Here is a 69510-nt window from a genome sequence, read left to right as displayed (position 1 = left end):
TGTCGGCGGAATAGTGGTTTAAACCCTTCCCCTTTTTTTCTCGAAAATCAGAAAGTGTTCGCGATTGCCATTTTGATGCTATCGTGTAAGAAGCAAGTCAATGGGGAATACAGGGCCGCATCCCGTTCCTCGGTACGGCCATTATTTCCGGATTTCGAGACTCAAAAATTTTAGGTACCCAAAAATTGGGCCTAGAAAAAAGTGCGACGGATTTGCTGGATTTTTGCGGTGATTACTAGGGAAGATGCTGGGATGCTACAGTTAAAAGGGCGGGCCTCTGAGCCGCTTGGTTCTCCTTGTGTAGAAAAAAGTCTGTTTTGGAAGGTCAAAATGACCATTTTTTGAAATTTTGCCGGCCTCTCCCGTCCAAACGCGCGGGGATAGAGAGTTGTCCTTTATACTGAAGATAGAGTTGGACGAGCTGTATTCAACGCACTCATCGGCTTTGTCGTAACTATAGGTACTGCGGAGCAATGGCGGCTAGAATGCCGGCGGAAAATCTCGAAAATCAGAAAGTGTTCGCGATTGCCATTTTGATGCTATCGTGTAAGAAGCAAGTCAATGGGGAATACAGGGCCGCATCCCGTTCCTCGGTACGGCCATTATTTCCGGATTTAGAGACTCAAAAATTTTAGGCACCCAAAAATTGGGCCTAGAAAAAAGTGCGACGGATTTGCTGGATTTTTGCGGTGATTACTAGGGAAGATGCTGGGATGCTACAGTTAAAAGGGCGGGCCTCTGAGCCGCTTGGTTCTCCTTGTGTAGAAAAAAGTCTGTTTTGGAAGGTCAAAATGACAATTTTTTGAAATTTTGCCGGCCTCTCCCGTCCAAACGCGCGAAGATAGAGAGTTGTCCTTTATACTGAAGATAGAGTTGGAAGAGCTGTATTCAACGCACTCATCGGCTTTGTCGTATCTATACGTACTGCGGAGCAATGGCGGCTAGAATGTCGGCGGAATAGTGGTTTAAACCCTTCCCCTTTTTTTCTCGAAAATCAGAAAGTGTTCGCGATTGCCATTTTGATGCTATCGTGTAAGAAGCAAGTCAATGGGGAATACAGGGCCGCATCCCGTTCCTCGGTACGGCCATTATTTCCGGATTTCGAGACTCAAAAATTTTAGGTACCCAAAAATTGGGCCTAGAAAAAAGTGCGACGGATTTGCTGGTTTTTTGCGGAGATTACTAGGGAAGATGCTGGGATGCTACAGGTAAAAGGGCGGGCCTCTGAGCCGCTTGGTTCTCCTTGTGTAGAAAAAAGTCTGTTTTGGAAGGTCAAAATGACCATTTTTTGAAATTTTGCCGGCCTCTCCCGTCCAAACGCGCGGGGATAGAGAGTTGTCCTTTATACTGAAGATAGAGTTGGACGAGCTGTATTCAACGCACTCATCGGCTTTGTCGTAACTATACGTACTGCGGAGCAATGGCGGCTAGAATGTCGGCGGAATAGTGGTTTAAACCCTTCCCCTTTTTTTCTCGAAAATCAGAAAGTGTTCGCGATTGCCATTTTGATGCTATCGTGTAAGAAGCAAGTCAATGGGGAATACAGGGCCGCATCCCGTTCCTCGGTACGGCCATTATTTCCGGATTTCGAGACTCAAAAATTTTAGGTACCCAAAAATTGGGCCTAGAAAAAAGTGCGACGGATTTGCTGGATTTTTGCGGTGATTACTAGGGAAGATGGTGGGATGCTACAGTTAAAAGGGCGGGCCTCTGAGCCGCTTGGTTCTCCTTGTGTAGAAAAAAGTCTGTTTTGGAAGGTCAAAATGACCATATTTTGAAATTTTGCCGGCCTCTCCCGTCCAAACGCGCGGGGATAGAGAGTTGTCCTTTATACTGAAGATAGAGTTGGACGAGCTGTATTCAACGCACTCATCGGCTTTGTCGTAACTATACGTACTGCGGAGCAATGGCGGCTAGAATGCCGGCGGAATAGTGGTTTAAACCCTTCCCCTTTTTTTCTCGAAAATCAGAAAGTGTTCGCGATTGCCATTTTGATGCTATCGTGTAAGAAGCAAGTCAATGGGGAATACAGGGCCGCATCCCGTTCCTCGGTACGGCCATTATTTCCGGATTTCGAGACTCAAAAATTTTAGGTACCCAAAAATTGGGTCTAGAAAAAAGTGCGACGAATTTGCTGGATTTTTGCGGTGATTTCTAGGGAAGATGCTGGGATGCTACAGTTAAAAGGGCGGGCCTCTGAGCCGCTTGGTTCTCCTTGTGTAGAAAAAAGTCTGTTTTGGAAGGTCAAAATGACCATTTTTTGAAATTTTGCCGGCCTCTCCCGTCCAAACGCGCGGGGATAGAGAGTTGTCCTTTATACAGAAGATAGAGTTGGACGAGCTGTATTCAACGCAGTCATCGGCTTTGTCGTAACTATAGGTACTGCGGAGCAATGGCGGCTAGAATGTCGGCGGAATAGTGGTTTAAACCCTTCCCCTTTTTTTCTCGAAAATCAGAAAGTGTTCGCGATTGCCATTTTGATGCTATCGTGTAAGAAGCAAGTCAATGGGGAATAGAGGGCCGCATCCCGTTCCTCGGTACGGCCATTATTTCCGGATTTAGAGACTCAAAAATTTTAGGTACCGTACCCAAAAATTGGGCCTAGAAAAAAGTGCGACGGATTTGCTGGATTTTTGCGGTGATTACTAGGGAAGATGCTGGGATGCTATAGTTTACAGGGTGGGCCTCTGAGCCGTTTAGTTCTCCTAGAGTAGTAAAAATTCTATTTTGGAAGTTGAAAATGTCCGAATTTGTAAATTTTTCCGCCCTCTCCCGTGTAAACGCACTGGGTAGAGAGGTTTCCTTCAAGCGGAGGACAGAGTTCGAGGAGTGATTTCTACGCACTCTTGCGCTTTGTTCTCACGTCACGCACTGCGGAGTTATGGTGGGGAGAAAGTTGGCGGAATAGTGGTTTCTTTTGACAACTGTAGGTATTATAATGTGAAGGACATGTTAAATTTTCGTTAGAATTGTAAAGCATCACTGCTTTAGCATAAGATTATATGTGTTTCACTTCAGTTTTATTCAAATGTTGTCAATAGTTTTTTTTTATTTATATAGCTAATGGAACGTTTGATTGATTTTAAATGAACAACAGTGCGAAGTGCGTAAGGGTAAACTGCACGTCTTTAAACTCAGTTCGCGTACTTATAGTTGCTTTACGTTCAAGCGCGTAGGCAGTATTGTAGTCTCACACTGTAACCTAATTTATGAGTTTATTAAATGTTATAATAGTATTGTCTGCAAATCAATAGTAAAAGAGATGTCGCCAAGTTAAGATGGGAGGTGCGAAGTTTTGGGAACAACACATGAAAAATTTGTCCATAACTTAATTGCAACATATATAAAATACAGTAATAATTATTGTTTAATACTAGAGATGAACAAAACTAAGTGGCGCTCTCGCTCGCTGTGTTCGTTGCATTTGTCTTGCGAGTCCCCTCTCGTCTCGTCTCGCCATTCTCTGTGTTTCGAGTCTCGCTCAGAACTCTCGAAATAGCATTTGGTCGGCGTGGAAATATTTCGTAACTTTGAATAACATACATCATTTAATAAATAACATTAAAAATGTTTAAATGAGACAAAAAGACAAAACAGAATAGTATTTTAGTTATCATAATGTTGTGGATCTAATATATATATATATATATATATATATATATATATATATATATATATATATATATATATATATATATCCTAGGTTATATAAATAAAAAAGAAAAAATAATTTTCAAAAAAATTTGCATTTCTAAGAAACATGCATTATAACGTTAATTATTTTCAATAAAAATTGCACACTTGATCTGAAACATACGAAAAGAAAATTCCTAGCCTTTTAATAAGGGCCTAGTAATTAAATAAAGATTGGGGAACGGATTATAGGCCTACACTGATGTTTCAAATAGGCTACTTGATTGTTTATACATATTATATAACAGTTACCGAAGTAGATAAAAGTTCAGTCTGGTATAAACAACTGTGGCGATTCAATTCTGTTGGACTCGAAACACCCACGAGCAGTGTTTACAACACGCGATATAGTGCGGGTTTTCGTCTTTGCGGCCGGTGTCAGTTTCGCTTTCTCGATTGTTTTTCATTTCTATTTAATACCGACCGTAATATTTAAAATCGACTTGTAGGCTCCCGAGACATTGGTATTTGTTTGTTCTGAAAAAATCTTATTACATAATAAACAAGCAACACCCATGTTGTGAGCTGTGTCGTCAACGCGGCATGCGTAAACAACGGTGGCCTAATGGCGCGCGCTAGTTCTGTATCGTCTGCTTGTGATGTCACTTGTGCGCATGCATGTCAAAGTATGGGCAGTTGATGGCTCACCGCTCACCCTGATGTGGCGCACCTCACGTCTGTTTGCTGATCCGAGGTTAAGACTGGCCGTGGTTCCAATCCTGTTTGGGCCCATTATCTGGTTGGCTTTTTTCTGAGGTTTCTCCCAATTGTATGGCGAATGTCAGGTAATATTTTGGCAAGCCCTCGGACTCGTCTCATTAATACCATCTGGCTGTTTTGAATTCCACCTATGCTAGTTATGTCAGTTGATGTAAGGTGGTTGAATAATCAACTAAAAGTGCCACTTAAGTAGGAACTGATACAAGAGTGTGATTGCAAACCGCTGTGTAATTAATATTGTATGTTTTGAATAGGTCGGTTTCTGTACATGTAGCGAATATAAGTTGTTACAATTATTCTACGAACGGCAGTAAGAATAGCGACAAAGAAAGACGGCCAATTTGACAGTACAAAATGAAATAGTAACATTTATTGAGAGGTCAGGTATCCTGCAGTACGTTAGAGGCATTTAGACCCGGAAGTTGATCGGCCTCTTACCCTATCCACGCGTCGCTCGCTATAGGGGTGGGGGGGGATGCACTCATTTGATAGTGGCAGTGTTCGTTTGGCTGTGTTCAGTGTAGGTCGTTCGTTCTGTGAGATGTGACAACGGTAGACAGACGTCCATAGAGGTAACGTATACATGTCTGTATCTACATAAAGATTAGGAAATCGTGTGCTATAAGCAGCAAAAAATATCTTAACAGGGCATTGTCCTCTATATGTGCAGACGCAGAAAGAAAATTTGGACCACCTGAATTTTCCAAGTTTCAGTTACAACTTACTGCGCATGCTCAGTAAATTTTGTTTCGGGGTGTGTACAGTGTTCGGGTGTGTGTCAGAGGAAGAACAATTGTTTGATTAGTGTAATAATATAGTTAGCTGTATATGCAATGCATGGGGAAAGAAACTAGCCACCCTGGCCTGGTTGCCTCATACGTGGTGCCTCGTTGGTATTACTTCGGAGGTTGAGTTGACTAAACAACAATGAAACTAAATTAGACGTTAAATTATGTCTTAGGCCTAGCGCGCACGGACGGTCTTTCCTCCGCTTATCCGCTGCTGTTAGAAAATCGCTTTGATAGAACACAGTGTTTGAAATTGAGGTTAAATCCAACTAGAGGTTGCCGAGTGTCATGGCGGACGGGCGCAAGGCTACTACGTCATTCAAAATTATGCATGTATGCATTGCAGCCAGCACTACGCTATTTAGCGATGAGAGAAAGGCTGCACTCATGTGTTTGAAAAGCCAGTAAGTTGTAACTATGACATCGTGGACGAAGTTTATACACAGAACACCGGAGTCGCATTGATACGATGCCTCCAGTACAGCAAACCCGTGCGGTACAGGAAGTGTTGATCTAACACATTAATACCCGGGATCGATTCCCGTACAGAAGTAATTCGTTAGAACATGTATGAGAGAATTACAAATTATCGTAAAATTAGAAATTATAAAGCTCCAATGACAGGACAGGGAATGGACTGACAAGACGGAGACTGGACTGCGAGCACATAGCGTGGACTAGTGGAACACAGAGTGTAGTGACAGCACAGTCATTGCACTGAAAGGACAGAGAGTGGACTGAAAGAACATAGAGTGGAGTAATAGGACATAGAGTGGACTGAGAGTACATAGAGTGGACTGAGAGGACATATAGTGGACTGTGAAGACAGAGTGGACTGAGTAGACATACAGTGGACTGAGATGACATAGAGTGGACTGAGAAGACGGGGACTGGACTGAGAGGAAATAAGGTGGACTAAGAAGATATAGAGTGGAATGAGATGACACATAGTGGACTGAGAAGACAGGGAGTGGACTGAGAAGATATAGAGTGGACTGTGAAGACATAGAGTGGACTGTGAAGACATAGAGTGGACTGTGAAGACATAGAGTGGACTGAGAAGACAGGGAGTTGACTGAGTTGACATAGTGGACTGAGAAGACATAGAGAGGAATGAGATGACATAGAGTGGACTGAGATAGCATATATTGGACTGAGAAGACAGGGTGTGGACTGTGAAGACAGGAAGTGGACTGAGAGGACAGAGTGGACTGAGATGACATAAAGAAGTCTGAGAAGACAGTGGACCGAGAGGACATAGAGTGGACTGAGAAGACAGAGTAGACTGAGAAGACATAGAGTGGAATGATATGACACGTAGTGGATTGACAAGACAGGGAGTGGACTTAGATGACATATATTGGACTGAGAAGACATAGAGTGGACTGAGTAGACATAGAGTGGACTGAGAAGACGGGGAGTGGACTGAGAGGACATAGAGTGGACTGAGAAGATATAGAGTGGAGTGAGATGACACATAGTGGACTGAGAAGACAGGGAGTGGACTGAGAAGATATAGAGTGGACTGTGATGACATAGAGTGAACTGAGAAGACAGGGAGTGGACTGAGAAGACAGAGTGGACTGAGGGGACATAGAGTGGACTGAGAGGACATAGAGTGCACAGAGAAGACAGGGAGTGGACTGAGATGACATGGAATGGACTGAGAAGACAGGGAGTGGACTGAGAGGACATAGAGTCGACTGATATGATATAGAGTGGACTTAGATAACATATATTGGACTGCGAAAACAGGGAGTGGATTGAGAGGACATAGAGTGGAATGAGATGATATAGAGTGGACTGAGAAGACATAGAGTGGACTGAGAAGACGTAAAGTGGACTGAGATGATAGAGAAGACTGAGAAGACAGAGTGGGCTGAGAGGACATAGAGTGGAGTGAGATGACAGAGAAGACTGAGAAGACAGAGTGGGTTGAGAGGACATAGAGTGGACTGAGATGACAGAGAAGACTGAGAAGATAGAGTGGGCTGAGAGGACATAGAGTGGACTGAGAAGACATAGAGTGGAATGAGATGAGACATAGTGGACTGAGAAGACAGGGAGTTTTACTCATAGGACATAGAGTGGATTGAGAGTACATAGAGTGGACTGAGAGGACATAGAGTGGACTGAGAAGACATAGAGTTGACTGAGAAGACATAGAGTGGACTGAGAAGACATAGAGTGGACTGAGATGACACATAGTGGACTGAGAAGATAGGGAGTGGACTGAGAAGACATGGAGTGGACTGAGTGGACATAGAGTGGACTTAGATGACATAGAGTGGACTGTGAGGACTTAGAGTGCACAGAGAAGACAGGGAGTAGACTGAGATGACATAGAGTGGACTGAGATGACATAGAGTGAACTGAGACGACATAGAGTGGACTGAGAAGACTGGGAGTGGACTTAGATGACATATATTGGACTGAGAAGACAGGAATTGGACTGAGAGGACATATAGTGGACTGTGAAGAAATAGAGTGGACTGAGTAGACATAGAGTGGACTGAGAAGACGGGGAGTGGACTGAGAGGACATAGAGTGGACTGAGAGGACATAGAGTGGACTGAGAAGATATAGAGTGGAGTGAGATGACACATAGTGGACTGAGAAGACAGGGAGTGGACTGAGAAGATATAGAGTGGACTGTGATGACATAGAGTGACTGAGAAGACAGGGAGTGGACTGAGAAGACAGAGTGGACTGAGGGGACATAGAGTGGACTGAGAGGACATAGAGTGCACAGAGAAGACAGGGAGTGGACTGAGATGACATGGAGTGGACTGAGAAGACAGGGAGTGGACTGAGAGGACATAGAGTCGACTGAGATGATATAGAGTGGACTTAGATAACATATATTTGACTGCGAAAACAGGGAGTGGACTGAGAGGACATAGAGTGGACTGAGAAGACATAGAGTGGAATGAGATGACATAGAGTGGACTGAGAGGACATAGAGTGGACTGAGAAGACGTAAAGTGGACTGAGATGATAGAGAAGACTGAGAAGACAGAGTGGGCTGAGAGGTCATAGAGTGGAGTGAGATGACAGAGAAGACTGAGAAGACAGAGTGGGTTGAGAGGACATAGAGTGGACTGAGATGACAGAGAAGACTGAGAAGACAGAGTGGGCTGAGAGGACATAGAGTGGACTGAGAAAACATAGAGTGGAATGAGATGAGACATAGTGGACTGAGAAGACAGGGAGTGGACCCATAGGACATAGAGTGGACTGAGAGTACATAGAGTGGACTGAGAGAACATAGAGTGGACTGAGAAGACATAGAGTTGACTGAGAAGACATAGAGTGGACTGAGAAGACATAGAGTGGACTGAGAAGATAGGGAGTGGACTGAGAAGACATGGAGTGGACTGAGTGGACATAGAGTGGACTGTGAGGACTTAGAGTGCACAGAGAAGACAGGGAGTAGACTGAGATGACATAGAGTGGACTGAGATGACATAGAGTGGATCGAGATGACACATAGTGGACTGAGAAGATAGTGAGTGGACTGAGAAGACATGGAGTGGACTGAGTGGACATCGAGTGGACTGAGGTGACATAGAGTGGACTGTGAGGACTTAGAGTGCACAGAGAAGAAAGGGAGTAGACTGAGATGACATAGAGTGGACTCAGATGACATAGAGTGGACTGAGATGATATAGAGTGGACTGAGAAGACAGGGAGTGGACTTAGATGACATATATTGGACTGAGAAGACAGGGAGTGGACTGAGAGGACATATAGTGGACTGAGTAGACATAGAGTGGACTGAGAAGACGGGGAGTGGACTGAGAGGACATAGAGTGGACTGAGAAGATATAGAGTGGAGTGGGATGACACATAGTGGACTGAGAAGATATAGAGTGGAGTGAGATGACACATAGTGGACTGAGAAGACAGGGAGTGGACTGAGAAGATATAGAGTGGACTGTGATGACATAGAGTGAACTGAGAAGACAGGGAGTGGACTGAGTGGACATAGAGTGGACTGAGATGACATAGAGTGGACTGAGATGACATAGAGTGGACTGAGACGACATAGTGTGGACTGAGAAGACTGGGAGTGGACTTAGATGACATATATTGGACTGAGAAGACAGGGATTGGACTGAGAGGACATATAGTGGACTGTGAAGACATAGAGTGGACTGAGTAGACATAGAGTGGACTGAGAAGACGGGGAGTGGACTGAGAGGACATAGAGTGGACTGAGAAGATATAGAGTGGACTGAGAAGATATAGAGTGGAGTAAGATGACACATAGTGGACTGAGAAGATATGGAGTGGAGTGAGATGACACATAGTGGACTGAGAAGACAGGGAGTGGACTGAGAAGATATAGAGTGGACTGTGATGACATGGAGTGAACTGAGAAGACAGGGAGTGGACTGAGTGGACATAGTGTGGACTGAGAGGACATAGAGTGCACAGAGAAGACAGGGAGTGGACTGAGATGACATGGAGTGGACTGAGAAGACAGGGAGTGGACTGAGAGGACATAGAGTCGACTGAGATGACATAGAGTGGACTTAGATAACATATATTGGACTGAGAAAAGAGGGAGTGGACTGAGAGGACATAGAGTGGAATGAGAAAACATAGAGTGTTCTGAGATGACAGAGAAGACTGAGAGGACATAGAGTGGACTGAGAAGACATAGAGTGGAATGAAATGACATAGAGTGGATTGAGAGGACATAAAGTGGACTGAGATGACAGAGAAGACTGGGAAGACAGAGTGGGCTGAGAGGACATAGAGTGGACTGAGAAGACATAGAGTGGAATGAGATGACACATAGTGGACTGAGAAGACAGGGAGTGGACTCATAGGACATAGAGTGGACTGAGAGTTCATAGAGTGGACAGAGAGGACATAGAGTGGACTGAGATGACACATAGTGGACTGAGAAGATAGGGAGTGGACTGAGAAGACATGGAGTAGACTGAGTGGACATAGAGTGGACTGAGATGACATAGAGTGGACTTTGAGGACTTAGAGTGCACAGAGAAGACAGGGAGTAGACTGAGATGACATAGAGTGGACTGAGAGGACAGAGAAGACTGAGAAGGCAGAGTGGTCTGACTGGACAGAGAGTGGACTGAGAAGACATAGAGTGGAATGAAATGACACATAGTGGACTGAGAAGACAGGGAGTGGAATCATAGGACATAGAGTGGACTGAGAGTACATAGAGTGGACTGAGAGGACATAGAGTGGACTGAGAGGACATAGAGTTGGCTGAGAGGACATAGAGTGGACTGAGAAGACATAGAGTGGACTGAGATGACACATAGTGGACTGAGAAGATAGGGAGTGGACTGAGAAGACATGGAGTGGACTGAGTGGACATAGAGTGGACTGAGATGACATAGAATGGACTGTGAGGACTTAGAGTGCACAGAGAAGACAGGGAGTAGACTGAGATGACATAGAGTGGACTGAGATGACATAGAGTGGACTGAGAAGTCAGGGAGTGGACTTAGATGACATATATTGGACTCAGAAGACAGGGAGTGGACTGAGAGGACATATAGTGGACTGTGAAGACATAGAGTGGACTGAGTAGACATAGAGTGGACTGAGAAGACGGGGAGTGGACTGAGAGGACATAGAGTGGACTGAGAAGACATAGAGTGGACTGAGAAGATATAGATTGGAGTGAGATCACACATAGTGGACTTAGAAGACAGGGAGTGGACTGAGAAGATATAGAGTGGAATGTGATGACATAGAGTGAACTGAGAAGACAGGGAGTGGACTGAGTGGACATAGAGTGGACTGAGAGGACATAGAGTGCACAGAGAAGACAGGGATTGGACTGAGATGATATGGAGTGGACTGAGAAGACAGGGAGTGGACTGAGAGGACAGAGAGTCGACTGAGATGACATAGAGTGGACTTAGATAACATATATTGGACTGAGAAAACAGGGAGTGGACTGAGAGGACATAGAGTGGAATGAGAAAACATAGAGTGTTCTGAGATGACAGAGAAGACTGAGAAGACAGAGTGGGCTGAGAAGACATAGAGTGGAATGAGATGACATAGAGTGGACTGAGATGACATAGAGTGGACTGTGAGGACTTAGAGTGCACAGAGAAGACAGGGAGTAGACTGAGATGACATAGAGTGGACTGAGATGACATAGAGTGGATCGAGATGACACATAGTGGACTGAGAAGATAGGGAGTGGACTGAGAAGACATGGAGTGGACTGAGTGGACATAGAGTGGACTTAGATGACATAGAGTGGACTGTGAGGACTTAGAGTGCACAGAGTAAACAGGGAGTAGACTGAGATGACATAGAGTGGACTGAGATGAAATAGAGTGGACTGAGATGACATAGAGTGGACTGAGATGACATAGAGTGGACTGAGAAGTCAGGGAGTGGACTTAGATGACATATATTGGACTCAGAAGACAGGGAGTGGACTGAGAGGACATATAGTGGACTGTGAAGACATAGAGTGGACTGAGTAGACATAGAGTGGACTGAGAAGACGGGGAGTGGACTGAGAGGACATAGAGTGGACTGAGAAGACATAGAGTGGACTGAGAAGATATAGAGTGGAGTGAGATGACACATAGTGGACTGAGAAGATATAGAGTGGAGTTAGATCACACATAGTGGACTTAAAGACAGGGAGTGGACTGAGAAGATATAGAGTGGACTGTGATGACATAGAGTGAACTGAGAAGACAGGGAGTGGACTGAGTGGACATAGAGTGGACTGAGAGGACATAGAGTGCACAGAGAAGACAGGGATTGGACTGAGATGATATGGAGTGGACTGAGAAGACAGGGAGTGGACTGAGAGGACAGAGAGTCGACTGAGATGACATAGAGTGGACTTAGATAACATATATTGGACTGAGAAAACAGGGAGTGGACTGAGAGGACATAGAGTGGAATGAGAAAACATAGAGTGTTCTGAGATGACAGAGAAGACTGAGAAGACAGAGTGGGCTGAGAAGACATAGAGTGGAATGAGATGACATAGAGTGGACTGAGATGACATAGAGTGGACTGTGAGGACTTAGAGTGCACAGAGAAGACAGGGAGTAGACTGAGATGACATAGAGTGGACTGAGATGACATAGAGTGGATCGAGATGACACATAGTGGACTGAGAAGATATGGAGTGGACTTAGAAGACATGGAGTGGACTGAGTGGACATAGAGTGGACTGAGATGACATAGAGTGGACTGTGAGGACTTAGAGTGCACAGAGAAAACAGGGAGTAGACTGAGATGACATAGTGTGGACTGAGATGACATAGAGTGGACTGAGAAGACAGGGAGTGGACTGAGTTGACATAGTGGACTGAGAAGACATTGAGTGGACTGAGATAGCATATATTGGACTGAGAAGACAGGGTGTGGACTGTGAAGACAGGAAGTGGACTTAAAGGACAGAGTGGACTGAGATGACAGAGAAGTGAGAAGACAGTGTACTGAGAGGACATAGAGTGGAGTGAGAGGACATAGAGTGGACTGAGAAGACATAGAGTGGAATGATATGACACATTTTGGATTGACAAGACAGGGAGTGGACTTAGATGACATATATTGGACTGAGAAGACAGGGAGTGGACTGAGAGGACATATAGTGGACTGAGAAGACATAGAGTAGACTGAGTAGACATAGAGAAGACTGAGAAGACATAGAGTGGACTGAGATGACATAGATTGGATTGAGAAAAGATCGAGTGGACTGGGAAGACTGAGAATGGACTGAGAGTACATAGAGTGGACTGAGAAGGTATAGAGTAGACTGAGAAGATATATAGAGGACTGAGAGGACATAGAGTGGACTGTGAGGACGTAGAGTGGACTGAGAGTACATAGAGTGTTCTGAGAAGACATAAATTTGGACTGAGATGACATAGAGTGGACTGAGAAGGCAGGGAGTGGACTGAGATGACAAAGGGTGGACTGAGAGTAGAGTGGTCTGAGAGGACATAGAGTGTACTGAGAGAACGGTGAGGGGACGTAGATGCACAACTCCCGTTTCATTCTCTCTCACTCTATTTCCCCGAAATCATTTTTCCATCTCTCTCGCCGTCTCCAAAACCTAATTTCAATATTATATTTTACTCCGAAGGATACAAACTGTTTGCACTGTATGCAGCCTATCGCTGTAACACTTGTGTCCATTTTCTGATGCCGGAAAATTCGTTGCAATATTTTCTCATTGACATAATTGCAAATTTGTTGTAATTTCTTCTCGTTGATATAATTCCAAACTTGTTGTAGTTTCTTCTGAAATTATATCAGTTAAGCCGTTAAAAGTGTTATAATTTAAGAAGGTTACATATCTTGTAACAGACGAGTCCTGTTTCGACACCGGTGTTGTGTCATCTTCAGTGTCCTTTGAAATGCTGCTGTCCCAGCTGATCTTGATTTCCGGCGTTTGCGTTCGTGAGTCGTAGGTGTGGGGTTGTGTTGCTCTTGTGGTGGTGGTTGGTTGTGGCATGTATTATGATGTCGAATGAGTATGGGTGTTGAACTGTAATTATGTATTAAGTGTATGTATTAAGTATGCTTTTATATTTCGTATTGTTGTGGACTTTTTGGTGTGATGTGTAGTATTTCCATATCTGTTTCTATGTTACTCTTGTGTGATTGTGTTGATGTGATGTAGGGTTTAGTTATAGCTGCACCAGCAGTAGTTCGAAGGACATTGAAGATGACACCACACCGTTGTCGAAACGGGACCCGTCTGTCAGAAGGTACAGTTGTCAAAAGAAAAAGTGGCCGCTCTCCAGAAGCAAAGTTCCCTTCGGGTATCTTCGCTACAGTTCGGAAACAGGCGATGTTACATGTTGTTGTATCACGTTGCCTGATATCTACAGTTATAATTGAAGTATTATGTGTGTTATTCGATAGCTTAATGGTAGCGTTCTGGCCTCTTATTCGTGAGGTCCTGCGTTCGAATACAACCTCGTGTTCTTTGTTATTTTTATGTTTTGTTTTTAAGAGAGAGGTACAAAATATACATAATTGCTGCTTTCCCTTGTAAGATTATTTTAGTAATTAACATCAGGTTCATGAATGTAATATACCATGCATTATGGCTGCAAATGGAAAGAAAAAAAGATTTTATTCTCAACAAAAATATCTTTCTTGGCATAAACAAAAGAAACTTACTGGCGTCTGTGTTAGACCATCCAAACAATTAAGCGTTCAAAAAACAAAACAAAAAGCTACTATTGAGTATATTTAATCTATCTTTCCCACATCTCGATCACATCTTGCATTCGATATTTTTTACGACGCTTTATCAACACCTTGGTTATTTAGCGTCTGAAGGAGGTGAAGGTAATAATGCCGGTGAAATGAGTCCGGGGTCAGCACCGAAAGTTACCCAGCATTCTTTCAGTCGGAATTTTGATGTAAACGTCTGAGGTTCAATTCCTCGTCACTCCTTTTCATTTTATTGTGTTTGAAGATAATATAATATATAGTAATGTAAAAAGAAAAAAACTAACTCCAGTATTATGCAACTGTATTGTTCCAAATCTAATATTAAAATCATGTTATTTATGTCGCTAAAGAACGATAACAGAATATAAATGGTAACTTAAATATTACTTATATCGTTAACCACGATAACAGAATATAAATAACTTGAATATTATTTATACAGGATCAGTAAAGAACGATAACATAATATAAATGATAAATATCGGTTTGTTTAATTAATATAAGATATTATGTAATATATAATTAATTATTTATATAAAATTACCTATTTCACAAAGAAAAATGGTTATTTATATTACAATAATTTTTTATATAAATTCAGAGTATTTATATCGCGAAAGAACGATAATAGAATATTAATGGTAACTTTAATGTTATTTATAACCGAAAGAACGGTAACAGAATACAAATTATAAATTGAATATTATTTATATCGCTAAAGAACGATTAAAAAGTAAAATGAAAACTTGAACAAGGCCCGAAGTCCCAATCTTTCAATCATTAAGCGAGCACTCTACCGCTGGTCTACGAGACACAGATATGAAATAATTCCATAGTTCCGGAACCGCTTCTACAAGGATATACATCGTGTAACATCGCCGTGATCCAAAGTGGACTTTGAAAATTTTCGCTGTTCACGAGTGCGGACACTTTTGTTTTGACAACTGTACATGACCTGCTTAATAACATTGCTTTGGACAGACGTGAGAGAGTAGAGGAAACGAATTCACAACGTTCCGCCGATGAACGACGAGACTGCTCATGGTAGTCAACTCTAACAATGAAAATTACAGAAATTTAAAAGCGTAAAATTAATTTCGCCCATAGAAAACCTATACTAAATGAATGTTTGTAATTTTCGTAACTGTTTTGCTAAAGAAGCAAGTACGAGTCTTGAGAAAAGTGAAAATATAACGTAAGAGGAATTGAAAAACTTGGTTATGGTGTTAGCGTTGTAGGTACTACTGTAACCTATATACAAAGTTAAATTTGGCACGATTTCGTGAGCGAGTGTGCGTAAAGATGGCATTGAATGTATACCATCATGGGGAAGTATGAAAACGAAAAGATAAAAGAAGTTAAATATCACTAGAACATAAAAAATGCAATTAAATTAAATGCAATTTTTTTAATGATATTCAGGTTATGCAATGGAGCGAAGTTCCTCAGAAAATAGTATTTAGTCGTCATATCCTTCACGTAAGAAATCACATTACAAGAAGTGAATTACAATTTACCAAAGTGTGATTTTTTTTTATTTTACTAGTGATTGAAATTACCTTTTGAAATAGGGTAAAGTCGATCACCATTGAATTTTTAGTTTAAGTTCGATTTTAAAATATTACGAAGTAAAGTCGATCACTGTTTATGTTTTTTAAAAACAAATTAAGTGTATTATATGTATTTTATTTGTTATAAGGGGTGTAAAAACAATAATAATCTATTATACAAGTCTATAGGATTATATAGTGTATATTTTGTTACTGTGATCATACAATTCGATACAATTAGGCCTATAGGTCTCCACTGTACAAACGTGACTATGATTGGCAATATATAAAACATAAAACAATTAATACTTGACATATCAACCAGGTTAAATAAAATAAATAAATAAATAAATAAATAAATAAATAAATAAATAAATAAATATCAACAAACAAAGATTTAAGAATTCAAAATTTACATTGAAATATCACACTTCAATTATAATCTAAAATGCTATTCAACATTGCTTAGGTTTATGTCAGATGTTATTTGAAATCTTCCCCTCCTCATGTCACTTTAGAAACTACGTTGTTCCCATCGTCAGGTACAGAGGGGTATACAAAATACGTTCCTTTTGCAGTGCATCTGTTACGCAAGAAATTCACCATAAATTCGTCTTCCTCTTTCCTCACTATCCCATCAATATAAGCTATACTATGACATTTTTCTGTTTATAAGTGTTAGTTGGAGGTATTTCGGTGAAAAAATTTATTCTTTCTGCTGGTCCTATCTGCTTCGAGTAGGTCGATGGCATGATCGACTTAACCCTGCAAAGGTACAAGTTTTTAAAAAATAATAAGTTTCAATACTAACATTTACGAAATGCAAAACTATTATTTCAGGATACAACCACACTCTAGTATATACAGTCACGAAGCTTAATACTTAGTAAATATGCAAACATAGACAGTTGAAATATGCATCCATAGATAGTTGCTCACCACCAGGATGGCTATTATTGCCTCATCACAGACTCTCTCCCTAGCAGACCATAAAATATATTGTACTTTCGATATCGTGTTATTTTGAAAAAATTAACACCTTCCTTGCACTATTGAAATATGAAATACTTAAGGTTTATATATTATTTTTCATAAAATATATATTATATTCTATAAACTTACCTTCCTGTATCTTTCGGAAGAAGGATAACTCTAACCCATTTTTCTTACAATTTATATTACTACAAACATCTCCTTGTCCCATATCATAATTGAAATTATTGTATTTTAGCCATTTACATTTATTACAACCGATAACGAATATTTCACAGTTTACATAGCTTTCCACAAAAATGCGAAATACGGCAAAGTCAATGCTTTTTTGATCTAATGTATGTTCAGGTTTTCTATTTCAGTGTATGGAGCTCAGTGAAATATTATATTATAACTTTATTGCGTATCATTGCTAAGGTTTATTTAGTGTAATGTGTCCATAAGTTCCGTTTACTTCTTGTTGCATAATATGTTGCAGAAATAATTACAAAACTGTTATTTTAATGTGAAGAGAATTTTACATGCTAACATAATCTGTTCGCGTCAGCATTTCAAGTTTAGAATGGAAGCTATTTTGAGGTTTAATAAAAAATAATTTATATTGTGATTTCAATTTAGCACATCTACCTTCCTTAATTTTAGACAAGAGATTTACCATACCACTCCTATGGAATTAGTGTACGTACAATTTTGTTACTTCGTCTCTTAAGTAGTAGATAAATACAGTAATTCAGTACTCAATTGTAGTATTAAAATACAGAGAAATTGAATGTGCGGAGTATGATACATGACATTGTGCTTAATTATAATGTATGATTGCGAATTTAGGAATATAAGTTAAATATAGTAAACATAACCTATAATTTCCATATGAATGGCAGGGCATTGGAGATCACTAAATTTAGACAGAAAGGGGCAAGAGGTACAGTAAACATAACCTATAATTTGAACATATCTAAATATCCGTGCGGTGCAATTGAAAATTATTGAATCGTGCATAAATGAATGTATACAAGAATTTCGCAATATTTAATCGAAATAAAGGCAGGTATTTATACATACGAACAACGTAATTTTCATAGCAAAAATAATATTACTCGCAAGTGAATTATGTCTGAAGTGTCTCATCATTGTTTTAAATTTTATTAATGGAATTACTGTACACTACATTTTAGAGAAATAAATGTTACTGTTTAAGGATCCAAACTAATTTATATGGTTGAAACGCCGCCCTTCGTTATCGGACGAGTTACATGATCTGCCTTACGGCCTGTATTAGATCACGATGGCTGTGGCACAGTCTATTGTTCCTAGTACTCACAGCGCTCCAAGCGTCTAGCAACTATCGCGAGAGTTGCAAAAAATCATCCCAAGCTTCGTGGCTGTATATACTAGACTGATACAATCTCAACCAAAAGAACTTACGTATGCTTCTCGTCTCCTTTCAGTGCTGACGATAATTTAGAGTTTGTAAGACTTTGTTTTCGTTTAAGAGAAAAAGTTGAGAATAACAATTTTCACGTCAACGGTAATTACACAGTGTTTCCATTGTTGGCATGCGCAGGCTTTTTGTTGTCCCTCTCGCTCACATATTTTGCAATGACAGGCAATGAAGTCAGCATAACAAAATTCTAACAAGTACCTGAGAAGATATATAATTTTCAATAAAAATCGTAAATGATGGCTTATACACCCACTGATCGACTTTACCCATTTCTACACGTGGAAATATGCAATACAACACTTGTCACAATAGTAAGGTAGTTTGGCAACTCGTCATAAGATAATTTTCTAACTTGGATTTGAAAGATTTCAATATTCGGCAGCCCTTGACTTCAGGCGGCAGAGAGTTCCAGAGATGAGAGGTAGCAACAGTGAAAGATAAGGAATACAGAGATAATGTGTGAAGTGGCATTTCTAACGTGTTATCGCATATGATTTAATGATTTAGGGCTGTTTATTAACAAGTTTGACCGCGAAAAGAAGTTTTTCTTTCATCAATCGTATTAAAAACTGCTGTATTTGCGTAGTTTCATGTCACAACACAGGCTCTCGTCACTCGCAAATGAAGAGCACAGGAAAAGAACGTGCTTAGTCCACTCTATCAAATTTTTCGGGAGAGCAATTTTAAAATTTGAAAACAAATTCCATGGATACCAACGGAGAAAATTAATGAAAATTAAGTCAGTATGGTAGGACAGATTATGTAAATGAAGTTTAATTTAAGTTGGATCCCTATTATTGAAAATTGCTATTTTGTTTATACTTATTTAAAGTAATGTCATAAGTTACTGGGAAAAAAGTGCTTCTTATGTACGAAGAAATTACTTTTAGATAAAATATTACAAGTAAAGTTGTTTTCTTCGTGAAACGTGATTGTATCGTGTGTTTGTGCATTATTATGTGTGTGTGAATATTTTCTTCCTAAATGCACAGGGCCTAATAATAATAAAGATCACTTTCGTCCCAAAATCCACAGTAGTTAATAATAAAGATCACTTCTGTTCCAAAATGCACAGGGCCTAATAATAATAAAGATCACTTTCGTCCCAAAATCCACAGTACGTAATAATAAAGATCGCTTCTGTTCCAAAATGCACAGGGCCTAATAATAATAATAAAGATCACTTTCGTCCCAAAATCCACAGCACTTAATAATAAAGATCACCTCTGTTCCAAAATGCACAGGGCCTAATAATAATAAAGATCACTTTCGTCCCAAAATCCACAGTACTTAATAATAAAGATCACTTCTGTTCCAAAATGCACAGGCCCTAATAAAAATAAAGATCAATTTCGCCCCAAAATCCACAGTACTTAATAATAAAGATCACTTCTGTTCCAAAATGCACAGGGCCTAATAATAATAATAAAGATCACTTTCGTCCCAAAATCCACAGTACTTAATAATAAAGAACACTTCTGTTCCAAAATGCACAGGGCCTAATAATAATAAAGATCACTTTCGTCCCAAAATCCACAGTACTTAATAATAAAGATCACTTCTGTTCCAAAATGCACAGGCCCTAATAAAAATAAAGATCACTTTCGTCCCAAAATCCACAGTACTTAATAATAAAGATCACTTCTGTTCCAAAATGCACAGGGCCTAATAATAATAAAGATCACTTTCGTCCCAAAATCCACAGTACTTAATAATAAAGAACACTTCTGTTCCAAAATGCACAGGGCCTAATAATAATAAAGATCACTTTCGTCCCAAAATCCACAGTACTTAACAATAAAGATCACTTCTGTTCCAAAATTCACAGGGCCTAATAATAATAAAGATCACTTTCGTCCCAAAATCCACAGTACTTAATAATAAAGATCACTTCTGTTCCAAAATGCACACTATTTAATAATAAAGATCACTTTTCTTCCAAAATGCATAGGGCCTAATAATAATAAAGATAAATTTCGTCCCAAAATACACAGCACTTAGTAATGAAGATCATTTTTATTCCAAAATGCACAGGTTCTAATAATAATGAAGATCACTTTCGTCCAAAATACACAGTAGTTAATAATAAAGATCACTTCTGTTCCAAAATGCACAGGGTCTAATAATAATGAAGATCACTTTCGTCCCAAAATGCACAGTAATTAATAATAAAGATCACATTTGTTCCAAAATGCACAGGGTCTAATAATAATGAAGATCAATTTCGTCCCAAAATACACAGTACTTCATAATAAAGATCACTCTTGTTCAAATATGCACAGGGCCAAATAATACTGAAGATCACATTCGTCTAAAAATACACAGTACTTAATAATAAAGATCACTTTTCTTCCAATATGCACAGGGCCTAATAATAATGAAGATCACTTTCGTCCCAAAATACACAGTACTTCATAATAAAGATCACATTTGTTCAAAAATGCACAGGGCCAAATAATAATGAAGATCACTTTCGTCCCAAAATACACAGTACTTAAGAATAAAGATCATTTTTCTTCCAAAAAGCAAAGGACCTAGTTGTAATGATCACATTCGTCCCAGAATACACAGTACTTAATAATAAAGATCACTTTTGTTGCAAAATGCACAGGGCCTAATAACGATCAATTTTGTTCCAAAATGCACAGGGCCTAATAATAATGGTCACTTTCGTCCCAAAATCGACAGTACTTAGTAATAAAGATCACTTTTGTTCCTAAATGCACAGGGTATAATAATAATGATAACTTTCTTCCCGAAATGCAGAGTACTTAATATTAAAGATCACTTTTCTTCCAAAATCCACAGGGCATAATATTAATGAAGATCACTTTCGTCCCAAAATACACAGTAATTAATAATAATGATCACTTTCTTCCCAAAATGCACAGTACTTAATAATAAAGATCACTTTTCTTCCAAAATGCACAGGGCCTAATAATAATGAAGATCACTTTCGTCCTAAAATACACAGTACTTAATAATAAAGATCACTTTCCTTCCAAAATGCACAGGGCCTAATAATAATGATCACCTTCGTCCAAAAATGCACAGAGCTTAATAATAAAGATCACTTTTGTTCCAAAATGCACAGGGTCTAATAAAGATCACTTTTCTCCCAAAATGCACAGGGCGTAATAATAAAGATCACTTTCGTCCCAAAATACACAGTAATTAATAATAATGTTCACTTTCGTCCCAAAATGCACAGTACTTAATAATAAAGATCACTTTTGTTAAAAAATGCACAGGGCCAAATAATAATGAAGATCACATTCGTTTAAAAATACACAGTACTTAATAATAACGATCACTTTTCTTCCAAAATGCACAGGGCCTAATAATAATGAAGATCACTTTCGTCCCAAAATACACAGTACTTAATAATAAAGATCACTTTCCTTCCAAAATGCACAGGGCCTAATAATAATGATCACTTTCGTCCCAAAATACACAGTACTTAATAATAAAGATCACTTTTGTTCCAAAATGCACAGTTCCTGATAATAATGAAGATCTCTTTCGTCCTAAAATACACAGTACTTAATAATAAAGATCACTTTTCTCCCAAAATGCACAGGGCCTAATAATAATGAAGATCACTTTCGTCCCAAGATGCACAGCACTTAATAATAAAGATAATTTTTTTTTCAAAAATACACAGGGCGTAATAAGGATCACTTTTGTTCCAAATTGCACATGACCTAATAATAATAAAGATAACTTTATTTCCAAAATGCACAGGGCTTAATAATAATAAAGATCATTTTGCCCCAAAATGCACATCTCAGCCTACTGTTGAAGGTTTGTGTAAAACACTCTAGCTTCGTGTCCGCAAAACTCCTTCAAAATCTGGAGTTCCTGATACTTTTCCTTCAATTTAATAGAGGACCTGTAAAGAAGTTTCGTTATTAGAAATAATGTTAGCGATATTTAAATTATTAGCAGATATAAAATAAATTATTCAAAATAATTGAATATTTTACCTCTGTAAGCAGGACATGGGTATTCTTCAGATTGCTGCTCTCGATGTCGTAGTGAAGCTCTCACCACCGATGAAATCCAAGCGCCATTATACGTATCTCGATGTTGAATGAGGCGGGGGTGTTCTTTTGTGATGATTGCCTCTCTGAAGGCTCTTGTAAAAAATGGACATTTCCTCAAATATTTCTGCTGCAGAAATGTCTCCCAACTTCCGATCATATCTTGATTGACCACCACAACATCAAAAGGTTTAGGTTTACATCGATCTTGTACCACGATCCGCACCCAATCCGTTGGGAGTTCTGCTACTGCTTTTGTATTAATCAGTTGCATATTTTTATCACTTTGCATAAACGAGTGTCCCCTAATGGGAAAAGTTACTTTCACTGTGTCCAGAAGTTTCAGTTCATTCACATGATAATTAAGATACCTCAGAACAGTATAATTCTTGTTCTGGTCTGAACATGAATCACAAAAAATTTCAAGATGTCTGACTTTTTTGTGCAATATTTGTCACAAAGTGATTTAAAAAAGATACGACTTGATTGGCTCCTTTTTTTATCAATATCTTCAGTATAAGACACTGAAGTTGCATCTGAAAGTCGATGAATATTGAAAGAGTAAACAGATAATTCTGGAATAGACATAATTGGTACTAATGTTCGATAAGCGTACATTTTTTTGGTAGTCCATGCAAATTGCTTCTGTTTCCTCTGACTTCCGGCTTCTTAAACGAGCATTCAAATGTTTCAGCTTTGAGTTTATGGATCTTGTTGTTATTGGTGGTCTTATTAATTTCTTCCAAAACTTGTTTCTTCATGTCGCCAACTAAATTATTTTCAGACAATCTTGCATTCAGCACTTTCATCTCAGCTGTGTACTTATCACAGGCTGAGCACGAATCACCCCTTGGATATCCAAATGCTATATTGAATTTGGTGTTGAAAACTGTTCTATATGTTTCATATCGTCGGCTGGCGATCAAAACCTCGTAACTCCAAAATTGAAAATTTTATAGGAGAAAGAAATGATGTTGCTGTGACTGTGTTGTAAAAGCAAAATCGATGTGGTTTTGAATTTAGCAACCGAAATGTGATACATTAAATGTACGATGACAGTATATACTGTAAATTATATACATTTGTGTGTGGTGGAGTTATGGGTTTTTGTTCCTGGTTAGGACTTTGGATTTACGTGGTTTTTACTAAATGAACACACTTCTTTGGTATACTTTATGTTCTTTTAAGTAATCTCAATAGTTTTTCACAACTACATGGATGCCAAATTAGTAAGTGACTACACTTGAGTGGAATACAGGCATGTTTGTATATTTTATGACAAATTTAACGACGATAAAAATGAATAGAAACTTTACAGATAACCATTATACAGACTGTTAAAAAAAATTAACATAAACGATGTAAAGACAATTTTAATTTTTAATTTCCCAATTTTATAAATATTTCTGTTGTTCGTTGTGTTGGGATTTATACAAAATTATATACGTTCCACTAAACTGGAAGAAAGTGTGTGCCGACGTTTTGCAGGAAGTCGTAGAATACATTGAAATCATGGGACATAATTTTATTTATTTACTGCAAGTAGGTGAGAATTTGTATAAAGCTGAGGTAAAGACACATTTTCTCTGTTCTTTGGCATCCTTTTAGAAATAATGTCCCATGCACAATTCAAATTCAATTTGTATTCAATAATTATTCCCGAATTGTCGGCGACAGTTGGGTCTCCTGCTTTTGAAATAAGTCCAATGGAGAAGTGCCTCGAAACTTTACTACATACTTTGAAGAAGTCATGGTGAAGATATTACATGATGTATGGCTAATTTTTTGTCTAGCAGTTTTGCATGCTTCAACATACACTGCAGGTCTGCAAATTTACCAGTTGCTTAATTTCCTTTCTATTGTAGAGTGAACAGAATCAGACTGCATTTGATTGTAACCTATCTCAAGAAACTCCTGAACAATTCTCATGGTTAAGGCGATTAAATCATTTGCCAAAATACTATTTCTGTTTTGTTAAGTACATTCATCACTATACAAAATTACTTCATCTTGAGGTACTTTTTTGTAAATAAAACTCACTATTATACTGGTAAATTAATTAGAGTTTAGTCTATCTTCAGCTCATGCCATCGACAACAAAATACATCTTTTCATTGTGAATCAAACAGAGTAAAGTTATGCAGTTTCAGTTTCGTCTTAATTGTACAGAGCTGAGTCATGGAGAGATAAGCACAGAAGTACAGCCTGCAAGTCAATATTCAGTACTCTTTTAGTGTCTTTTTTTTTTGTCTGCTTCCTTAGACTTTCTTGCTTCATATTTTATAAGAATATGATATAGATATTATTCATCAACATTTCCTGCATCACGAAAGCAGCACAAATGACAGTGTTGTTTTTTTAGATGAAAATAAACTTAAATTTTGTTCCTCAGTCACATGACCTACATAAATACATTTATTGAGGTCTGTGATTTTTTTATGTAGAGGGCAGCTTTACTCTGCCAATTAGGTTCAAAATATATTTTTCTGGAGGCAGTTCGGTAAAGATAGAACTCCAATTTAGGCAGCTCAGAAAAAGTAGAGAAGTATTCATTCTTAAGTCATTACCTTTTTTTAATTTTTTTTACTATTAACAGCTTCTTTGGTTTGATGGTAGATTTAGAGCTAACTTAGGTCCCATTTCTTACAGACACATTCCCCTATGGAAAATGTGTTAAGAAACGTGGTCTTGCAGACTTTCTGTCTTTTACTGCCAATGAAAAATAATTTGGCATAGTATAAAATCGACTTGGTTCTTTTGAATCTCTCCTTCGACGCTGAACTGGAATACAATCTACAAGCCCTATTACAAACATCTTTTTTCCTCCCATGTCAGATTAGTCCAGAAATTATCGAAAATTGTATTTTGTTGATTTTCTGAAATTATTTTACAAAACCTACTATTTGCATTACACGAATGCATCTTTCTACTTCATATCTCCATTTTTCTGTTTCATCTTTCGCCAGCTCCATGTGATCTAGTTCTTTCATTCGTTATTTTTTGTTGACCATCAGTTTCCATTAGCCGCATCCTGATTTCTTATATATTAAGTTCTGCCACTTTATTGCTAATAGTAAATGAAAAAAATAATATTGTTGCATTACCATTTCAACAAACCATAACAAAATAATGTATACCAGTGCAGCAACAATTAATTTCAAGTGTCACTCACTTCGTCCATTTATGTTCCCTCCATTTTCGTCTTCTGATTCACCTTCGTTCTAAGAGCTATTATTTTTGGCATATAGTGTACATTACAACTACTGTCAGTAGATTCCTCTTCACTGCTCTTATCTGCCTTAGTATTACTACTGAGTTGAACGGAAGCATTGGATATTCTGATGCCTGTAACAGGAGTTTTTGCAATATCACCACAGAGTGCAGACTAATTTCTAAAGTGTTAAGTTCTGTAACATCGAAGTTTACAACGGAACCATAATAATGGTGTTTAATATTTATCTTGTTCTAAATAAAAAGAATGTAATTAGAGCATTTAATTATTTATTTATTCATTCATTTATTATTTAATTATATATTTATTTATTCATCTTTTAGGCCTAACAAAACGCCGTTTCAGTTCCTTTTATTCTGCGTATTATTTCCATACAGTGCAGGCACAATTTCTGAACTGTTGTGTTCTGTAACACCGAAGTTTGCAGCAGATTATTTTCATACTGGTCACTAGACAGAGTACAATGTTTTTAACGTAGCATCAGTCGCAATGCCTCGTATGTCAGTTTCAGTCTGCAAATGATCAATCAGCATGGTATTTAAAACCTCGTAATATCCCACCCAATGGAGTTCCGAGCTTTTGAGTATGAGATTAAGAGCAGTGGAAACCTCGAGATTCCAGTCTGCTGGAGATCCGAGGTTTTGAGTCAGAGATTAAATGCAAAGGAGATACGAGGTCTTTGTAATTGGTCAGTAGATGACTTCTGTAAGATTTGGAGTCACAATGCTTTAATAGAACATGGGAAATGTTATTTGTTGCCAGGTTATGGAAAAAAACCGATTTTACTTGTAAATGGAGTTACGAGGTTTTGATCGCCGACCGACGATATGAAAAATACTAAATTTTGGTATTTTTTCTTGAACAGTTCATAAGTCTTTTTCACCGATAGTTCTTCTGGGAGATACAATTTCTTGGTCTTTTCATTGCTGTAGGCTAATGACTTGATCTGCCTTTAAAGGAATTAATATGATCATAGATTGCCTTTCCTACTTCTTCCTTAATTTTCCATGCTGACCTCTTCCATCACGAGGGGACACACCAGACTTGATAAATTTTTGAACTGTCATTAATCGTCGCCTTGTTATTCCATGTAGTCCCATGAACGCTTTTCTGCATATCGGTATTTCATGTACAATGTCGTCACGTTTCACTCTCACTCTGTAGTTGAAATTACAGCCTCGAAACTGTGCTTCATCTTCATTCTTTCTTGATCGCCTTCGATGAACTAGAATTATTGTAATGAGGCCAGTCAGATGTAATGATTGTTGATTCCAGTTTTCTAAATCATTAAATTGCCGTATAATACTTGATCTCAAAACACTTTAACTTGCAGTTGCTGTCTTCTCCTACTTCATGTGATTGAACCCTTAATTTCTTCATGACTGCAGTCATTCTCCCTCGTACTTGCCTTTTCTTAACACTGTTAGAAGTTAAAGGTCTCTGAGTTTCATCCTCAGATGAAGTACTCATCATTCAATAATATAATATTATTTAATAATAATATTAAAACTTTAGTGAAAAGTATACAACACTGCTGAACCGAATTTCTCAAACTAAAAGGAATTATGCTTGTACATGGAGTTTACTCAGCAATAATGTATTTTCTCATTATAATAATAATGTACAACAATGGAATATTATTTTTTCGCTCCAATTCACTTCTTCTTGCTTTAACATGCATGCCAATCCACGAGGAAAAAAAATTAAATTATACAAACAGTGGACAAAGCACATTATTTCCCTGTAGTGAGAGCATTTAGCACGTTCTTTCCCTGTACGCCAAATCTAAAATCTGCTATAGCACTTACACTATTCACATTATCACATTGGTCGATTAATAGCTTTAAAATACATGGAATCGTACATCACATAGCATGCATAACTCATTTTTGAAAAAAAAAAAGTGGACAAAGCACGTTGTTTTCCTGTACTTTTCAAATATTTCCATGCAGAAGCAAATTGTGCACACAATTATGAAAAATCAGCGTTTCGACGACGATGTTACTGATAAATTCGCTGATAAGAACAGAAGGGTTGAAGTTGTCTTAAAAATTGGTATGATTAATTATGTATTAGTATTACCGTTAATTTATGATTACATTATTATTAACGTCATCATAATAGTCACGTATTTTATATATACCGGTATTTAATATACATAGGCCTATACATGATTTTTGTTATAAAATTACAAGTCGACGTAACACTGCTTGACGCACCTTTTACGTCACGAGCCGCCACTGGTCTGTACAGTAGTAATATTAGTTTATTTTACAAGTCTGTGTTTCTAGAAAACTGCAAGGGTAAAGTAGTAGTTACCAGTTTACAGACTAGTAATAGTGTTCGATTTCACCAGTTCATAAGTGATTCTGTCTCTCAAAATGCAAATCTAGTTGATTATACCAGTATTCAACAGGAATATTCCTAAAAGACTTCAAAGACCGGTGATTTCTATATTATCAGTTAGGAGTGACAACCTTTCACAGGTAATCGAAACAAAATATTGTACTTATTTTTTTAGTATATGTCGTTTAGTGATTCCGACTGAAACGATGAAGTTGTGAGAAGAGCTAAAACTATATGAAGGGTACACGGGAATAACGAACAAGGTCCATTGAGAATAGTTTTGAGATAAATGAAATTTAAAGTTTGAGGACTTGAAACGTCTAGTTTATTGTGAACTTTTAGATATTTTTTTATCACACAAGAATGTAGCATTATAAAGCAAATATGTGACAAATATTGTTTTGATTTTATGAATTACAACAATGCAAAACTGCAAAAACTCTACTTTGCTATGTTTTATAAACGGGAGGAACGAACAATGTCACAATTTAATTGAATATTTGTAATTGGGAATAGAATCAGGCATAATATTTTCAAACAATGTAGCACATGTTTACTTTCGTGTAGGGTATTCTTTTTAAAGGTTATAAATATTGTTGACCCATTATAAATATTATTTTTTATCTTTGAGAGTTCATTGTTCCAAACAATTATTGAAAAAACAAATGTACACACTAATCTAATTGCACTGAATTTGCCACTGTGAATGAACTATAAAATCGTCTCATTGACTGTCATTGACTTCTTGTGACTCGTTATTGGTGGGAGGAAGACTGAAATATTCTCTAGCAGTTGGAGAACAAACGTTTTTCAAAATTTGTAATTCCTTGTAGTTTGCCTTGTAGCTGTTTACAGTTTACAATGATGAATGGTATGGTTGCCTCTTAGAATTCGCAATCTCTTGCCTCCAATCATCGGGTACTTGACACGTTGCTCTCTGATTGACAAGTCCCATGTTTTTGTCACATTCCAGGTACGAGTGGGAAATGTGATCCACTGAGCATCAAACCTTTTCTTAGTATGTACTACATAATGACAAAATCTAAATACCGTATAGTTCCTATTTTGTCGGGAACAAGAATTGTAGAAGATACGGAGTTCACTAACGCAGCTTGGTACAATATTCATACAGTGGTGCCATAACTTAGAGCAAACTTCATCAGAGCCTTTACTTTAAATATTTCGGTCATACATGTAGGAAACAAATCTTCCTGTTGACAACGTATGAATGTTACAAAAATAAAAGGGCAGCTGTCGACGATAATAGACCTCATTAGTTGAAATGTTTGAAACTGGCAATTCTTTTGGAAATCCATGCATATAGATTCTGACTTCCTGGATTTTAGAAGTGCAGCCCGTTTTACTTTATAAAACTTTTGTACTTTTCTCTTGTGCAATTCATTCTCCCAAATCAAATTTTGTTTCTCCTTCTCGAAATTATCTAATTTACTTGCATCTTTTTTATTGCAAATTTCTGATTTCATGTGTGAAATGTCAGCTAATTTATTTAGTGAGAAAAATTAGTCTGTATTGCTCGTAAGACACAGGGTTCGCAGGAAATTTTTCTAAGTGTAACTTACGCAGCTTAGAAATATTCAAGTCTTTTGGAAGATAGAACCTTTGGCTATCGTGACGAGATTAGTGGACTTTCTGACTTTAAGTGATTGAATGTGCTGACAAATTTTAGATAAAATCTCTCCTTTCATTTGGTTAGGCCTGTTTCCATGTTTAACTCTCGTTTCTGTATGGGCTTTTCCATTAGTAGCCAATGACGTTTTCAAAGTTACTAAACGTCTGCCTGTTATTCCATGTAGAGCAATAAAATAGCAAACGGGAACATCAGTATTTTTCCCATCTTTGTTTATTCGCATTTTATATCTGCAAGAAAAATTAAGAAAATCAGCTTCGTCTTGTTTTTCTGGATCTTCTTCTTTGCACAGTCCTGAAAGGTGAATATTTTGAGTGTCATATGATGGTAATTCATTGCAATGTTTACTAAGATCGCTTCTGTCACTTTGGCTTATTTTCTGAAAACACGGAAAACGAGAACATTTACAGTCTTCTCCCATAATATGACTCATAGCACGAATTTTTTTTTATGGATTTGTAACACGTTCTGTAACTTTTGTCTTGCTTGAATTTACAGAACGTGGAATGGGTCCGGATAATTCATTTTCTCCAGCGACAGACATTATAAAAATAAATTGCACTAGCCACAAAAACTACAATATGTACCATAAAAGTATAAGAATGGAAATAATCGATACCCTGCCACAGACATCTGAACACTGGAATAGTAGAGCTGTTTGTATTATGCTCACAAGTTCTAATGAAACAATATAATTTGTCACATGGAATAACAGCTAAACATTATATAGTCATTAAAAATATTATTATTGTATCATACAGATCGTATTGGTAAATGTAAAATTAAAGTAACCAGCAAAGTGTTACGACTCTAAGATCAAGTTTGTAACACCTGTCTACATTAGTTTTTGTGTTTAAAATAGACACTGTTCGTTCTTTCTTGGGAAGAATGTGACATTGTTCATTCTTCCAAAGTAAACAGAAACTTTAACGCAGAATACTGAGGACAATTTTCGTTCTTACATAAAACCAATGCAGCCACATGAAAGTATTCCCCTTCTACTATCAATTTCGGTTTTTGATGGACCTTGTTTGTTATTCCCGTGTACCCTTCATATGGAGAAGAAACAGTTATTGTCTTTTAGGGAAGCATTGTTTAAAAATAATGAAGAGTTTAGGTAAAGTGCTGAAAAGCTTGGAGAGTTAAATATAGTGGGACCTGCCATAACAAGAGAAACAAATAGAAGTCATGAATTATCAGCAAAACTTGAAATACAAATTCTTATACAAATCGGGATGTTGCTTATTTTCCAATGTCATCTGGTTTTCTGTTCTAGACTAGCAACACTAGCAGAATTTTTTCCTAATGTAATACCAATTCATCAACTGCAGTAATTTTGCTACCTTTCCTCCTCCACTGACAGTTCTTCTGACATTATCAATTTTAGCCTATGAATTAAATATGAAACGACATTAATTTATGAATAGATCAAATGTAAAACTGGAGGAAAAAAATAGCGAATTTTTCATCAAGTTATAAGTGGCCTTCATGTCGGAAGTATACTCATTAGCTACATAATATGTTCATATTATACTGTGAAATTGAATTGGTACTTATCAGAGTTGCTTTTTTAATGTTGGGCCAGTAAGTATCCCTAACGTAAGCATAATCTTTGTTCTGAGGTATCAGTTCCATAGCCTCACACATTACATAATTGTTCGTCCATTTGTTTACTTAATAATTTTTTGTTTATATGCTTGAAAAATCACAGACTAATATATCCTTAGATTCATAATCATATAGAGTATAGTTAATTTGCTTTGAATCGATAGAATTTGAACCGAAAAGATAAATGAAAACCAAAACAAACAATTTAGCCTTCTAACCTGAAAAAACAATACCTACCAATAACTATAAACAAATGAACTCAATCAGCTGACTGTGTGAAAGAGATCATGAGACTAGTGAAAAATTGTCTGAAGGTAGTAGATTTGTAAATTGAGAAACAGAATGTACTAGAGCTGGTAAAATATTCTTTGGTAACTAGTAACTGGTGAACTACCAAACTAGTGTTTTTGAGAAACAGTCTCCGGCCGTTTGTTTGTTTTGTTAGGATTTAATATTGCACATGTTAATATTTTTTGTATTCATACACTGAATTTAATTAAACGCCATCTTATATTGTTCTCTCATGGCCGATTATTCCACACGTTATAATATTTTCGATATTCATAGACTCTGCAGTTAATGAAAGATCATGTTCGATTGTTTGGTGCTGGTCTCATTTATAGGCGTATTTTGTTTAGAATTATTCCACAGGTTGTAATTTGTTTGACATTCATGCGTTATTTAATGAAAGTTTATATTCGGTTTTTTTATCCTTGTGCCATGTAGAGTGTATTTTTTTATAGGTGTATTGTACAGGTTACAATGCTTTCGGTGTTCATGCAATCTGTAAAAAAATTAGTGAAAGATTTTTTTTTTTTCGATTGTTTGTAGTGGCCACATGAATGTGTTGTTAGAATTATTCTACACGTTACATTTTCGATATCAATTTGCACCGTATTTAATGGAAGGACATTTTGATTATTTTTGTTCCTGGTCGTTTGAATAGTCCTACTTTAAGTATTACTCGATGCTTAATATTTATCATGGTATCTATAATTCATGGAATATAGTTTTTGGTTGTTTGGTCATGGCCTCATGTATACTTGTTTTAAGAATTAGAGTATTGTACAGGATACAGTTTAGATAGTCATGCCAAATAAAAATAAAATAATTATTGAAGCTTCTAATGAACTTAGTATGCAGCATTTGGTACACAAGCCACAAGATCTGTTTCACAGGTTACATTTTCGATATTCATGGTCTCTGTAATTTATTTGAATTTTCAATTGTTAGGACATCGCCGCATTTATACTTTGTGAAGATTTATTGCACAGGATTTAGGTTTGATATTCAGGCTCAGTGGAAATGAAGTAATAATATTTTTGATGGTCTGGTCATGGCCGCTTGTATAGTTTGAGTTATTGCACAGGTTAGTTTTGATATTCATGGATAGTACTGAATAGTCTGAGTAGTCGGGGCAAGTGAATGGGAGTCAGTGTGAGTCAGTCGTAGCGAGTGAGTGTCGGAGGCAGTGAGTGAGTCGGCTTTAGTGACAATCGGAGGTAGTGAATCAGACGGGCTTAGTGAGTCAGTTGGAGCCAGTGAGTTAGTCGGAGACACTGAGTGACACAGGTTCGGTTAGTAAGCCGGAGTAAGTGGGAGTCAGTGAGTCAGTCGGAGTTTTGAGTTCGCTGAGTTCTGAGAGTTCTGAGTTCGCTGAGTTCGGAGTTCGCCGAGTTCGGTGAGTTCTGAGTTCGCTCAGTTCTGAGTTCGCTCAGTTCTGAGTTCGCTCAGTTCTGAGTTCGCAGAGTTCTGAGTTCGGAGTTCGCTGAGTTCTGAGTTCGCTGAGTTCTGAGTTCGCTGAGTTCTGAGTTCGCTGAGTTCTGAGTTCGCTGAGTTCTGAGTTCGCTGAGTTCGGAGTTCGCTGAGTTCGCTGAGTTGGGAGTTCGCTGAGTTGGGAGTTCGCTGAGTTCGGAGTTCGCTGAGTTCGGAGTTCGCTGAGTTCATAGTTCGCTGAGCTCGCTGAGTTCTGAGATCTGAACTCGCTGGGTTCTGAGTACGCTGAGTTCTGAGTTCGGAGTTCGCTGAGTTCTGAGTTCGCTGAGATCTGAGTTCGCTAAGTTCTGAGTTCGCTGAGTTCTGTGTTCGCTGAGTTCTGAGTTCGCTGAGTTCTGAGTTCGCTGAGGTCGCTGAGTTCGCTGAGCTCACTGAGCTCGCTGAGTTCTGAGATCTGAGTTCGGAGTTCGCTGAGTTCGGAGTTCTGAGATCTGAAGTCGCTGGCTCATGAGTACGCTGAGTTCTGAGTTCGCTGAGATCGGAGTTCGGAGTTCGCTGAGTTCTGAGTTCGCTGAGTTCAGAGTTCGCTGAGTTCGGAGTTCGCTGAGTTCTGAGTTCGCTGAGTTCTGAGTTCGCTGAGTTCTGAGTTCGCTGAGTTCTGAGTTCGCTGAGTTCTGAGTTCGCTGAGTTCTGAGTTCGCTGAGTTCTGAGTTCGCTGAGTTCTGAGTTCGCTGAGTTCTGAGTTCGCTGAGTTCTGAGTTAGCTGAGTTCTGAGTTCGCTGAGTTTTGAGTTCGCTGAGCTCGCTGAGTTCGCTGAGCTCTGAGATCTGAGTTCGGAGTTCGCTGAGTTCGGAGTTCGCTGAGTTCGGAGTTCGCTGAGTTCGGAGGTCGCTGAGTTCTGAGTTCGCTGAGTTCAGAGTTCTGAGAGTTCAAAGTTCGCAGAGCTCGCTGAGTTCGAAGTTCGCTTAGTTCGGAGTTCGATGAGTTCGGAGTTCTGAGCTCGCTGAGTTCGGAGCTCGCTGAGGTCTGAGTTCGCTGAGCTCGGAATACGCTGAGCTCTGAGTTCTGAGTTCGCTGAGTTCTGAGTTACCTGAGCTCGTAGTTCGCTGAGTTCTGAGATCTGAGCTCGGAGTTCCCTGAGTTCGGAGTTCTGAGATCTGAACTCGCTGGGTTCTGAGTACGCTGAGTTCTGAGTTCGCTGAGTTCTGAGTTCGCTGAGTTCTGAGTTCGATGAGTTCTGAGTTCGCTGAGATCTGAGTTCGCTGAGATCTGAGTTCGCTGAGTTCGCTGATTTCTGAGTTCGCTGAGTTGTGAGTTCGCTGAGTTCGGAGTTCGCTGAGTTCGGAGTTCGCTGAGTTCGGAGTTCGCTGAGTTCTGAGTTCGCTGAGCTCACTGAGTTATGAGATCTGAGTTCGGAGTTCGCTGAGTTCGGAGTTCTGAGATCTGAACTCGCTGGCTCATGAGTACGCTGAGTTCTGAGTTCGCTGAGATCGGAGTTCGGAGTTCGCTGAGTTCAGAGATCGCTGAGTTCGGAGTTCGCTGAGTCCTGAGTTCGCTGAGCTCGGAGTTCTGAGCTCGTTGAGCTCGGAGTTCGCTGAGCTCGGAGCTCTCTGAGGTCTGAATTCGCTGAGTTCTGAGTTCGCTGAGCTCGGAATTCGCTGAGATCTGAGTTTGCAGGGTTCTGAGCACGATGGGTTCTGAGCACGCTGAGTTCTGAGTTCGCTGAGTTCTGAGTTTGCTGAGTTCTGAGTTCGCTGAGTTCTGAGCTCGCTGAGTTCTGAGCTCGCTGAGTTCTGAGCTCGCTGAGTTCTGAGCTCGCTGAGTTCTGAGCTCGCTGAGTTCTGAGCTCGCTGAGTTCTGAGCTCGCTGAGTTCTGAATTCGCTGAGATCTGAGTTCGCTGGGTTCTGAGCACGCTGAGTTCTGAGTTCGCTGAGTTCTGAATTCGCTGAGTTCTGAGTTCGCTGAGATCAGAGTTCGCTGAGTTCTGAGTTCGCAGTTCGCTGAGCTCGGAATTCGCTTAGTTCGGAGTTCTGAGCTCGTTGAGCTCGGAGCTCGCTGAGGTCTGAGTTCGCTGAGCTCGGAATACGCTGAGCTCGGAATTCGCTGAGTTCTGAGTTTGCTGAGTTCTGAGTTCGCTGAGTTCTGAGTTCGCTGAGTTCTGAGTTCGCTGAGATCTGAGTTCGCTGAGTTCTGAGTTCGCTGAGTTCTGAGTTCGCTGAGTTCGGAACTCGCTGGGTTCTGAGCACGCTGAGTTCTGAGTTCGCTGAGTTCTGAGTTCGCTGAGTTCTGAGTTCGCTGAGTTCTGATTTCGCTGAGTTCTGAGTACTCAGTTCTCAGTTCTGAGTTCGCTGAGTTCTGAGTTCGCTGAGCTCGGAATTCGCTGAGTTCGCTGAGATCTGAGTTCGGAGTTCGCTAAGTTCTGAGTTCGCTGAGTTCAGAGTTCGCTGAGTTCGGAGTTCGCTGAGTTCTGAGTTCGCTGAGTTCTGAGTTAGCTGAGTTCGGAGTTCCGTGAGTTCTGAGTTCGATCAGTTCTGAGATCGCTCAGTTCTGATTTCGCTGAGTTCTGAGTTCGGAGTTCGCTGAATTCTGAGTTCGCTGAGTTCTGAGTTCGCTGAGTTCTGAGTTCGCTGAGTTCGTAGTTCGCTGACTTCTGAGTTCGGAGAGTTCGTAGTTCGCTGAGTTCTGAGATCTGAAGTCGCTGAGTTCTGAATTCGCTGAGTTCGGAGTTCGCTGAGTTCGGAGTTCGCTGAGTTCGGAGTTCGCTGAGTTCGGAGTTCGCTGAGTTCGCTGAGATCTGAGTTCGCTGAGTTGTGAGTTCGCTGAGTTCTGAATTCGCTGGGTTCGGAGTTCGCTGGGTTCGGAGTTCTGAGTTCTGAGTTCTGAGTTCTGAGTTCGGAGTTCGGAGTTCGGAGTTCGGAGTTCTGAGTTCTGAGTTCTGAGTTCTGAGTTCTGAGTTCTGAGTTCTGAGTTCTGAGTTCTGAGTTCTGAGTTCTGAGTTCTGAGTTCTGAGTTCTGAGTTCTGAGTTCTGAGTTCTGAGTTCTGAGTTCTGAGTTCTGAGTTCTGAGTTCTGAGTTCTGAGTTCTGAGTTCTGAGTTCTGAGTTCTGAGTTCTGAGTTCTGAGTTCTGAGTTCTGAGTTCTGAGTTCTGAGTTCTGAGTTCTGAGTTCTGAGTTCTGAGTTCTGAGTTCTGAGTTCTGAGTTCTGAGTTCTGAGTTCTGAGTTCTGAGTTCTGAGTTCTGAGTTCTGAGTTCTGAGTTCTGAGTTCGGAGTTCGGAGTTCGGAGTTCGGAGTTCGGAGTTCGGAGTTCGGAGTTCGGAGTTCGGAGTTCGGAGTTCGGAGTTCGGAGTTCGGAGTTCGGAGTTCGGAGTTCTGAGTTCTGAGTTCTGAGTTCTGAGTTCTGAGTTCTGAGTTCTGAGTTCTGAGTTCTGAGTTCTGAGTTCTGAGTTCTGAGTTCTGAGTTCTGAGTTCTGAGTTCTGAGTTCTGAGTTCTGAGTTCTGAGTTCTGAGTTCTGAGTTCTGAGTTCTGAGTTCTGAGTTCTGAGTTCTGAGTTCTGAGTTCTGAGTTCTGAGTTCTGAGTTCTGAGTTCTGAGTTCTGAGTTCTGAGTTCTGAGTTCTGAGTTCGGAGTTCGGAGTTCGGAGTTCGGAGTTCGGAGTTCGGAGTTCGGAGTTCGGAGTTCGGAGTTCGGAGTTCGGAGTTCGGAGTTCGGAGTTCGGAGTTCGGAGTTCGGAGTTCGGAGTTCGGAGTTCGGAGTTCGGAGTTCGGAGTTCGGAGTTCGGAGTTCGGAGTTCGGAGTTCGGAGTTCGGAGTTCGGAGTTCGGAGTTCGGAGTTCGGAGTTCGGAGTTCGGAGTTCGGAGTTCTGAGTTCTGAGTTCTGAGTTCTGAGTTCTGAGTTCTGAGTTCTGAGTTCTGAGTTCTGAGTTCTGAGTTCTGAGTTCGGAGTTCTGAGTTCTGAGTTCTGAGTTCTGAGTTCTGAGTTCTGAGTTCTGAGTTCTGAGTTCTGAGTTCTGAGTTCTGAGTTCGGAGTTCGGAGTTCGGAGTTCGGAGTTCGGAGTTCGGAGTTCGGAGTTCGGAGTTCGGAGTTCGGAGTTCTGAGTTCTGAGTTCTGAGTTCTGAGTTCTGAGTTCTGAGTTCTGAGTTCTGAGTTCTGAGTTCTGAGTTCGGAGTTCGGAGTTCGGAGTTCGGAGTTCGGAGTTCTGAGTTCGGAGTTCTGAGTTCTGAGTTCTGAGTTCTGAGTTCTGAGTTCTGAGTTCTGAGTTCTGAGTTCTGAGTTCTGAGTTCTGAGTTCTGAGTTCTGAGTTCTGAGTTCTGAGTTCTGAGTTCTGAGTTCTGAGTTCTGAGTTCTGAGTTCTGAGTTCTGAGTTCTGAGTTCTGAGTTCTGAGTTCTGAGTTCTGAGTTCTGAGTTCTGAGTTCTGAGTTCTGAGTTCTGAGTTCTGAGTTCTGAGTTCTGAGTTCTGAGTTCTGAGTTCTGAGTTCTGAGTTCTGAGTTCTGAGTTCTGAGTTCTGAGTTCTGAGTTCTGAGTTCTGAGTTCTGAGTTCGGAGTTCGGAGTTCGGAGTTCGGAGTTCGGAGTTCGGAGTTCGGAGTTCGGAGTTCGGAGTTCGGAGTTCGGAGTTCGGAGTTCGGAGTTCGGAGTTCGGAGTTCGGAGTTCGGAGTTCGGAGTTCGGAGTTCGGAGTTCGGAGTTCGGAGTTCGGAGTTCGGAGTTCGGAGTTCGGAGTTCGGAGTTCGGAGTTCGGAGTTCGGAGTTCGGAGTTCGGAGTTCGGAGTTCGGAGTTCGGAGTTCGGAGTTCGGAGTTCGGAGTTCGGAGTTCGGAGTTCGGAGTTCGGAGTTCGGAGTTCGGAGTTCGGAGTTCGGAGTTCGGAGTTCGGAGTTCGGAGTTCGGAGTTCGGAGTTCGGAGTTCGGAGTTCGGAGTTCGGAGTTCGGAGTTCGGAGTTCGGAGTTCGGAGTTCGGAGTTCGGAGTTCGGAGTTCGGAGTTCGGAGTTCGGAGTTCGGAGTTCGGAGTTCAGAGTTCAGAGTTCAGAGTTCAGAGTTCAGAGTTCAGAGTTCAGAGTTCAGAGTTCAGAGTTCAGAGTTCAGAGTTCAGAGTTCAGAGTTCAGAGTTCAGAGTTCAGAGTTCAGAGTTCAGAGTTCAGAGTTCAGAGTTCAGAGTTCAGAGTTCAGAGTTCAGAGTTCAGAGTTCAGAGTTCAGAGTTCAGAGTTCAGAGTTCAGAGTTCAGAGTTCAGAGTTCAGAGTTCAGAGTTCAGAGTTCAGAGTTCAGAGTTCAGAGTTCAGAGTTCAGAGTTCAGAGTTCAGAGTTCAGAGTTCAGAGTTCAGAGTTCAGAGTTCAGAGTTCAGAGTTCAGAGTTCAGAGTTCAGAGTTCAGAGTTCAGAGTTCAGAGTTCAGAGTTCAGAGTTCAGAGTTCAGAGTTCAGAGTTCAGAGTTCAGAGTTCAGAGTTCAGAGTTCAGAGTTCAGAGTTCAGAGTTCAGAGTTCAGAGTTCAGAGTTCAGAGTTCAGAGTTCAGAGTTCAGAGTTCAGAGTTCAGAGTTCAGAGTTCAGAGTTCAGAGTTCAGAGTTCAGAGTTCAGAGTTCAGAGTTCAGAGTTCAGAGTTCAGAGTTCAGAGTTCAGAGTTCAGAGTTCAGAGTTCAGAGTTCAGAGTTCAGAGTTCAGAGTTCAGAGTTCAGAGTTCAGAGTTCAGAGTTCAGAGTTCAGAGTTCAGAGTTCAGAGTTCAGAGTTCAGAGTTCAGAGTTCAGAGTTCAGAGTTCAGAGTTCAGAGTTCAGAGTTCAGAGTTCAGAGTTCAGAGTTCAGAGTTCAGAGTTCAGAGTTCAGAGTTCAGAGTTCAGAGTTCAGAGTTCAGAGTTCAGAGTTCAGAGTTCAGAGTTCAGAGTTCAGAGTTCAGAGTTCAGAGTTCAGAGTTCAGAGTTCAGAGTTCAGAGTTCAGAGTTCAGAGTTCAGAGTTCAGAGTTCAGAGTTCAGAGTTCAGAGTTCAGAGTTCAGAGTTCAGAGTTCAGAGTTCAGAGTTCAGAGTTCAGAGTTCAGAGTTCAGAGTTCAGAGTTCAGAGTTCAGAGTTCAGAGTTCAGAGTTCAGAGTTCAGAGTTCAGAGTTCAGAGTTCAGAGTTCAGAGTTCAGAGTTCAGAGTTCAGAGTTCAGAGTTCAGAGTTCAGAGTTCAGAGTTCAGAGTTCAGAGTTCAGAGTTCAGAGTTCAGAGTTCAGAGTTCAGAGTTCAGAGTTCAGAGTTCAGAGTTCAGAGTTCAGAGTTCAGAGTTCAGAGTTCAGAGTTCAGAGTTCAGAGTTCAGAGTTCAGAGTTCAGAGTTCAGAGTTCAGAGTTCAGAGTTCAGAGTTCAGAGTTCAGAGTTCAGAGTTCAGAGTTCAGAGTTCAGAGTTCAGAGTTCAGAGTTCAGAGTTCAGAGTTCAGAGTTCAGAGTTCAGAGTTCAGAGTTCAGAGTTCAGAGTTCAGAGTTCAGAGTTCAGAGTTCAGAGTTCAGAGTTCAGAGTTCAGAGTTCAGAGTTCAGAGTTCAGAGTTCAGAGTTCAGAGTTCAGAGTTCAGAGTTCAGAGTTCAGAGTTCAGAGTTCAGAGTTCAGAGTTCAGAGTTCAGAGTTCAGAGTTCAGAGTTCAGAGTTCAGAGTTCAGAGTTCAGAGTTCAGAGTTCAGAGTTCAGAGTTCAGAGTTCAGAGTTCAGAGTTCAGAGTTCAGAGTTCAGAGTTCAGAGTTCAGAGTTCAGAGTTCAGAGTTCAGAGTTCAGAGTTCAGAGTTCAGAGTTCAGAGTTCAGAGTTCAGAGTTCAGAGTTCAGAGTTCAGAGTTCAGAGTTCAGAGTTCAGAGTTCAGAGTTCAGAGTTCAGAGTTCAGAGTTCAGAGTTCAGAGTTCAGAGTTCAGAGTTCAGAGTTCAGAGTTCAGAGTTCAGAGTTCAGAGTTCAGAGTTCAGAGTTCAGAGTTCAGAGTTCAGAGTTCAGAGTTCAGAGTTCAGAGTTCAGAGTTCAGAGTTCAGAGTTCAGAGTTCAGAGTTCAGAGTTCAGAGTTCAGAGTTCAGAGTTCAGAGTTCAGAGTTCAGAGTTCAGAGTTCAGAGTTCAGAGTTCAGAGTTCAGAGTTCAGAGTTCAGAGTTCAGAGTTCAGAGTTCAGAGTTCAGAGTTCAGAGTTCAGAGTTCAGAGTTCAGAGTTCAGAGTTCAGAGTTCAGAGTTCAGAGTTCAGAGTTCAGAGTTCAGAGTTCAGAGTTCAGAGTTCAGAGTTCAGAGTTCAGAGTTCAGAGTTCAGAGTTCAGAGTTCAGAGTTCAGAGTTCAGAGTTCAGAGTTCAGAGTTCAGAGTTCAGAGTTCAGAGTTCAGAGTTCAGAGTTCAGAGTTCAGAGTTCAGAGTTCAGAGTTCAGAGTTCAGAGTTCAGAGTTCAGAGTTCAGAGTTCAGAGTTCAGAGTTCAGAGTTCAGAGTTCAGAGTTCAGAGTTCAGAGTTCAGAGTTCAGAGTTCAGAGTTCAGAGTTCAGAGTTCAGAGTTCAGAGTTCAGAGTTCAGAGTTCAGAGTTCAGAGTTCAGAGTTCAGAGTTCAGAGTTCAGAGTTCAGAGTTCAGAGTTCAGAGTTCAGAGTTCAGAGTTCAGAGTTCAGAGTTCAGAGTTCAGAGTTCAGAGTTCAGAGTTCAGAGTTCAGAGTTCAGAGTTCAGAGTTCAGAGTTCAGAGTTCAGAGTTCAGAGTTCAGAGTTCAGAGTTCAGAGTTCAGAGTTCAGAGTTCAGAGTTCAGAGTTCAGAGTTCAGAGTTCAGAGTTCAGAGTTCAGAGTTCAGAGTTCAGAGTTCAGAGTTCAGAGTTCAGAGTTCAGAGTTCAGAGTTCAGAGTTCAGAGTTCAGAGTTCAGAGTTCAGAGTTCAGAGTTCAGAGTTCAGAGTTCAGAGTTCAGAGTTCAGAGTTCAGAGTTCAGAGTTCAGAGTTCAGAGTTCAGAGTTCAGAGTTCAGAGTTCAGAGTTCAGAGTTCAGAGTTCAGAGTTCAGAGTTCAGAGTTCAGAGTTCAGAGTTCAGAGTTCAGAGTTCAGAGTTCAGAGTTCAGAGTTCAGAGTTCAGAGTTCAGAGTTCAGAGTTCAGAGTTCAGAGTTCAGAGTTCAGAGTTCAGAGTTCAGAGTTCAGAGTTCAGAGTTCAGAGTTCAGAGTTCAGAGTTCAGAGTTCAGAGTTCAGAGTTCAGAGTTCAGAGTTCAGAGTTCAGAGTTCAGAGTTCAGAGTTCAGAGTTCAGAGTTCAGAGTTCAGAGTTCAGAGTTCAGAGTTCAGAGTTCAGAGTTCAGAGTTCAGAGTTCAGAGTTCAGAGTTCAGAGTTCAGAGTTCAGAGTTCAGAGTTCAGAGTTCAGAGTTCAGAGTTCAGAGTTCAGAGTTCAGAGTTCAGAGTTCAGAGTTCAGAGTTCAGAGTTCAGAGTTCAGAGTTCAGAGTTCAGAGTTCAGAGTTCAGAGTTCAGAGTTCAGAGTTCAGAGTTCAGAGTTCAGAGTTCAGAGTTCAGAGTTCAGAGTTCAGAGTTCAGAGTTCAGAGTTCAGAGTTCAGAGTTCAGAGTTCAGAGTTCAGAGTTCAGAGTTCAGAGTTCAGAGTTCAGAGTTCAGAGTTCAGAGTTCAGAGTTCAGAGTTCAGAGTTCAGAGTTCAGAGTTCAGAGTTCAGAGTTCAGAGTTCAGAGTTCAGAGTTCAGAGTTCAGAGTTCAGAGTTCAGAGTTCAGAGTTCAGAGTTCAGAGTTCAGAGTTCAGAGTTCAGAGTTCAGAGTTCAGAGTTCAGAGTTCAGAGTTCAGAGTTCAGAGTTCAGAGTTCAGAGTTCAGAGTTCAGAGTTCAGAGTTCAGAGTTCAGAGTTCAGAGTTCAGAGTTCAGAGTTCAGAGTTCAGAGTTCAGAGTTCAGAGTTCAGAGTTCAGAGTTCAGAGTTCAGAGTTCAGAGTTCAGAGTTCAGAGTTCAGAGTTCAGAGTTCAGAGTTCAGAGTTCAGAGTTCAGAGTTCAGAGTTCAGAGTTCAGAGTTCAGAGTTCAGAGTTCAGAGTTCAGAGTTCAGAGTTCAGAGTTCAGAGTTCAGAGTTCAGAGTTCAGAGTTCAGAGTTCAGAGTTCAGAGTTCAGAGTTCAGAGTTCAGAGTTCAGAGTTCAGAGTTCAGAGTTCAGAGTTCAGAGTTCAGAGTTCAGAGTTCAGAGTTCAGAGTTCAGAGTTCAGAGTTCAGAGTTCAGAGTTCAGAGTTCAGAGTTCAGAGTTCAGAGTTCAGAGTTCAGAGTTCAGAGTTCAGAGTTCAGAGTTCAGAGTTCAGAGTTCAGAGTTCAGAGTTCAGAGTTCAGAGTTCAGAGTTCAGAGTTCAGAGTTCAGAGTTCAGAGTTCAGAGTTCAGAGTTCAGAGTTCAGAGTTCAGAGTTCAGAGTTCAGAGTTCAGAGTTCAGAGTTCAGAGTTCAGAGTTCAGAGTTCAGAGTTCAGAGTTCAGAGTTCAGAGTTCAGAGTTCAGAGTTCAGAGTTCAGAGTTCAGAGTTCAGAGTTCAGAGTTCAGAGTTCAGAGTTCAGAGTTCAGAGTTCAGAGTTCAGAGTTCAGAGTTCAGAGTTCAGAGTTCAGAGTTCAGAGTTCAGAGTTCAGAGTTCAGAGTTCAGAGTTCAGAGTTCAGAGTTCAGAGTTCAGAGTTCAGAGTTCAGAGTTCAGAGTTCAGAGTTCAGAGTTCAGAGTTCAGAGTTCAGAGTTCAGAGTTCAGAGTTCAGAGTTCAGAGTTCAGAGTTCAGAGTTCAGAGTTCAGAGTTCAGAGTTCAGAGTTCAGAGTTCAGAGTTCAGAGTTCAGAGTTCAGAGTTCAGAGTTCAGAGTTCAGAGTTCAGAGTTCAGAGTTCAGAGTTCAGAGTTCAGAGTTCAGAGTTCAGAGTTCAGAGTTCAGAGTTCAGAGTTCAGAGTTCAGAGTTCAGAGTTCAGAGTTCAGAGTTCAGAGTTCAGAGTTCAGAGTTCAGAGTTCAGAGTTCAGAGTTCAGAGTTCAGAGTTCAGAGTTCAGAGTTCAGAGTTCAGAGTTCAGAGTTCAGAGTTCAGAGTTCAGAGTTCAGAGTTCAGAGTTCAGAGTTCAGAGTTCAGAGTTCAGAGTTCAGAGTTCAGAGTTCAGAGTTCAGAGTTCAGAGTTCAGAGTTCAGAGTTCAGAGTTCAGAGTTCAGAGTTCAGAGTTCAGAGTTCAGAGTTCAGAGAGTTCAGAGTTCAGAGTTCAGAGTTCAGAGTTCAGAGTTCAGAGTTCAGAGTTCAGAGTTCAGAGTTCAGAGTTCAGAGTTCAGAGTTCAGAGTTCAGAGTTCAGAGTTCAGAGTTCAGAGTTCAGAGTTCAGAGTTCAGAGTTCAGAGTTCAGAGTTCAGAGTTCAGAGTTCAGAGTTCAGAGTTCAGAGTTCAGAGTTCAGAGTTCAGAGTTCAGAGTTCAGAGTTCAGAGTTCAGAGTTCAGAGTTCAGAGTTCAGAGTTCAGAGTTCAGAGTTCAGAGTTCAGAGTTCAGAGTTCAGAGTTCAGAGTTCAGAGTTCAGAGTTCAGAGTTCAGAGTTCAGAGTTCAGAGTTCAGAGTTCAGAGTTCAGAGTTCAGAGTTCAGAGTTCAGAGTTCAGAGTTCAGAGTTCAGAGTTCAGAGTTCAGAGTTCAGAGTTCAGAGTTCAGAGTTCAGAGTTCAGAGTTCAGAGTTCAGAGTTCAGAGTTCAGAGTTCAGAGTTCAGAGTTCAGAGTTCAGAGTTCAGAGTTCAGAGTTCAGAGTTCAGAGTTCAGAGTTCAGAGTTCAGAGTTCAGAGTTCAGAGTTCAGAGTTCAGAGTTCAGAGTTCAGAGTTCAGAGTTCAGAGTTCAGAGTTCAGAGTTCAGAGTTCAGAGTTCAGAGTTCAGAGTTCAGAGTTCAGAGTTCAGAGTTCAGAGTTCAGAGTTCAGAGTTCAGAGTTCAGAGTTCAGAGTTCAGAGTTCAGAGTTCAGAGTTCAGAGTTCAGAGTTCAGAGTTCAGAGTTCAGAGTTCAGAGTTCAGAGTTCAGAGTTCAGAGTTCAGAGTTCAGAGTTCAGAGTTCAGAGTTCAGAGTTCAGAGTTCAGAGTTCAGAGTTCAGAGTTCAGAGTTCAGAGTTCAGAGTTCAGAGTTCAGAGTTCAGAGTTCAGAGTTCAGAGTTCAGAGTTCAGAGTTCAGAGTTCAGAGTTCAGAGTTCAGAGTTCAGAGTTCAGAGTTCAGAGTTCAGAGTTCAGAGTTCAGAGTTCAGAGTTCAGAGTTCAGAGTTCAGAGTTCAGAGTTCAGAGTTCAGAGTTCAGAGTTCAGAGTTCAGAGTTCAGAGTTCAGAGTTCAGAGTTCAGAGTTCAGAGTTCAGAGTTCAGAGTTCAGAGTTCAGAGTTCAGAGTTCAGAGTTCAGAGTTCAGAGTTCAGAGTTCAGAGTTCAGAGTTCAGAGTTCAGAGTTCAGAGTTCAGAGTTCAGAGTTCAGAGTTCAGAGTTCAGAGTTCAGAGTTCAGAGTTCAGAGTTCAGAGTTCAGAGTTCAGAGTTCAGAGTTCAGAGTTCAGAGTTCAGAGTTCAGAGTTCAGAGTTCAGAGTTCAGAGTTCAGAGTTCAGAGTTCAGAGTTCAGAGTTCAGAGTTCAGAGTTCAGAGTTCAGAGTTCAGAGTTCAGAGTTCAGAGTTCAGAGTTCAGAGTTCAGAGTTCAGAGTTCAGAGTTCAGAGTTCAGAGTTCAGAGTTCAGAGTTCAGAGTTCAGAGTTCAGAGTTCAGAGTTCAGAGTTCAGAGTTCAGAGTTCAGAGTTCAGAGTTCAGAGTTCAGAGTTCAGAGTTCAGAGTTCAGAGTTCAGAGTTCAGAGTTCAGAGTTCAGAGTTCAGAGTTCAGAGTTCAGAGTTCAGAGTTCAGAGTTCAGAGTTCAGAGTTCAGAGTTCAGAGTTCAGAGTTCAGAGTTCAGAGTTCAGAGTTCAGAGTTCAGAGTTCAGAGTTCAGAGTTCAGAGTTCAGAGTTCAGAGTTCAGAGTTCAGAGTTCAGAGTTCAGAGTTCAGAGTTCAGAGTTCAGAGTTCAGAGTTCAGAGTTCAGAGTTCAGAGTTCAGAGTTCAGAGTTCAGAGTTCAGAGTTCAGAGTTCAGAGTTCAGAGTTCAGAGTTCAGAGTTCAGAGTTCAGAGTTCAGAGTTCAGAGTTCAGAGTTCAGAGTTCAGAGTTCAGAGTTCAGAGTTCAGAGTTCAGAGTTCAGAGTTCAGAGTTCAGAGTTCAGAGTTCAGAGTTCAGAGTTCAGAGTTCAGAGTTCAGAGTTCAGAGTTCAGAGTTCAGAGTTCAGAGTTCAGAGTTCAGAGTTCAGAGTTCAGAGTTCAGAGTTCAGAGTTCAGAGTTCAGAGTTCAGAGTTCAGAGTTCAGAGTTCAGAGTTCAGAGTTCAGAGTTCAGAGTTCAGAGTTCAGAGTTCAGAGTTCAGAGTTCAGAGTTCAGAGTTCAGAGTTCAGAGTTCAGAGTTCAGAGTTCAGAGTTCAGAGTTCAGAGTTCAGAGTTCAGAGTTCAGAGTTCAGAGTTCAGAGTTCAGAGTTCAGAGTTCAGAGTTCAGAGTTCAGAGTTCAGAGTTCAGAGTTCAGAGTTCAGAGTTCAGAGTTCAGAGTTCAGAGTTCAGAGTTCAGAGTTCAGAGTTCAGAGTTCAGAGTTCAGAGTTCAGAGTTCAGAGTTCAGAGTTCAGAGTTCAGAGTTCAGAGTTCAGAGTTCAGAGTTCAGAGTTCAGAGTTCAGAGTTCAGAGTTCAGAGTTCAGAGTTCAGAGTTCAGAGTTCAGAGTTCAGAGTTCAGAGTTCAGAGTTCAGAGTTCAGAGTTCAGAGTTCAGAGTTCAGAGTTCAGAGTTCAGAGTTCAGAGTTCAGAGTTCAGAGTTCAGAGTTCAGAGTTCAGAGTTCAGAGTTCAGAGTTCAGAGTTCAGAGTTCAGAGTTCAGAGTTCAGAGTTCAGAGTTCAGAGTTCAGAGTTCAGAGTTCAGAGTTCAGAGTTCAGAGTTCAGAGTTCAGAGTTCAGAGTTCAGAGTTCAGAGTTCAGAGTTCAGAGTTCAGAGTTCAGAGTTCAGAGTTCAGAGTTCAGAGTTCAGAGTTCAGAGTTCAGAGTTCAGAGTTCAGAGTTCAGAGTTCAGAGTTCAGAGTTCAGAGTTCAGAGTTCAGAGTTCAGAGTTCAGAGTTCAGAGTTCAGAGTTCAGAGTTCAGAGTTCAGAGTTCAGAGTTCAGAGTTCAGAGTTCAGAGTTCAGAGTTCAGAGTTCAGAGTTCAGAGTTCAGAGTTCAGAGTTCAGAGTTCAGAGTTCAGAGTTCAGAGTTCAGAGTTCAGAGTTCAGAGTTCAGAGTTCAGAGTTCAGAGTTCAGAGTTCAGAGTTCAGAGTTCAGAGTTCAGAGTTCAGAGTTCAGAGTTCAGAGTTCAGAGTTCAGAGTTCAGAGTTCAGAGTTCAGAGTTCAGAGTTCAGAGTTCAGAGTTCAGAGTTCAGAGTTCAGAGTTCAGAGTTCAGAGTTCAGAGTTCAGAGTTCAGAGTTCAGAGTTCAGAGTTCAGAGTTCAGAGTTCAGAGTTCAGAGTTCAGAGTTCAGAGTTCAGAGTTCAGAGTTCAGAGTTCAGAGTTCAGAGTTCAGAGTTCAGAGTTCAGAGTTCAGAGTTCAGAGTTCAGAGTTCAGAGTTCAGAGTTCAGAGTTCAGAGTTCAGAGTTCAGAGTTCAGAGTTCAGAGTTCAGAGTTCAGAGTTCAGAGTTCAGAGTTCAGAGTTCAGAGTTCAGAGTTCAGAGTTCAGAGTTCAGAGTTCAGAGTTCAGAGTTCAGAGTTCAGAGTTCAGAGTTCAGAGTTCAGAGTTCAGAGTTCAGAGTTCAGAGTTCAGAGTTCAGAGTTCAGAGTTCAGAGTTCAGAGTTCAGAGTTCAGAGTTCAGAGTTCAGAGTTCAGAGTTCAGAGTTCAGAGTTCAGAGTTCAGAGTTCAGAGTTCAGAGTTCAGAGTTCAGAGTTCAGAGTTCAGAGTTCAGAGTTCAGAGTTCAGAGTTCAGAGTTCAGAGTTCAGAGTTCAGAGTTCAGAGTTCAGAGTTCAGAGTTCAGAGTTCAGAGTTCAGAGTTCAGAGTTCAGAGTTCAGAGTTCAGAGTTCAGAGTTCAGAGTTCAGAGTTCAGAGTTCAGAGTTCAGAGTTCAGAGTTCAGAGTTCAGAGTTCAGAGTTCAGAGTTCAGAGTTCAGAGTTCAGAGTTCAGAGTTCAGAGTTCAGAGTTCAGAGTTCAGAGTTCAGAGTTCAGAGTTCAGAGTTCAGAGTTCAGAGTTCAGAGTTCAGAGTTCAGAGTTCAGAGTTCAGAGTTCAGAGTTCAGAGTTCAGAGTTCAGAGTTCAGAGTTCAGAGTTCAGAGTTCAGAGTTCAGAGTTCAGAGTTCAGAGTTCAGAGTTCAGAGTTCAGAGTTCAGAGTTCAGAGTTCAGAGTTCAGAGTTCAGAGTTCAGAGTTCAGAGTTCAGAGTTCAGAGTTCAGAGTTCAGAGTTCAGAGTTCAGAGTTCAGAGTTCAGAGTTCAGAGTTCAGAGTTCAGAGTTCAGAGTTCAGAGTTCAGAGTTCAGAGTTCAGAGTTCAGAGTTCAGAGTTCAGAGTTCAGAGTTCAGAGTTCAGAGTTCAGAGTTCAGAGTTCAGAGTTCAGAGTTCAGAGTTCAGAGTTCAGAGTTCAGAGTTCAGAGTTCAGAGTTCAGAGTTCAGAGTTCAGAGTTCAGAGTTCAGAGTTCAGAGTTCAGAGTTCAGAGTTCAGAGTTCAGAGTTCAGAGTTCAGAGTTCAGAGTTCAGAGTTCAGAGTTCAGAGTTCAGAGTTCAGAGTTCAGAGTTCAGAGTTCAGAGTTCAGAGTTCAGAGTTCAGAGTTCAGAGTTCAGAGTTCAGAGTTCAGAGTTCAGAGTTCAGAGTTCAGAGTTCAGAGTTCAGAGTTCAGAGTTCAGAGTTCAGAGTTCAGAGTTCAGAGTTCAGAGTTCAGAGTTCAGAGTTCAGAGTTCAGAGTTCAGAGTTCAGAGTTCAGAGTTCAGAGTTCAGAGTTCAGAGTTCAGAGTTCAGAGTTCAGAGTTCAGAGTTCAGAGTTCAGAGTTCAGAGTTCAGAGTTCAGAGTTCAGAGTTCAGAGTTCAGAGTTCAGAGTTCAGAGTTCAGAGTTCAGAGTTCAGAGTTCAGAGTTCAGAGTTCAGAGTTCAGAGTTCAGAGTTCAGAGTTCAGAGTTCAGAGTTCAGAGTTCAGAGTTCAGAGTTCAGAGTTCAGAGTTCAGAGTTCAGAGTTCAGAGTTCAGAGTTCAGAGTTCAGAGTTCAGAGTTCAGAGTTCAGAGTTCAGAGTTCAGAGTTCAGAGTTCAGAGTTCAGAGTTCAGAGTTCAGAGTTCAGAGTTCAGAGTTCAGAGTTCAGAGTTCAGAGTTCAGAGTTCAGAGTTCAGAGTTCAGAGTTCAGAGTTCAGAGTTCAGAGTTCAGAGTTCAGAGTTCAGAGTTCAGAGTTCAGAGTTCAGAGTTCAGAGTTCAGAGTTCAGAGTTCAGAGTTCAGAGTTCAGAGTTCAGAGTTCAGAGTTCAGAGTTCAGAGTTCAGAGTTCAGAGTTCAGAGTTCAGAGTTCAGAGTTCAGAGTTCAGAGTTCAGAGTTCAGAGTTCAGAGTTCAGAGTTCAGAGTTCAGAGTTCAGAGTTCAGAGTTCAGAGTTCAGAGTTCAGAGTTCAGAGTTCAGAGTTCAGAGTTCAGAGTTCAGAGTTCAGAGTTCAGAGTTCAGAGTTCAGAGTTCAGAGTTCAGAGTTCAGAGTTCAGAGTTCAGAGTTCAGAGTTCAGAGTTCAGAGTTCAGAGTTCAGAGTTCAGAGTTCAGAGTTCAGAGTTCAGAGTTCAGAGTTCAGAGTTCAGAGTTCAGAGTTCAGAGTTCAGAGTTCAGAGTTCAGAGTTCAGAGTTCAGAGTTCAGAGTTCAGAGTTCAGAGTTCAGAGTTCAGAGTTCAGAGTTCAGAGTTCAGAGTTCAGAGTTCAGAGTTCAGAGTTCAGAGTTCAGAGTTCAGAGTTCAGAGTTCAGAGTTCAGAGTTCAGAGTTCAGAGTTCAGAGTTCAGAGTTCAGAGTTCAGAGTTCAGAGTTCAGAGTTCAGAGTTCAGAGTTCAGAGTTCAGAGTTCAGAGTTCAGAGTTCAGAGTTCAGAGTTCAGAGTTCAGAGTTCAGAGTTCAGAGTTCAGAGTTCAGAGTTCAGAGTTCAGAGTTCAGAGTTCAGAGTTCAGAGTTCAGAGTTCAGAGTTCAGAGTTCAGAGTTCAGAGTTCAGAGTTCAGAGTTCAGAGTTCAGAGTTCAGAGTTCAGAGTTCAGAGTTCAGAGTTCAGAGTTCAGAGTTCAGAGTTCAGAGTTCAGAGTTCAGAGTTCAGAGTTCAGAGTTCAGAGTTCAGAGTTCAGAGTTCAGAGTTCAGAGTTCAGAGTTCAGAGTTCAGAGTTCAGAGTTCAGAGTTCAGAGTTCAGAGTTCAGAGTTCAGAGTTCAGAGTTCAGAGTTCAGAGTTCAGAGTTCAGAGTTCAGAGTTCAGAGTTCAGAGTTCAGAGTTCAGAGTTCAGAGTTCAGAGTTCAGAGTTCAGAGTTCAGAGTTCAGAGTTCAGAGTTCAGAGTTCAGAGTTCAGAGTTCAGAGTTCAGAGTTCAGAGTTCAGAGTTCAGAGTTCAGAGTTCAGAGTTCAGAGTTCAGAGTTCAGAGTTCAGAGTTCAGAGTTCAGAGTTCAGAGTTCAGAGTTCAGAGTTCAGAGTTCAGAGTTCAGAGTTCAGAGTTCAGAGTTCAGAGTTCAGAGTTCAGAGTTCAGAGTTCAGAGTTCAGAGTTCAGAGTTCAGAGTTCAGAGTTCAGAGTTCAGAGTTCAGAGTTCAGAGTTCAGAGTTCAGAGTTCAGAGTTCAGAGTTCAGAGTTCAGAGTTCAGAGTTCAGAGTTCAGAGTTCAGAGTTCAGAGTTCAGAGTTCAGAGTTCAGAGTTCAGAGTTCAGAGTTCAGAGTTCAGAGTTCAGAGTTCAGAGTTCAGAGTTCAGAGTTCAGAGTTCAGAGTTCAGAGTTCAGAGTTCAGAGTTCAGAGTTCAGAGTTCAGAGTTCAGAGTTCAGAGTTCAGAGTTCAGAGTTCAGAGTTCAGAGTTCAGAGTTCAGAGTTCAGAGTTCAGAGTTCAGAGTTCAGAGTTCAGAGTTCAGAGTTCAGAGTTCAGAGTTCAGAGTTCAGAGTTCAGAGTTCAGAGTTCAGAGTTCAGAGTTCAGAGTTCAGAGTTCAGAGTTCAGAGTTCAGAGTTCAGAGTTCAGAGTTCAGAGTTCAGAGTTCAGAGTTCAGAGTTCAGAGTTCAGAGTTCAGAGTTCAGAGTTCAGAGTTCAGAGTTCAGAGTTCAGAGTTCAGAGTTCAGAGTTCAGAGTTCAGAGTTCAGAGTTCAGAGTTCAGAGTTCAGAGTTCAGAGTTCAGAGTTCAGAGTTCAGAGTTCAGAGTTCAGAGTTCAGAGTTCAGAGTTCAGAGTTCAGAGTTCAGAGTTCAGAGTTCAGAGTTCAGAGTTCAGAGTTCAGAGTTCAGAGTTCAGAGTTCAGAGTTCAGAGTTCAGAGTTCAGAGTTCAGAGTTCAGAGTTCAGAGTTCAGAGTTCAGAGTTCAGAGTTCAGAGTTCAGAGTTCAGAGTTCAGAGTTCAGAGTTCAGAGTTCAGAGTTCAGAGTTCAGAGTTCAGAGTTCAGAGTTCAGAGTTCAGAGTTCAGAGTTCAGAGTTCAGAGTTCAGAGTTCAGAGTTCAGAGTTCAGAGTTCAGAGTTCAGAGTTCAGAGTTCAGAGTTCAGAGTTCAGAGTTCAGAGTTCAGAGTTCAGAGTTCAGAGTTCAGAGTTCAGAGTTCAGAGTTCAGAGTTCAGAGTTCAGAGTTCAGAGTTCAGAGTTCAGAGTTCAGAGTTCAGAGTTCAGAGTTCAGAGTTCAGAGTTCAGAGTTCAGAGTTCAGAGTTCAGAGTTCAGAGTTCAGAGTTCAGAGTTCAGAGTTCAGAGTTCAGAGTTCAGAGTTCAGAGTTCAGAGTTCAGAGTTCAGAGTTCAGAGTTCAGAGTTCAGAGTTCAGAGTTCAGAGTTCAGAGTTCAGAGTTCAGAGTTCAGAGTTCAGAGTTCAGAGTTCAGAGTTCAGAGTTCAGAGTTCAGAGTTCAGAGTTCAGAGTTCAGAGTTCAGAGTTCAGAGTTCAGAGTTCAGAGTTCAGAGTTCAGAGTTCAGAGTTCAGAGTTCAGAGTTCAGAGTTCAGAGTTCAGAGTTCAGAGTTCAGAGTTCAGAGTTCAGAGTTCAGAGTTCAGAGTTCAGAGTTCAGAGTTCAGAGTTCAGAGTTCAGAGTTCAGAGTTCAGAGTTCAGAGTTCAGAGTTCAGAGTTCAGAGTTCAGAGTTCAGAGTTCAGAGTTCAGAGTTCAGAGTTCAGAGTTCAGAGTTCAGAGTTCAGAGTTCAGAGTTCAGAGTTCAGAGTTCAGAGTTCAGAGTTCAGAGTTCAGAGTTCAGAGTTCAGAGTTCAGAGTTCAGAGTTCAGAGTTCAGAGTTCAGAGTTCAGAGTTCAGAGTTCAGAGTTCAGAGTTCAGAGTTCAGAGTTCAGAGTTCAGAGTTCAGAGTTCAGAGTTCAGAGTTCAGAGTTCAGAGTTCAGAGTTCAGAGTTCAGAGTTCAGAGTTCAGAGTTCAGAGTTCAGAGTTCAGAGTTCAGAGTTCAGAGTTCAGAGTTCAGAGTTCAGAGTTCAGAGTTCAGAGTTCAGAGTTCAGAGTTCAGAGTTCAGAGTTCAGAGTTCAGAGTTCAGAGTTCAGAGTTCAGAGTTCAGAGTTCAGAGTTCAGAGTTCAGAGTTCAGAGTTCAGAGTTCAGAGTTCAGAGTTCAGAGTTCAGAGTTCAGAGTTCAGAGTTCAGAGTTCAGAGTTCAGAGTTCAGAGTTCAGAGTTCAGAGTTCAGAGTTCAGAGTTCAGAGTTCAGAGTTCAGAGTTCAGAGTTCAGAGTTCAGAGTTCAGAGTTCAGAGTTCAGAGTTCAGAGTTCAGAGTTCAGAGTTCAGAGTTCAGAGTTCAGAGTTCAGAGTTCAGAGTTCAGAGTTCAGAGTTCAGAGTTCAGAGTTCAGAGTTCAGAGTTCAGAGTTCAGAGTTCAGAGTTCAGAGTTCAGAGTTCAGAGTTCAGAGTTCAGAGTTCAGAGTTCAGAGTTCAGAGTTCAGAGTTCAGAGTTCAGAGTTCAGAGTTCAGAGTTCAGAGTTCAGAGTTCAGAGTTCAGAGTTCAGAGTTCAGAGTTCAGAGTTCAGAGTTCAGAGTTCAGAGTTCAGAGTTCAGAGTTCAGAGTTCAGAGTTCAGAGTTCAGAGTTCAGAGTTCAGAGTTCAGAGTTCAGAGTTCAGAGTTCAGAGTTCAGAGTTCAGAGTTCAGAGTTCAGAGTTCAGAGTTCAGAGTTCAGAGTTCAGAGTTCAGAGTTCAGAGTTCAGAGTTCAGAGTTCAGAGTTCAGAGTTCAGAGTTCAGAGTTCAGAGTTCAGAGTTCAGAGTTCAGAGTTCAGAGTTCAGAGTTCAGAGTTCAGAGTTCAGAGTTCAGAGTTCAGAGTTCAGAGTTCAGAGTTCAGAGTTCAGAGTTCAGAGTTCAGAGTTCAGAGTTCAGAGTTCAGAGTTCAGAGTTCAGAGTTCAGAGTTCAGAGTTCAGAGTTCAGAGTTCAGAGTTCAGAGTTCAGAGTTCAGAGTTCAGAGTTCAGAGTTCAGAGTTCAGAGTTCAGAGTTCAGAGTTCAGAGTTCAGAGTTCAGAGTTCAGAGTTCAGAGTTCAGAGTTCAGAGTTCAGAGTTCAGAGTTCAGAGTTCAGAGTTCAGAGTTCAGAGTTCAGAGTTCAGAGTTCAGAGTTCAGAGTTCAGAGTTCAGAGTTCAGAGTTCAGAGTTCAGAGTTCAGAGTTCAGAGTTCAGAGTTCAGAGTTCAGAGTTCAGAGTTCAGAGTTCAGAGTTCAGAGTTCAGAGTTCAGAGTTCAGAGTTCAGAGTTCAGAGTTCAGAGTTCAGAGTTCAGAGTTCAGAGTTCAGAGTTCAGAGTTCAGAGTTCAGAGTTCAGAGTTCAGAGTTCAGAGTTCAGAGTTCAGAGTTCAGAGTTCAGAGTTCAGAGTTCAGAGTTCAGAGTTCAGAGTTCAGAGTTCAGAGTTCAGAGTTCAGAGTTCAGAGTTCAGAGTTCAGAGTTCAGAGTTCAGAGTTCAGAGTTCAGAGTTCAGAGTTCAGAGTTCAGAGTTCAGAGTTCAGAGTTCAGAGTTCAGAGTTCAGAGTTCAGAGTTCAGAGTTCAGAGTTCAGAGTTCAGAGTTCAGAGTTCAGAGTTCAGAGTTCAGAGTTCAGAGTTCAGAGTTCAGAGTTCAGAGTTCAGAGTTCAGAGTTCAGAGTTCAGAGTTCAGAGTTCAGAGTTCAGAGTTCAGAGTTCAGAGTTCAGAGTTCAGAGTTCAGAGTTCAGAGTTCAGAGTTCAGAGTTCAGAGTTCAGAGTTCAGAGTTCAGAGTTCAGAGTTCAGAGTTCAGAGTTCAGAGTTCAGAGTTCAGAGTTCAGAGTTCAGAGTTCAGAGTTCAGAGTTCAGAGTTCAGAGTTCAGAGTTCAGAGTTCAGAGTTCAGAGTTCAGAGTTCAGAGTTCAGAGTTCAGAGTTCAGAGTTCAGAGTTCAGAGTTCAGAGTTCAGAGTTCAGAGTTCAGAGTTCAGAGTTCAGAGTTCAGAGTTCAGAGTTCAGAGTTCAGAGTTCAGAGTTCAGAGTTCAGAGTTCAGAGTTCAGAGTTCAGAGTTCAGAGTTCAGAGTTCAGAGTTCAGAGTTCAGAGTTCAGAGTTCAGAGTTCAGAGTTCAGAGTTCAGAGTTCAGAGTTCAGAGTTCAGAGTTCAGAGTTCAGAGTTCAGAGTTCAGAGTTCAGAGTTCAGAGTTCAGAGTTCAGAGTTCAGAGTTCAGAGTTCAGAGTTCAGAGTTCAGAGTTCAGAGTTCAGAGTTCAGAGTTCAGAGTTCAGAGTTCAGAGTTCAGAGTTCAGAGTTCAGAGTTCAGAGTTCAGAGTTCAGAGTTCAGAGTTCAGAGTTCAGAGTTCAGAGTTCAGAGTTCAGAGTTCAGAGTTCAGAGTTCAGAGTTCAGAGTTCAGAGTTCAGAGTTCAGAGTTCAGAGTTCAGAGTTCAGAGTTCAGAGTTCAGAGTTCAGAGTTCAGAGTTCAGAGTTCAGAGTTCAGAGTTCAGAGTTCAGAGTTCAGAGTTCAGAGTTCAGAGTTCAGAGTTCAGAGTTCAGAGTTCAGAGTTCAGAGTTCAGAGTTCAGAGTTCAGAGTTCAGAGTTCAGAGTTCAGAGTTCAGAGTTCAGAGTTCAGAGTTCAGAGTTCAGAGTTCAGAGTTCAGAGTTCAGAGTTCAGAGTTCAGAGTTCAGAGTTCAGAGTTCAGAGTTCAGAGTTCAGAGTTCAGAGTTCAGAGTTCAGAGTTCAGAGTTCAGAGTTCAGAGTTCAGAGTTCAGAGTTCAGAGTTCAGAGTTCAGAGTTCAGAGTTCAGAGTTCAGAGTTCAGAGTTCAGAGTTCAGAGTTCAGAGTTCAGAGTTCAGAGTTCAGAGTTCAGAGTTCAGAGTTCAGAGTTCAGAGTTCAGAGTTCAGAGTTCAGAGTTCAGAGTTCAGAGTTCAGAGTTCAGAGTTCAGAGTTCAGAGTTCAGAGTTCAGAGTTCAGAGTTCAGAGTTCAGAGTTCAGAGTTCAGAGTTCAGAGTTCAGAGTTCAGAGTTCAGAGTTCAGAGTTCAGAGTTCAGAGTTCAGAGTTCAGAGTTCAGAGTTCAGAGTTCAGAGTTCAGAGTTCAGAGTTCAGAGTTCAGAGTTCAGAGTTCAGAGTTCAGAGTTCAGAGTTCAGAGTTCAGAGTTCAGAGTTCAGAGTTCAGAGTTCAGAGTTCAGAGTTCAGAGTTCAGAGTTCAGAGTTCAGAGTTCAGAGTTCAGAGTTCAGAGTTCAGAGTTCAGAGTTCAGAGTTCAGAGTTCAGAGTTCAGAGTTCAGAGTTCAGAGTTCAGAGTTCAGAGTTCAGAGTTCAGAGTTCAGAGTTCAGAGTTCAGAGTTCAGAGTTCAGAGTTCAGAGTTCAGAGTTCAGAGTTCAGAGTTCAGAGTTCAGAGTTCAGAGTTCAGAGTTCAGAGTTCAGAGTTCAGAGTTCAGAGTTCAGAGTTCAGAGTTCAGAGTTCAGAGTTCAGAGTTCAGAGTTCAGAGTTCAGAGTTCAGAGTTCAGAGTTCAGAGTTCAGAGTTCAGAGTTCAGAGTTCAGAGTTCAGAGTTCAGAGTTCAGAGTTCAGAGTTCAGAGTTCAGAGTTCAGAGTTCAGAGTTCAGAGTTCAGAGTTCAGAGTTCAGAGTTCAGAGTTCAGAGTTCAGAGTTCAGAGTTCAGAGTTCAGAGTTCAGAGTTCAGAGTTCAGAGTTCAGAGTTCAGAGTTCAGAGTTCAGAGTTCAGAGTTCAGAGTTCAGAGTTCAGAGTTCAGAGTTCAGAGTTCAGAGTTCAGAGTTCAGAGTTCAGAGTTCAGAGTTCAGAGTTCAGAGTTCAGAGTTCAGAGTTCAGAGTTCAGAGTTCAGAGTTCAGAGTTCAGAGTTCAGAGTTCAGAGTTCAGAGTTCAGAGTTCAGAGTTCAGAGTTCAGAGTTCAGAGTTCAGAGTTCAGAGTTCAGAGTTCAGAGTTCAGAGTTCAGAGTTCAGAGTTCAGAGTTCAGAGTTCAGAGTTCAGAGTTCAGAGTTCAGAGTTCAGAGTTCAGAGTTCAGAGTTCAGAGTTCAGAGTTCAGAGTTCAGAGTTCAGAGTTCAGAGTTCAGAGTTCAGAGTTCAGAGTTCAGAGTTCAGAGTTCAGAGTTCAGAGTTCAGAGTTCAGAGTTCAGAGTTCAGAGTTCAGAGTTCAGAGTTCAGAGTTCAGAGTTCAGAGTTCAGAGTTCAGAGTTCAGAGTTCAGAGTTCAGAGTTCAGAGTTCAGAGTTCAGAGTTCAGAGTTCAGAGTTCAGAGTTCAGAGTTCAGAGTTCAGAGTTCAGAGTTCAGAGTTCAGAGTTCAGAGTTCAGAGTTCAGAGTTCAGAGTTCAGAGTTCAGAGTTCAGAGTTCAGAGTTCAGAGTTCAGAGTTCAGAGTTCAGAGTTCAGAGTTCAGAGTTCAGAGTTCAGAGTTCAGAGTTCAGAGTTCAGAGTTCAGAGTTCAGAGTTCAGAGTTCAGAGTTCAGAGTTCAGAGTTCAGAGTTCAGAGTTCAGAGTTCAGAGTTCAGAGTTCAGAGTTCAGAGTTCAGAGTTCAGAGTTCAGAGTTCAGAGTTCAGAGTTCAGAGTTCAGAGTTCAGAGTTCAGAGTTCAGAGTTCAGAGTTCAGAGTTCAGAGTTCAGAGTTCAGAGTTCAGAGTTCAGAGTTCAGAGTTCAGAGTTCAGAGTTCAGAGTTCAGAGTTCAGAGTTCAGAGTTCAGAGTTCAGAGTTCAGAGTTCAGAGTTCAGAGTTCAGAGTTCAGAGTTCAGAGTTCAGAGTTCAGAGTTCAGAGTTCAGAGTTCAGAGTTCAGAGTTCAGAGTTCAGAGTTCAGAGTTCAGAGTTCAGAGTTCAGAGTTCAGAGTTCAGAGTTCAGAGTTCAGAGTTCAGAGTTCAGAGTTCAGAGTTCAGAGTTCAGAGTTCAGAGTTCAGAGTTCAGAGTTCAGAGTTCAGAGTTCAGAGTTCAGAGTTCAGAGTTCAGAGTTCAGAGTTCAGAGTTCAGAGTTCAGAGTTCAGAGTTCAGAGTTCAGAGTTCAGAGTTCAGAGTTCAGAGTTCAGAGTTCAGAGTTCAGAGTTCAGAGTTCAGAGTTCAGAGTTCAGAGTTCAGAGTTCAGAGTTCAGAGTTCAGAGTTCAGAGTTCAGAGTTCAGAGTTCAGAGTTCAGAGTTCAGAGTTCAGAGTTCAGAGTTCAGAGTTCAGAGTTCAGAGTTCAGAGTTCAGAGTTCAGAGTTCAGAGTTCAGAGTTCAGAGTTCAGAGTTCAGAGTTCAGAGTTCAGAGTTCAGAGTTCAGAGTTCAGAGTTCAGAGTTCAGAGTTCAGAGTTCAGAGTTCAGAGTTCAGAGTTCAGAGTTCAGAGTTCAGAGTTCAGAGTTCAGAGTTCAGAGTTCAGAGTTCAGAGTTCAGAGTTCAGAGTTCAGAGTTCAGAGTTCAGAGTTCAGAGTTCAGAGTTCAGAGTTCAGAGTTCAGAGTTCAGAGTTCAGAGTTCAGAGTTCAGAGTTCAGAGTTCAGAGTTCAGAGTTCAGAGTTCAGAGTTCAGAGTTCAGAGTTCAGAGTTCAGAGTTCAGAGTTCAGAGTTCAGAGTTCAGAGTTCAGAGTTCAGAGTTCAGAGTTCAGAGTTCAGAGTTCAGAGTTCAGAGTTCAGAGTTCAGAGTTCAGAGTTCAGAGTTCAGAGTTCAGAGTTCAGAGTTCAGAGTTCAGAGTTCAGAGTTCAGAGTTCAGAGTTCAGAGTTCAGAGTTCAGAGTTCAGAGTTCAGAGTTCAGAGTTCAGAGTTCAGAGTTCAGAGTTCAGAGTTCAGAGTTCAGAGTTCAGAGTTCAGAGTTCAGAGTTCAGAGTTCAGAGTTCAGAGTTCAGAGTTCAGAGTTCAGAGTTCAGAGTTCAGAGTTCAGAGTTCAGAGTTCAGAGTTCAGAGTTCAGAGTTCAGAGTTCAGAGTTCAGAGTTCAGAGTTCAGAGTTCAGAGTTCAGAGTTCAGAGTTCAGAGTTCAGAGTTCAGAGTTCAGAGTTCAGAGTTCAGAGTTCAGAGTTCAGAGTTCAGAGTTCAGAGTTCAGAGTTCAGAGTTCAGAGTTCAGAGTTCAGAGTTCAGAGTTCAGAGTTCAGAGTTCAGAGTTCAGAGTTCAGAGTTCAGAGTTCAGAGTTCAGAGTTCAGAGTTCAGAGTTCAGAGTTCAGAGTTCAGAGTTCAGAGTTCAGAGTTCAGAGTTCAGAGTTCAGAGTTCAGAGTTCAGAGTTCAGAGTTCAGAGTTCAGAGTTCAGAGTTCAGAGTTCAGAGTTCAGAGTTCAGAGTTCAGAGTTCAGAGTTCAGAGTTCAGAGTTCAGAGTTCAGAGTTCAGAGTTCAGAGTTCAGAGTTCAGAGTTCAGAGTTCAGAGTTCAGAGTTCAGAGTTCAGAGTTCAGAGTTCAGAGTTCAGAGTTCAGAGTTCAGAGTTCAGAGTTCAGAGTTCAGAGTTCAGAGTTCAGAGTTCAGAGTTCAGAGTTCAGAGTTCAGAGTTCAGAGTTCAGAGTTCAGAGTTCAGAGTTCAGAGTTCAGAGTTCAGAGTTCAGAGTTCAGAGTTCAGAGTTCAGAGTTCAGAGTTCAGAGTTCAGAGTTCAGAGTTCAGAGTTCAGAGTTCAGAGTTCAGAGTTCAGAGTTCAGAGTTCAGAGTTCAGAGTTCAGAGTTCAGAGTTCAGAGTTCAGAGTTCAGAGTTCAGAGTTCAGAGTTCAGAGTTCAGAGTTCAGAGTTCAGAGTTCAGAGTTCAGAGTTCAGAGTTCAGAGTTCAGAGTTCAGAGTTCAGAGTTCAGAGTTCAGAGTTCAGAGTTCAGAGTTCAGAGTTCAGAGTTCAGAGTTCAGAGTTCAGAGTTCAGAGTTCAGAGTTCAGAGTTCAGAGTTCAGAGTTCAGAGTTCAGAGTTCAGAGTTCAGAGTTCAGAGTTCAGAGTTCAGAGTTCAGAGTTCAGAGTTCAGAGTTCAGAGTTCAGAGTTCAGAGTTCAGAGTTCAGAGTTCAGAGTTCAGAGTTCAGAGTTCAGAGTTCAGAGTTCAGAGTTCAGAGTTCAGAGTTCAGAGTTCAGAGTTCAGAGTTCAGAGTTCAGAGTTCAGAGTTCAGAGTTCAGAGTTCAGAGTTCAGAGTTCAGAGTTCAGAGTTCAGAGTTCAGAGTTCAGAGTTCAGAGTTCAGAGTTCAGAGTTCAGAGTTCAGAGTTCAGAGTTCAGAGTTCAGAGTTCAGAGTTCAGAGTTCAGAGTTCAGAGTTCAGAGTTCAGAGTTCAGAGTTCAGAGTTCAGAGTTCAGAGTTCAGAGTTCAGAGTTCAGAGTTCAGAGTTCAGAGTTCAGAGTTCAGAGTTCAGAGTTCAGAGTTCAGAGTTCAGAGTTCAGAGTTCAGAGTTCAGAGTTCAGAGTTCAGAGTTCAGAGTTCAGAGTTCAGAGTTCAGAGTTCAGAGTTCAGAGTTCAGAGTTCAGAGTTCAGAGTTCAGAGTTCAGAGTTCAGAGTTCAGAGTTCAGAGTTCAGAGTTCAGAGTTCAGAGTTCAGAGTTCAGAGTTCAGAGTTCAGAGTTCAGAGTTCAGAGTTCAGAGTTCAGAGTTCAGAGTTCAGAGTTCAGAGTTCAGAGTTCAGAGTTCAGAGTTCAGAGTTCAGAGTTCAGAGTTCAGAGTTCAGAGTTCAGAGTTCAGAGTTCAGAGTTCAGAGTTCAGAGTTCAGAGTTCAGAGTTCAGAGTTCAGAGTTCAGAGTTCAGAGTTCAGAGTTCAGAGTTCAGAGTTCAGAGTTCAGAGTTCAGAGTTCAGAGTTCAGAGTTCAGAGTTCAGAGTTCAGAGTTCAGAGTTCAGAGTTCAGAGTTCAGAGTTCAGAGTTCAGAGTTCAGAGTTCAGAGTTCAGAGTTCAGAGTTCAGAGTTCAGAGTTCAGAGTTCAGAGTTCAGAGTTCAGAGTTCAGAGTTCAGAGTTCAGAGTTCAGAGTTCAGAGTTCAGAGTTCAGAGTTCAGAGTTCAGAGTTCAGAGTTCAGAGTTCAGAGTTCAGAGTTCAGAGTTCAGAGTTCAGAGTTCAGAGTTCAGAGTTCAGAGTTCAGAGTTCAGAGTTCAGAGTTCAGAGTTCAGAGTTCAGAGTTCAGAGTTCAGAGTTCAGAGTTCAGAGTTCAGAGTTCAGAGTTCAGAGTTCAGAGTTCAGAGTTCAGAGTTCAGAGTTCAGAGTTCAGAGTTCAGAGTTCAGAGTTCAGAGTTCAGAGTTCAGAGTTCAGAGTTCAGAGTTCAGAGTTCAGAGTTCAGAGTTCAGAGTTCAGAGTTCAGAGTTCAGAGTTCAGAGTTCAGAGTTCAGAGTTCAGAGTTCAGAGTTCAGAGTTCAGAGTTCAGAGTTCAGAGTTCAGAGTTCAGAGTTCAGAGTTCAGAGTTCAGAGTTCAGAGTTCAGAGTTCAGAGTTCAGAGTTCAGAGTTCAGAGTTCAGAGTTCAGAGTTCAGAGTTCAGAGTTCAGAGTTCAGAGTTCAGAGTTCAGAGTTCAGAGTTCAGAGTTCAGAGTTCAGAGTTCAGAGTTCAGAGTTCAGAGTTCAGAGTTCAGAGTTCAGAGTTCAGAGTTCAGAGTTCAGAGTTCAGAGTTCAGAGTTCAGAGTTCAGAGTTCAGAGTTCAGAGTTCAGAGTTCAGAGTTCAGAGTTCAGAGTTCAGAGTTCAGAGTTCAGAGTTCAGAGTTCAGAGTTCAGAGTTCAGAGTTCAGAGTTCAGAGTTCAGAGTTCAGAGTTCAGAGTTCAGAGTTCAGAGTTCAGAGTTCAGAGTTCAGAGTTCAGAGTTCAGAGTTCAGAGTTCAGAGTTCAGAGTTCAGAGTTCAGAGTTCAGAGTTCAGAGTTCAGAGTTCAGAGTTCAGAGTTCAGAGTTCAGAGTTCAGAGTTCAGAGTTCAGAGTTCAGAGTTCAGAGTTCAGAGTTCAGAGTTCAGAGTTCAGAGTTCAGAGTTCAGAGTTCAGAGTTCAGAGTTCAGAGTTCAGAGTTCAGAGTTCAGAGTTCAGAGTTCAGAGTTCAGAGTTCAGAGTTCAGAGTTCAGAGTTCAGAGTTCAGAGTTCAGAGTTCAGAGTTCAGAGTTCAGAGTTCAGAGTTCAGAGTTCAGAGTTCAGAGTTCAGAGTTCAGAGTTCAGAGTTCAGAGTTCAGAGTTCAGAGTTCAGAGTTCAGAGTTCAGAGTTCAGAGTTCAGAGTTCAGAGTTCAGAGTTCAGAGTTCAGAGTTCAGAGTTCAGAGTTCAGAGTTCAGAGTTCAGAGTTCAGAGTTCAGAGTTCAGAGTTCAGAGTTCAGAGTTCAGAGTTCAGAGTTCAGAGTTCAGAGTTCAGAGTTCAGAGTTCAGAGTTCAGAGTTCAGAGTTCAGAGTTCAGAGTTCAGAGTTCAGAGTTCAGAGTTCAGAGTTCAGAGTTCAGAGTTCAGAGTTCAGAGTTCAGAGTTCAGAGTTCAGAGTTCAGAGTTCAGAGTTCAGAGTTCAGAGTTCAGAGTTCAGAGTTCAGAGTTCAGAGTTCAGAGTTCAGAGTTCAGAGTTCAGAGTTCAGAGTTCAGAGTTCAGAGTTCAGAGTTCAGAGTTCAGAGTTCAGAGTTCAGAGTTCAGAGTTCAGAGTTCAGAGTTCAGAGTTCAGAGTTCAGAGTTCAGAGTTCAGAGTTCAGAGTTCAGAGTTCAGAGTTCAGAGTTCAGAGTTCAGAGTTCAGAGTTCAGAGTTCAGAGTTCAGAGTTCAGAGTTCAGAGTTCAGAGTTCAGAGTTCAGAGTTCAGAGTTCAGAGTTCAGAGTTCAGAGTTCAGAGTTCAGAGTTCAGAGTTCAGAGTTCAGAGTTCAGAGTTCAGAGTTCAGAGTTCAGAGTTCAGAGTTCAGAGTTCAGAGTTCAGAGTTCAGAGTTCAGAGTTCAGAGTTCAGAGTTCAGAGTTCAGAGTTCAGAGTTCAGAGTTCAGAGTTCAGAGTTCAGAGTTCAGAGTTCAGAGTTCAGAGTTCAGAGTTCAGAGTTCAGAGTTCAGAGTTCAGAGTTCAGAGTTCAGAGTTCAGAGTTCAGAGTTCAGAGTTCAGAGTTCAGAGTTCAGAGTTCAGAGTTCAGAGTTCAGAGTTCAGAGTTCAGAGTTCAGAGTTCAGAGTTCAGAGTTCAGAGTTCAGAGTTCAGAGTTCAGAGTTCAGAGTTCAGAGTTCAGAGTTCAGAGTTCAGAGTTCAGAGTTCAGAGTTCAGAGTTCAGAGTTCAGAGTTCAGAGTTCAGAGTTCAGAGTTCAGAGTTCAGAGTTCAGAGTTCAGAGTTCAGAGTTCAGAGTTCAGAGTTCAGAGTTCAGAGTTCAGAGTTCAGAGTTCAGAGTTCAGAGTTCAGAGTTCAGAGTTCAGAGTTCAGAGTTCAGAGTTCAGAGTTCAGAGTTCAGAGTTCAGAGTTCAGAGTTCAGAGTTCAGAGTTCAGAGTTCAGAGTTCAGAGTTCAGAGTTCAGAGTTCAGAGTTCAGAGTTCAGAGTTCAGAGTTCAGAGTTCAGAGTTCAGAGTTCAGAGTTCAGAGTTCAGAGTTCAGAGTTCAGAGTTCAGAGTTCAGAGTTCAGAGTTCAGAGTTCAGAGTTCAGAGTTCAGAGTTCAGAGTTCAGAGTTCAGAGTTCAGAGTTCAGAGTTCAGAGTTCAGAGTTCAGAGTTCAGAGTTCAGAGTTCAGAGTTCAGAGTTCAGAGTTCAGAGTTCAGAGTTCAGAGTTCAGAGTTCAGAGTTCAGAGTTCAGAGTTCAGAGTTCAGAGTTCAGAGTTCAGAGTTCAGAGTTCAGAGTTCAGAGTTCAGAGTTCAGAGTTCAGAGTTCAGAGTTCAGAGTTCAGAGTTCAGAGTTCAGAGTTCAGAGTTCAGAGTTCAGAGTTCAGAGTTCAGAGTTCAGAGTTCAGAGTTCAGAGTTCAGAGTTCAGAGTTCAGAGTTCAGAGTTCAGAGTTCAGAGTTCAGAGTTCAGAGTTCAGAGTTCAGAGTTCAGAGTTCAGAGTTCAGAGTTCAGAGTTCAGAGTTCAGAGTTCAGAGTTCAGAGTTCAGAGTTCAGAGTTCAGAGTTCAGAGTTCAGAGTTCAGAGTTCAGAGTTCAGAGTTCAGAGTTCAGAGTTCAGAGTTCAGAGTTCAGAGTTCAGAGTTCAGAGTTCAGAGTTCAGAGTTCAGAGTTCAGAGTTCAGAGTTCAGAGTTCAGAGTTCAGAGTTCAGAGTTCAGAGTTCAGAGTTCAGAGTTCAGAGTTCAGAGTTCAGAGTTCAGAGTTCAGAGTTCAGAGTTCAGAGTTCAGAGTTCAGAGTTCAGAGTTCAGAGTTCAGAGTTCAGAGTTCAGAGTTCAGAGTTCAGAGTTCAGAGTTCAGAGTTCAGAGTTCAGGTTCAGAGTTCAGAGTTCAGAGTTCAGAGTTCAGAGTTCAGAGTTCAGAGTTCAGAGTTCAGAGTTCAGAGTTCAGAGTTCAGAGTTCAGAGTTCAGAGTTCAGAGTTCAGAGTTCAGAGTTCAGAGTTCAGAGTTCAGAGTTCAGAGTTCAGAGTTCAGAGTTCAGAGTTCAGAGTTCAGAGTTCAGAGTTCAGAGTTCAGAGTTCAGAGTTCAGAGTTCAGAGTTCAGAGTTCAGAGTTCAGAGTTCAGAGTTCAGAGTTCAGAGTTCAGAGTTCAGAGTTCAGAGTTCAGAGTTCAGAGTTCAGAGTTCAGAGTTCAGAGTTCAGAGTTCAGAGTTCAGAGTTCAGAGTTCAGAGTTCAGAGTTCAGAGTTCAGAGTTCAGAGTTCAGAGTTCAGAGTTCAGAGTTCAGAGTTCAGAGTTCAGAGTTCAGAGTTCAGAGTTCAGAGTTCAGAGTTCAGAGTTCAGAGTTCAGAGTTCAGAGTTCAGAGTTCAGAGTTCAGAGTTCAGAGTTCAGAGTTCAGAGTTCAGAGTTCAGAGTTCAGAGTTCAGAGTTCAGAGTTCAGAGTTCAGAGTTCAGAGTTCAGAGTTCAGAGTTCAGAGTTCAGAGTTCAGAGTTCAGAGTTCAGAGTTCAGAGTTCAGAGTTCAGAGTTCAGAGTTCAGAGTTCAGAGTTCAGAGTTCAGAGTTCAGAGTTCAGAGTTCAGAGTTCAGAGTTCAGAGTTCAGAGTTCAGAGTTCAGAGTTCAGAGTTCAGAGTTCAGAGTTCAGAGTTCAGAGTTCAGAGTTCAGAGTTCAGAGTTCAGAGTTCAGAGTTCAGAGTTCAGAGTTCAGAGTTCAGAGTTCAGAGTTCAGAGTTCAGAGTTCAGAGTTCAGAGTTCAGAGTTCAGAGTTCAGAGTTCAGAGTTCAGAGTTCAGAGTTCAGAGTTCAGAGTTCAGAGTTCAGAGTTCAGAGTTCAGAGTTCAGAGTTCAGAGTTCAGAGTTCAGAGTTCAGAGTTCAGAGTTCAGAGTTCAGAGTTCAGAGTTCAGAGTTCAGAGTTCAGAGTTCAGAGTTCAGAGTTCAGAGTTCAGAGTTCAGAGTTCAGAGTTCAGAGTTCAGAGTTCAGAGTTCAGAGTTCAGAGTTCAGAGTTCAGAGTTCAGAGTTCAGAGTTCAGAGTTCAGAGTTCAGAGTTCAGAGTTCAGAGTTCAGAGTTCAGAGTTCAGAGTTCAGAGTTCAGAGTTCAGAGTTCAGAGTTCAGAGTTCAGAGTTCAGAGTTCAGAGTTCAGAGTTCAGAGTTCAGAGTTCAGAGTTCAGAGTTCAGAGTTCAGAGTTCAGAGTTCAGAGTTCAGAGTTCAGAGTTCAGAGTTCAGAGTTCAGAGTTCAGAGTTCAGAGTTCAGAGTTCAGAGTTCAGAGTTCAGAGTTCAGAGTTCAGAGTTCAGAGTTCAGAGTTCAGAGTTCAGAGTTCAGAGTTCAGAGTTCAGAGTTCAGAGTTCAGAGTTCAGAGTTCAGAGTTCAGAGTTCAGAGTTCAGAGTTCAGAGTTCAGAGTTCAGAGTTCAGAGTTCAGAGTTCAGAGTTCAGAGTTCAGAGTTCAGAGTTCAGAGTTCAGAGTTCAGAGTTCAGAGTTCAGAGTTCAGAGTTCAGAGTTCAGAGTTCAGAGTTCAGAGTTCAGAGTTCAGAGTTCAGAGTTCAGAGTTCAGAGTTCAGAGTTCAGAGTTCAGAGTTCAGAGTTCAGAGTTCAGAGTTCAGAGTTCAGAGTTCAGAGTTCAGAGTTCAGAGTTCAGAGTTCAGAGTTCAGAGTTCAGAGTTCAGAGTTCAGAGTTCAGAGTTCAGAGTTCAGAGTTCAGAGTTCAGAGTTCAGAGTTCAGAGTTCAGAGTTCAGAGTTCAGAGTTCAGAGTTCAGAGTTCAGATTCAGAGTTCAGAGTTCAGAGTTCAGAGTTCAGAGTTCAGAGTTCAGAGTTCAGAGTTCAGAGTTCAGAGTTCAGAGTTCAGAGTTCAGAGTTCAGAGTTCAGAGTTCAGAGTTCAGAGTTCAGAGTTCAGAGTTCAGAGTTCAGAGTTCAGAGTTCAGAGTTCAGAGTTCAGAGTTCAGAGTTCAGAGTTCAGAGTTCAGAGTTCAGAGTTCAGAGTTCAGAGTTCAGAGTTCAGAGTTCAGAGTTCAGAGTTCAGAGTTCAGAGTTCAGAGTTCAGAGTTCAGAGTTCAGAGTTCAGAGTTCAGAGTTCAGAGTTCAGAGTTCAGAGTTCAGAGTTCAGAGTTCAGAGTTCAGAGTTCAGAGTTCAGAGTTCAGAGTTCAGAGTTCAGAGTTCAGAGTTCAGAGTTCAGAGTTCAGAGTTCAGAGTTCAGAGTTCAGAGTTCAGAGTTCAGAGTTCAGAGTTCAGAGTTCAGAGTTCAGAGTTCAGAGTTCAGAGTTCAGAGTTCAGAGTTCAGAGTTCAGAGTTCAGAGTTCAGAGTTCAGAGTTCAGAGTTCAGAGTTCAGAGTTCAGAGTTCAGAGTTCAGAGTTCAGAGTTCAGAGTTCAGAGTTCAGAGTTCAGAGTTCAGAGTTCAGAGTTCAGAGTTCAGAGTTCAGAGTTCAGAGTTCAGAGTTCAGAGTTCAGAGTTCAGAGTTCAGAGTTCAGAGTTCAGAGTTCAGAGTTCAGAGTTCAGAGTTCAGAGTTCAGAGTTCAGAGTTCAGAGTTCAGAGTTCAGAGTTCAGAGTTCAGAGTTCAGAGTTCAGAGTTCAGAGTTCAGAGTTCAGAGTTCAGAGTTCAGAGTTCAGAGTTCAGAGTTCAGAGTTCAGAGTTCAGAGTTCAGAGTTCAGAGTTCAGAGTTCAGAGTTCAGAGTTCAGAGTTCAGAGTTCAGAGTTCAGAGTTCAGAGTTCAGAGTTCAGAGTTCAGAGTTCAGAGTTCAGAGTTCAGAGTTCAGAGTTCAGAGTTCAGAGTTCAGAGTTCAGAGTTCAGAGTTCAGAGTTCAGAGTTCAGAGTTCAGAGTTCAGAGTTCAGAGTTCAGAGTTCAGAGTTCAGAGTTCAGAGTTCAGAGTTCAGAGTTCAGAGTTCAGAGTTCAGAGTTCAGAGTTCAGAGTTCAGAGTTCAGAGTTCAGAGTTCAGAGTTCAGAGTTCAGAGTTCAGAGTTCAGAGTTCAGAGTTCAGAGTTCAGAGTTCAGAGTTCAGAGTTCAGAGTTCAGAGTTCAGAGTTCAGAGTTCAGAGTTCAGAGTTCAGAGTTCAGAGTTCAGAGTTCAGAGTTCAGAGTTCAGAGTTCAGAGTTCAGAGTTCAGAGTTCAGAGTTCAGAGTTCAGAGTTCAGAGTTCAGAGTTCAGAGTTCAGAGTTCAGAGTTCAGAGTTCAGAGTTCAGAGTTCAGAGTTCAGAGTTCAGAGTTCAGAGTTCAGAGTTCAGAGTTCAGAGTTCAGAGTTCAGAGTTCAGAGTTCAGAGTTCAGAGTTCAGAGTTCAGAGTTCAGAGTTCAGAGTTCAGAGTTCAGAGTTCAGAGTTCAGAGTTCAGAGTTCAGAGTTCAGAGTTCAGAGTTCAGAGTTCAGAGTTCAGAGTTCAGAGTTCAGAGTTCAGAGTTCAGAGTTCAGAGTTCAGAGTTCAGAGTTCAGAGTTCAGAGTTCAGAGTTCAGAGTTCAGAGTTCAGAGTTCAGAGTTCAGAGTTCAGAGTTCAGAGTTCAGAGTTCAGAGTTCAGAGTTCAGAGTTCAGAGTTCAGAGTTCAGAGTTCAGAGTTCAGAGTTCAGAGTTCAGAGTTCAGAGTTCAGAGTTCAGAGTTCAGAGTTCAGAGTTCAGAGTTCAGAGTTCAGAGTTCAGAGTTCAGAGTTCAGAGTTCAGAGTTCAGAGTTCAGAGTTCAGAGTTCAGAGTTCAGAGTTCAGAGTTCAGAGTTCAGAGTTCAGAGTTCAGAGTTCAGAGTTCAGAGTTCAGAGTTCAGAGTTCAGAGTTCAGAGTTCAGAGTTCAGAGTTCAGAGTTCAGAGTTCAGAGTTCAGAGTTCAGAGTTCAGAGTTCAGAGTTCAGAGTTCAGAGTTCAGAGTTCAGAGTTCAGAGTTCAGAGTTCAGAGTTCAGAGTTCAGAGTTCAGAGTTCAGAGTTCAGAGTTCAGAGTTCAGAGTTCAGAGTTCAGAGTTCAGAGTTCAGAGTTCAGAGTTCAGAGTTCAGAGTTCAGAGTTCAGAGTTCAGAGTTCAGAGTTCAGAGTTCAGAGTTCAGAGTTCAGAGTTCAGAGTTCAGAGTTCAGAGTTCAGAGTTCAGAGTTCAGAGTTCAGAGTTCAGAGTTCAGAGTTCAGAGTTCAGAGTTCAGAGTTCAGAGTTCAGAGTTCAGAGTTCAGAGTTCAGAGTTCAGAGTTCAGAGTTCAGAGTTCAGAGTTCAGAGTTCAGAGTTCAGAGTTCAGAGTTCAGAGTTCAGAGTTCAGAGTTCAGAGTTCAGAGTTCAGAGTTCAGAGTTCAGAGTTCAGAGTTCAGAGTTCAGAGTTCAGAGTTCAGAGTTCAGAGTTCAGAGTTCAGAGTTCAGAGTTCAGAGTTCAGAGTTCAGAGTTCAGAGTTCAGAGTTCAGAGTTCAGAGTTCAGAGTTCAGAGTTCAGAGTTCAGAGTTCAGAGTTCAGAGTTCAGAGTTCAGAGTTCAGAGTTCAGAGTTCAGAGTTCAGAGTTCAGAGTTCAGAGTTCAGAGTTCAGAGTTCAGAGTTCAGAGTTCAGAGTTCAGAGTTCAGAGTTCAGAGTTCAGAGTTCAGAGTTCAGAGTTCAGAGTTCAGAGTTCAGAGTTCAGAGTTCAGAGTTCAGAGTTCAGAGTTCAGAGTTCAGAGTTCAGAGTTCAGAGTTCAGAGTTCAGAGTTCAGAGTTCAGAGTTCAGAGTTCAGAGTTCAGAGTTCAGAGTTCAGAGTTCAGAGTTCAGAGTTCAGAGTTCAGAGTTCAGAGTTCAGAGTTCAGAGTTCAGAGTTCAGAGTTCAGAGTTCAGAGTTCAGAGTTCAGAGTTCAGAGTTCAGAGTTCAGAGTTCAGAGTTCAGAGTTCAGAGTTCAGAGTTCAGAGTTCAGAGTTCAGAGTTCAGAGTTCAGAGTTCAGAGTTCAGAGTTCAGAGTTCAGAGTTCAGAGTTCAGAGTTCAGAGTTCAGAGTTCAGAGTTCAGAGTTCAGAGTTCAGAGTTCAGAGTTCAGAGTTCAGAGTTCAGAGTTCAGAGTTCAGAGTTCAGAGTTCAGAGTTCAGAGTTCAGAGTTCAGAGTTCAGAGTTCAGAGTTCAGAGTTCAGAGTTCAGAGTTCAGAGTTCAGAGTTCAGAGTTCAGAGTTCAGAGTTCAGAGTTCAGAGTTCAGAGTTCAGAGTTCAGAGTTCAGAGTTCAGAGTTCAGAGTTCAGAGTTCAGAGTTCAGAGTTCAGAGTTCAGAGTTCAGAGTTCAGAGTTCAGAGTTCAGAGTTCAGAGTTCAGAGTTCAGAGTTCAGAGTTCAGAGTTCAGAGTTCAGAGTTCAGAGTTCAGAGTTCAGAGTTCAGAGTTCAGAGTTCAGAGTTCAGAGTTCAGAGTTCAGAGTTCAGAGTTCAGAGTTCAGAGTTCAGAGTTCAGAGTTCAGAGTTCAGAGTTCAGAGTTCAGAGTTCAGAGTTCAGAGTTCAGAGTTCAGAGTTCAGAGTTCAGAGTTCAGAGTTCAGAGTTCAGAGTTCAGAGTTCAGAGTTCAGAGTTCAGAGTTCAGAGTTCAGAGTTCAGAGTTCAGAGTTCAGAGTTCAGAGTTCAGAGTTCAGAGTTCAGAGTTCAGAGTTCAGAGTTCAGAGTTCAGAGTTCAGAGTTCAGAGTTCAGAGTTCAGAGTTCAGAGTTCAGAGTTCAGAGTTCAGAGTTCAGAGTTCAGAGTTCAGAGTTCAGAGTTCAGAGTTCAGAGTTCAGAGTTCAGAGTTCAGAGTTCAGAGTTCAGAGTTCAGAGTTCAGAGTTCAGAGTTCAGAGTTCAGAGTTCAGAGTTCAGAGTTCAGAGTTCAGAGTTCAGAGTTCAGAGTTCAGAGTTCAGAGTTCAGAGTTCAGAGTTCAGAGTTCAGAGTTCAGAGTTCAGAGTTCAGAGTTCAGAGTTCAGAGTTCAGAGTTCAGAGTTCAGAGTTCAGAGTTCAGAGTTCAGAGTTCAGAGTTCAGAGTTCAGAGTTCAGAGTTCAGAGTTCAGAGTTCAGAGTTCAGAGTTCAGAGTTCAGAGTTCAGAGTTCAGAGTTCAGAGTTCAGAGTTCAGAGTTCAGAGTTCAGAGTTCAGAGTTCAGAGTTCAGAGTTCAGAGTTCAGAGTTCAGAGTTCAGAGTTCAGAGTTCAGAGTTCAGAGTTCAGAGTTCAGAGTTCAGAGTTCAGAGTTCAGAGTTCAGAGTTCAGAGTTCAGAGTTCAGAGTTCAGAGTTCAGAGTTCAGAGTTCAGAGTTCAGAGTTCAGAGTTCAGAGTTCAGAGTTCAGAGTTCAGAGTTCAGAGTTCAGAGTTCAGAGTTCAGAGTTCAGAGTTCAGAGTTCAGAGTTCAGAGTTCAGAGTTCAGAGTTCAGAGTTCAGAGTTCAGAGTTCAGAGTTCAGAGTTCAGAGTTCAGAGTTCAGAGTTCAGAGTTCAGAGTTCAGAGTTCAGAGTTCAGAGTTCAGAGTTCAGAGTTCAGAGTTCAGAGTTCAGAGTTCAGAGTTCAGAGTTCAGAGTTCAGAGTTCAGAGTTCAGAGTTCAGAGTTCAGAGTTCAGAGTTCAGAGTTCAGAGTTCAGAGTTCAGAGTTCAGAGTTCAGAGTTCAGAGTTCAGAGTTCAGAGTTCAGAGTTCAGAGTTCAGAGTTCAGAGTTCAGAGTTCAGAGTTCAGAGTTCAGAGTTCAGAGTTCAGAGTTCAGAGTTCAGAGTTCA

The sequence above is a fragment of the Periplaneta americana genome, chromosome 7 (genome assembly GCF_040183065.1).
Source record: "Periplaneta americana isolate PAMFEO1 chromosome 7, P.americana_PAMFEO1_priV1, whole genome shotgun sequence".
In the NCBI taxonomy this organism is placed as follows: Eukaryota; Metazoa; Arthropoda; class Insecta; order Blattodea; family Blattidae; genus Periplaneta; species Periplaneta americana.
This window is presented reverse-complemented; position numbering follows the sequence as displayed.